Genomic DNA, 72089 nt, shown 5'->3' with positions numbered 1-72089 from the left:
ATTTGGTATTTTCTAAATTATTCTAGACTATGTTGGTATTTTTTAAATTATTCTACACCATTTCGGTAATTTCTAAACAATTCTAGACTATTTCGGTATTTTCTAAATTATTCTATACTATTTGGGTATTTTCTAAGTTATTCTACACTTTTTCGGTATTTTTCTAAATTATTCTACACTATTTCGGTAATTTCTAAATTATTCTACACCATTTCGGTAATTTCTAAACAATTCTAGACTATTTCGGTATTTTCTAAATTATTCTAAACCATTTTGGTATTTTCTAAATTATTCTATACCATTCGGTATTTCCTAAATTATTTGGACATTATTTTAAACCATTCAAAATTAAATAAATTAAATAAATTAAATAAATTAAATAAATTAAATAAATTAAATAAATTAAATAAATTAAATAAATTAAATAAATTAAATAAATTAAATAAATTAAATAAATTAAATAAATTAAATAAATTAAATAAATTAAATAAATTAAATAAATTAAATAAATTAAATAAATTAAATAAATTAAATAAATTAAATAAATTAAATAAATTAAATAAATTAAATAAATTAAATAAATTAAATAAAAAAAATTACCTTAAAAAACGGAGAGCTGATGGGTTGTGATGGGGATGGGGAGGACTAGCGGGACCATTGCATTTGTAGTGAGGCCATGTTTCCGTAAAAAATTTTCCCGGAAACAGGTATTTTCCTTAAAAAATTTTCACGGAAACAGGCTCCTTCCGTAAAAATTTTGCCCGGAACTAGCATGGTTCCGGAAAATTTTTTTCCGGAAATAACCTCTGTTTCCGGAAATTTTTTTTCCGGAAAGGGTATATTTCAAATTACACTGCTGATGCGGTTAGTTTTTGAAATTTAAAATTAAATTTGGATATTAATAAAAAATTCGGTGGTACCAGCCTCTAGATTATTTTCAAAATATGTTATGTCGAAAATGAATAAATGATTGAACACTGTTTCTTTTCATTAATTTAGTTATATTTTTTACCGAAATTATTTTTAATGTATGTTCTTTGAATCATTTTTTTTATATATATAAAATAAGGGAATAAAGCACACCCCTCCTCCGGCATAGCCATCAGCGAAATATACCTCCCATTTTATTACGCATAATCAAACAAATTCTTATAATTTGCATCTAATACATCCGCACAATACAAATTATTTATAAATTGAGAGATAAAATTTAAGGATTTTAAAATAATACCACTTGAAAGTGCATTGTTTGCTAATATATCAGCACAACCATTCTATTTTTTTTGGTTCGCATGATCTTCACCTTCCGGCCTTTAGCCAGCATAAAAATGAATTTATATTTTATTATTTTTAGTAAAAAAAATGCCAAGTTCCATTTTTTTTTATAAACCTCGAATAAAAATGAATTTCAAAGTTACATCTCTCATAAGAAAAATAATATCTAAAACTAATTGTTCTAGGCGGGGTTCTCTCCCATTTTATTTTACACTTTACCATTTAATTTCAAGACTATAAATTTAAGACCGTAGTACATCCAATAAAAAATTATTAGTGGGACGTCATAAAAATTTTGATGTTTAATTTTATACACTGCATTTTCTTATATAAAACATACGTTACTTCATAAAAAAATATATACATTTTAATTATTGAATCGACACTTAAGTTCAAAATTATTTTGACTACAAACATATTTTGGATGATTTTTTTTAATCACCATAATAGAACATTCTTTTAATATATTTTACGCCAGGTGTCCTACCCTGTATCTATTACCCTGTGACATCCTTTGATAGTTTGATTATAAAAATGTAAACAGTGTATAAAATTCCCCACAAACAGTACCGAGTTTAATAGATACATGGCAGGACATTCAATAATTGAGAATTTTTCGTGAAAACAGTGTATGTGTATATATATGTATATATTATACATATATTATAAAAACTGAAAAAAGAGAAAAAGATCAACAAGCTGTCAGAATTTGGAAATTTTTGAATAAAAGCCAAGTCCTTCATTAGTGTTATATTTAGACTTGTGATATCTAACTGATAAATAAAATCAAAGTTATAAAGAGTTACGACATCACTTTATAAATTTATCAAATGTCTTATTTTGTTTGGCATACACTCTAAACAAGAAAACTTTTTCTTCACAAAATTATTTAAATCAAAATACTCAAATCTCTAAAAAAAAAAAAAAGGAGACCGCCCGTGGGGGAAGGGGGGGGGGGGTTTGGTTCCCTAGGAGACCGCCCGTGGGCCAGGCGGTTAGGTTATTTTTGAAAAAAAAATAGAATGTATGGTTATTTTTAAAATTAACTTTTTCTTTTTGGGTATTAATAAAATTGGCCGTAATATTAGCGTAGCCAATAACCATTTTGTATTTAATTTCGATCTTATTTACAATGAAAAATGGAGATGATAAGCATAGTTTTTTTTTTTTGTTGAATGGTACATTTCATAACACGAGTCATGAATTCTATAATAGCTAAAAATTAAAAGTAGTAAGTGAAGTGTATTTTATGAATGATTTTCTAAAGAGGTAGATCTTTTAGTAACAATAGTCTGTCCCACTGGATTATTTAATCAAGTTCTGGCAATTAGGATGTCCTGCACCATTCGTTAAAGATCCTATGGTCAGAAGACCAATGTCTTTTCCATAAGTTTCCGTACAAAAGACAGCACAGCATGAATTGACAAAACTCGTACCAAGCTAGAAACGTGCGCCGTGCCCAATGGCTTTTCCATTAAAAAAAGAAAAGAAAAAGCTAGACACGTAAGCGGTTGATTGGCTGGCTCCCTCCCTGGCAACTAGTGTTTGGTAAACGAGCCGGGCAAAATCCGGAAACGGACATCACGGGTACAACGGGTCGGACATTACGGTTTTTTTTTTTCAAAAATCCTGGCCTGCCCGTTTAATATCCGTGCCCGTCACGGGTACGGGGGTAGGACGGTCCAGATAGGGGAGCCGAGCGGTCCGGTCCAGTTTTTTTTTTCCTATTTTTTTTTTTTTTTTTTTTTTCTTTGAAAATCAATAAATTGTAAATCCAAATTTATATCAATTAAAATTCATTTGACATGGTTGTATATTTGAACTCAATAATTTTTGTTATAATCAAATATAAATAAAAAATTTCTTTTTTTTATTGAAATATAAATAAATTATAAATCCAATTTCATTGAAACATATGTAAATTATAAATAAATAAAAAAACAAAGCAATGTACTCATGCAATTATTTTTTTTATTGCTTTTAGTGTTTAAAAATAAAAAATATATATATCAAATTAATTTATGAGATGGATCAAATAAAAATTAATATTCTTGTCAATATGACGTTTTGAAAGTAATTTCATTAAAATATATGAAATTATCATATATCTATTAAATTGCAAATGAAATTGTCATTTAAATTATATATTTTAGTCACTTTATATAAAATAAATTTATGCATGTCTAATATAATTAGTTTAAAATATTATTTTTTATGTGAAAATGAATTGGTTTGGAGGAAATTTTCAAAAAATTTGAAATTTGAAAAAAACGGGTACGGGTACACGGTCATGGGCACAGGCACGAGTTCACGGGCACGGGCGTCACGGGTACGGGGGTCCGGGTATGCACGGTTTTTTTTTGAAAAATCGAGTCCGGCCCGTTTAATACCCGTGCCCGTGTACCCGTGCATACCCGTGGCACGGGCGGACCGGCCTGGGTTGAGCCCCCGAGGACATTTATCAAACACTACTGGCAACTACTACCTATGAGTTCTCCCTACGATCCTCTGTGGTATTTTAGACAATGTAGGCTAGTGAAGGTAGCTTTTTTTGGCCCATTACAGACTTGGCTAAGCTTTACAATACACGGTTAGATACACAATTTTATTAACAGAAATAATCGGGAGAAAAAGAAAGCAGTTGTGAGCATGTGGGATCCATATCCGCTGCTTTTCTTAGTAGAAAAGCAGCCGGCTGCTCTCCATTTTCTCTTTATATCTCTCTTCAAAGAAGAGAAGAGAGAGAAAGTGAATCACGTGGGCCTCAAAATAAGAGGAGAGAGATAGAGAGAAGAGCACAGGAATAGCATAGAAAGAAAAGCACCGGATCTCATTTCGAGCCTGTGATGCCGAAATTCGTATACTCTGAGATATCTCAAACTTTGCGTGAGTTTATGGAAAATCCCAACCGTTTAAATACGATATGCATGAATCTCAAAGCACGCAAATACTGACCCCTACATCTGTTAGTGTAATAATCTAGAAGTCAATAATACGATAAATTATCATAAAGCTTTGTTCATGAATTGAATGTTTATATCATTTTGTTGCCTTGAGTATTATTGCATTTATGGATCATTTTGAGTTCATGACTGAAATTGTGAAACTCCATAATATAGATAATATATACTATTAAAAGGTCACTGACCAAGGTAATTAGCAGGAACACTAATTACCGCTATAAGGTTAGTATGTGGATTAAAAGATGGTTAAGTTTTACAAACCACTTGATACGAGATGTCATTTTAATCACATAGATACATGTTCTCGGAACATGGTATTTGAGAGACCCCGAATGAGACATTAAATAAAATTGTGTTCGTGTCATTTATGTTTTCATTCAGTGTCACGTTCTACAGTATGAGGTATTTATCGTTCCCACTGAGAAATGTGTATGTGTGATTGCTATCTACCGCTGTCCGTAAAAAATAGTCATAACGGTAGCATTTCCATATGTATAGCTTAGCTGAGGAAGTGATAGTCTGCCAAGAATACTATTTGTCCCTCGTATCTCTATATGAGCTATAACATCACTGGGCCTCTTGGTAGAGTTATATTATCTGCATGCGGTATAATTACAAGAGTAATTATATTTGATAATCTACTCAAGATCAAGAAAAGATTCAGTAAGCAAGGATGACACACATCTACCTTGAAACTGATCTGATAGCTATGAGACAGAAGAACAGACACAAGTAAATAGTTTACTGGATCGTGATATTGTACAGTACAGCATCATCTGTGTAATTGGATGGTCATGATGTGTTGCCAGATACCACTCGTGATTATAGAAGTTAAAACAGTTTTAACTTTGTTTACCAACATAACACAGATCCTATTGGGTCACACCATATAGGAGCTACTCGGAGAATCTTACTGATTAATTATAAATTGATTATAATTAATATTAAGATGGTTATTGTCACACCCCGCGGCCACGGGTCGTAACAGTCACCCGCCGTAAGCATACAACGCCGTGTATGCTTACAAGGCTACTCACATTTCAAACCAAACAACAAGCAATTCAAACAAGTTTTTAATATATATATCAGAGTACACAGTCTGGTCAGCATATAATACAACAAAAGTATCTCATCCGGATACCAACCACGAGGCCTACCCTAAATCTATACAACAAAAGATATCTAGGGTCATATACTGGTAAGCTACTAAGGCCTACTACTCTCGTGCCTCTCCGGAATCAGTCGCACCAATACCTGTAAAATAACGGGGAAGGTGGGGGTGAGAATAAATTCTCAGTGCGAATTTGCCACATTTGAATTATTGGACTTGCAATCAAACTCTATATTCAATAATGAAACCCAAACAACAACAATGCAAACAGTTATATAAGAAAACATAAATAACAAAATGCCACTACTCGACAACAGTTAATCAACCTGAAACACAGTTTACGGAATTTCCAAGATGAATCTCAAACACAACATATAGTTTGGCTTAACTCGATTCCTAACTCAGTTCAGTAGGGCTTGTAGCAATTACAGATGTTCTTTCGAGCTGAACCTTTATCAAACCCACATCTGTAGGGTTACTGACACCTACAGATGGCCAACCGCTGGACCCTTTATCTGACACCCATCTGCAACCGCTTGGCTTAACAGTTTATTAAGGTCTGGTTCAAATCATGTAAAGAAAATCCACTTTAGAAACGTTTCCAATATTCGTCATATTCAATCGACCGTTCAAATGCATTAACACGTAGGAAAATGCTACCGAGCCATAGACGTTACACAAGTCAACCACGATTTCCAATCACACATCTCATAACATAATCACCCTCCCTCGTCCCAACCGGTACTGGGAATATCGAGGGCCGTTCACCTAAGGCCATTTAGGATCCTGGGAATCCAAGTCAGCATACAGCCCGACTTGGCAAATTCATTGGATCCAAGTGCTTAACTTCGTAAATCCATTCACATACATTCACATATTCAATCCAATCGTGGTGACTTTCAATCAAGATCAGATCACAATAGATCAACATAACCTATAACCATACCAGCATGCAAATCATTCAATTCAGATCAATTCCAGTTAAATTTGATTGGGCTATGCAAATGCTCTACACAATTCAGTGATGCAATCAATGATATTCAACATGACAACCGAATACACAGTTTAATTCCTGAAAATAAAGTATCAAACAAGTCCAAGAATCCCGCACCTGTTTAAGACGAGCGTACCGCTTAGTTATGGATCAGGCGTCTCGAATTGCCTCGTTAAGTCTTGCTCGACTGAGCCTACACCTATATTATACGTATACTTGGTTTAATTCGGGTTCAGTGGTCTATACATTCACTTTTAGTATACCAATGGTTCATACAATCCTAATTCAATTCTTATGCTTTGGTATCGGTTCTTTTCGGTTCCTTCTTTCTTACTCAAAAACCTTTAAAACTCACACAACTTACTTCTGGGTCCCTCAAACCCTACACAATTCCACTTAGGTTACCATTCATTCACCGTTTCACTACTTTGGTTCTCGGTTCAATTCAATTTACCTTTGGGTTAACCCTAATTTGGTCAAAACCTCAATTTAACCGTTAAACGTTTTAAAAATTCACGATCAAGAGGCAACCCTACCGATTACAAGTCTAATTGGTCGGGTTAAACAAATCAAATCACGATTATGCCAACTTTCATTTTTGGCACGAAATCCTAGAAATCAGATTTCACAAATCGGAGGAAATCGGGAAAAAGATTGACAAATAAACAACCAAGGAGTGTAGAGGAACTAGTCCTCGAGCAATTCGAACACAAATCTCGAGTTTAAAACGAAAACCAGAGAAATCGAGAAATCGTAGATTTTAGAGAGAAACAAAAAGAGAAAAGAATACCGAATAGGAGAGTTAGAAGAGATCCACGGGCGTTTACTCGGTTCCGGTTTCGATTTCTCGCAACAATCGGGGGTTTGAGAGGAACGGGAAACTCTCTCGCTCTTTTTCTTCTCTCTTGGCAGAAATTTCACTTAAAATGGTAAAGGAATGAAGTGGGAGAGAGAGAGAGAGCAGGAATTATGCAAATAAGCCCTTGGAATCACCCAGTGCGGATCACTCACCCGCACTGGATCTGAGTGCGGACGCACTCGGCAGTTTGTAGGTCCTTCCAGCACTTTCCAGTGCAAAAATCGGTGTCGGTGCGGGTCCTCCACCCGCAGTGCGGGTCACTTCACCCGCACTCAGCACTTAGTCAGTTTTCAGCATGAATTTTAACACAGAAATCACCCGCAGTGCGGGTGGCTTCACCCGCAGTGAGAACTTAGTAGATTTTTGGAATGAATTTTAACACAGAAATCACCCGCAGTGCGGGTGGCTTCACCCGCACTCAGAACTTAGTAGATTTTTGGCAGAATTTCAGAAAAAGTCCGAGCGTAATGCGGACGCACTGACCCGCAGTGCGGGTGGCCTCACCCGCACTCCGTACTTAGCCAATTTCAGTTCAACACAGAAAATCATGAGTGCGGCCGCACCCACCCGCAGTGCGGGTGGCCTCACCCGCACTCACAGAAATTTCAAAGGCAATTTAAGGGAAACAGAAGTCAGTGCGGGTCAGTCACCCGCAGTCACCTACCAGTGCGGACGCAGTGAGCCTGTAAAGTCTCAAATTCTCGAAATTTCGACGCGGTTTCGATTCACACTTAACTTACTTAATTAGAGGAACCTAAATTAAGGTTTTAACTTCCATTTTGTTAGCTCAATTAACTTGATTCTTGCTTTTAATTCATTTGAATTTAATTGTAAAAATTTCGTAACGTAACAGTTATAATTAATTATACGTGATATAATTAAATTATAAATGTCATTTAGAATGACAAGAAGAAACAACGGTTAATTTATAAACGTACACGTTACGTTGTATAATTGTATATGACAATTATATATATTTGATTTGGATTTTAATTTGTTAATTATGGATTTGAATTATGGGTTTAAAAGCCCAAAAATAATCAAAGCCTTAATTAAAATTAAAAGCCCAAAGTCAAAGCCCAAAATCAAAGCCTTTTACTATTTACTTGCATGACACCTTAGGGTGTAGAAGCATTGAGAAGAGTGTGGAAGGAGTATTTTGGTCATTTCACATATTAAAGCATGAGGTGTCAAGGTATTTTGGTAAATAGATTTGTTTTGAGGGGTATTTCGGTCTTTTGCGAACCTCCTCAAAACACTATAAATAGAGGGGTGAGGGTAGAGAGAAAACTTACTAATTCACGTGTTAATCTGATTATTTCGTTAATCGGTTTTTCTCTCTTCCCCGGTTTCGTTTATTACGAGATTCGGAAAAATATATTTTTGCAAACTCTGCGGTATTTCTTGTTTTGCTTTTAAGTGAAACGGAATAACTTGGAGTCTTAAATATATTTAATCTGTCCCTTTTCGATGAATAGTGTTTCTGCATAATTCCGCGGTTTACGGTATTTTTGGCAGAAGAAATAAACTGCTCTCGGTTAGTCCTGGTGGATAACCGATAGAGGTATAACACGTGTGATACTCCGAGTCGATTCCTTCCCTGGTGTAGCTCTTCTCGCTCGGTCTGCATTCCAACTGTGATTTGGAAACAAGGTATAAACATGTTATATTAATCTATTTAATTGATAAATAGATTTAAAGCTTTAGAAAATCAATTATGGAGTAGATCTGTAAATAGGATTAAATGGATCTTCCTGATTCATTTAATCCGTAGTTTAAGGTAGATGTAAAATTTTTTGTTTTACTCTTTTCGCACCTTAAGCTAAATCAATGAGTTTGAATCGTCAAAAACCCAACAACATCACCCTCGAATAGACACCGGTCGGTCACGCAAAAGTTGAGATATCTCAGAGGATACGCACTCGTGACGCCGACAGATCGAAACATTCTCCAATCATCCGAGATGTATGAAATTTTCAGTTTATTTAAAGTTAGACCGTATATATATATATATATATATATATATAGGCTGTGGCTAAATTGCTGCTGGCAGCAGTTCTGTCTCGGTGCTGCCGGAGCTATTTTTAGCCGTGTGATGTCCAAACAACAAATCCAAACCGTTAGATGTTTAATCTATATTATAATCTACTTGGAGACCAAATTTTACATTTTTTGGAATTTTTTTACTATTTATTAAGCTGGTTTGAAAACTGCTGATTTCAATGCTGCAGAAAATTACTGAAATCAGCGGTTTTCAAACCAGCTTAATAAATAGTAAAAAAATTCCAAAAAATGTAAAATTTGGTCTCCAAGTAGATTATAATATAGATTAAACATCTAACGGTTTAGATTTGTTGTTTGGACATCACACGGCTAAATATAGCCCCGGCAGCACCTCTGCTGAAATGCTGCCAGCAGCAATTTAGACAGACCCTATATATATATATATATAATGGCTAAGCTCAAATCGTTTGTTCCTGGGCTCAGGAACAAACGATTGGGTTCTCCAATTTCCGAAGTTCACACGGCCGATCCAAACCGTTAGATGTTTAATCTATATTAAAATGTGCTTGGAGACAAAATTTCATATTTTTTGAAATTTTCTTACTATTTACTAAGAGGGTTTGAAAGTTGCTGTTTTTATTAAAATTCTGCACCATAAAAAAACAGCGACTTTCAAACCCTCTTAATAAATAGTAAAAAAATTCCAAAAAATATAAAATTTGGTCTCCAAGCACATTTTAATATAGATTAAACATCTAACGGTTTGGATCGGCCGTTTGAACTTCGGAAGTTGGAGAACCCAATCGTTTGTTCCTGAGCCCAGGAACAAACGATTTGAGCTTAGCCACTCTCTCTCTCTCTCTATATATATATATATATATATATATATATTTTTTTTTTATTTAAGTTCTTAGACACTCACACAACACACTCATGCGACTGGAATCCATATTCTTCCGTATGAGAACGGATGTCTTATCCATATGTTTTAGACAGTGTTGGTGCCCGTCTTAACCAGAGTTGACACATCGGAGTCAGATCGTATTTGATGTCTATTGAAAATGCATACCGATTTTTTTATTAATATTCACAATTAAAAAAGTTTACAAAAATATTCAAGGGTTTTGAGAATTTTTAAAAATGTCCAAATTACCATAATTTCTAACTTTTTTTTTTCTTTCAGGATTGTCCGCAAATTTGGCAGTTGATTTATTTTCAGAGCTGTTAGGAAACCTGATGGTTCTGGGTATATATTGCTTTTTTTTTTATTTGACGACAGATTCAAATTGATTTTTGTTTTTTTTTTATTTTAATTAAATAGAAAATTTTATGATTTTTTTAATTTTTTATGTTGAAATATTAGAAATATTTTTATATTTCATTGAAAATAGATGGAATACTATAGAATTGAATTTATTAGAAACACTGTAACAAATAATCCAGATCAACATTTTTTAGTCAGGATTTTTTTGCGATTGTAAGAAAAATTAAAATATTTATTTGCGTGTTACTGAATTTTTTTTTTTTTTTTTAATCTAGGTTATTGATCCATGTTCAAAAGTCATTTCTGAGTAAGTAAGGAAATTATCGTGGTCATTCTAATGCATTCAGATTCTAAGGAACTCCATCTATCTCACTAGAAGCTACTTTACATTTTTAGCATTTTAATATTTTCTAAAATTACTTCTAGAGAAAATAGATGGAGTATCTTAGAAGGAGAAAGAAAGAATGTGAAGTTATAATGAGAATATTAGATATTAGAGTGTTGTCATGGAAAAATTGGCAATTTCGGAAGTTTTTATGGGCTCACTAGAAATTTTCTCTAAATTTAAAATATCTTAGAGGATATGATTTGGGAACCCGAACCTACTGATATTATCGTCATATAGTTGAAAAATGGTATGTTATATTATAAAAAATATATATAATTTCATTTGAAGAAAAAAAGCATGCTATATATACACAAATAAAAGCTGAAAAAAACGTTTATAGCTCATGACTCACTAGAAAATTTTGATCAATATGTATTAATTTGGACTTCACTCGTATGTCAAAAAAAAAAAAAAAAAAAAAGATCAGACTTTTTGTTAGTTTGATGTCGAACTCAAATTATTTTCATCAACTCATTTGAACTTTATTAGAAATAACACGATATATAATTATATTACTCTAAGGTAATGCTTTATGTGTGGAATGTTGCAGGTTCGAAATCCGGATGAAAAAATTTCTTGTGGATATTAAATTGTTAGGTGGTTTGACTTCCAATTCAATATTTACTCAAAAAATAATTATATTACTGAAATAGCTAGTCATTAACTGTAAATAATTTTAAATTTAAATTATAGAATCAACAATGAATTGCCTACGGGCTTTAATAATTTTTTTTTTTGGAAAGTTACTTTATATATATAATCTGTAAAATCAATAAATTAGTTTACACTTTAAGTAGTTAAGACAATATGATAATAAATATAAAAGGGTCCTAATAATTGAGCTTGTATAGAATTCTGAATTCAACTATGTTTATAATCAAATAAACTTAGAATTGAAGTCCCTTTGAACTGGACTCATTTGCAGACCTATAAACAAATGATTATTACTTCATGTAACTAAAATTTTAAGTGCTCGGAAATGGGTCATGTCTCTTGCCATTTTCTTTTTATAATTACCTTAAAATCACATCAAAATATTTATTAATAGTTGCATAAATAGTGTGAGGCATTTTCCTTTTACAAAATCAAATTTAGAAATTTGCAGTCTTTATGGTATATCAACAGATTTCTTTCATGCACACTTTAGCACAACTGCATAACTACAAGCTTGGATTAGTAATGAAAACTAATAATCATGATGAATATAATAAACAAGACATAAAAGCTGCAGACAATTGTCTTAAAATTGTTACAAAAATAGATTGTGCAAAAATAGAACCAAAAAAAAAATCATGTACAAGACTTTTAATATTATCGCTATCATGTACAGTCTTGTACAAAAATATCATGTACAGACTTGTACAAAAATATCATGTACAGTCTTGTACAAAATAAAAAAAAATCATATACAGTCTTGTACAAAAATTATACAGTTTTGTACAAAAATATATTGTTTGTGACAAACTTTTAATATTACCACTATTTAATTATTTATATTGTTGATTATTGTTAGCAATTAAATGTTTGGATTGTTGACACCTCTCTTTGTTTCATTGCCTACTTTATTAATTGAGGCCAAGTTCTGGCCTCTAGGAAAGGTCCCTGGTCCATCCTTAGTTCTCCGGTTGTTCATGAGCAAATCTGTCCAATTAGCAGCCCTAAATAATTTGTGGTCTCTTGGGTAGCTTATAGTTTTCAACTCTACCGCACAATGTTGCAAAAAAATGGTCGTTTAGGTCGATTAGTTGGCCAATTAGTCGTTGGTGGTAATCAAACTATTACAGATTTTTCCGACTAACCGGTCAATTATTTTCAATTATTTCTGATTATTTCTAATTATTCCCGATTAATCGCTTGACGGTTCCCTGTTTGTTCGACAAGTGCATACCATCATTTACAACACTAGTGCCACATGCACATTGTAGAATTAAGCACAATATATATTTTTCCGACCTTTATTCCCTAAATTTAAATATTCACTGTCTTGGTTCTCTGGAATCAGAGTCCTTGGATAAATGAGAAAATTGAAATCAAATAAAAGCAAAATGTGGAATTAATATCCTAAATTATTTTTTAGTCATCTTTTAAACTAGAGATATCATTAACTATTATAACAGCATTTGCATCTAGTTTTTTGAAGAAACATTTGCATCTAGTTTATATGGCAGAAATGCGCTGACATGTATTGTGGAGAATGCTTTACTGAGACATCTACAGTTATGCAGCAAGAAAATCGGTGAAATTCTGAATAGCATATATGTTATATCATCGGTACCATTTATCATGCTGTCGAAGAAGAGAATCATATTGCAGAACATATATTTAATTAAGTTTCATATCAATTCATATATTCTTTCCTATGCATTGAATAATAGAAACAAAGACGTAATATCGTAATACGGATAGCTGGAGGTTTATTTTTTTGTCCGTCTTTCGCTTGTTGCTGTAAATGCTGATGAAATATGATGCTGCATACATAATTCAAACGCTGCACACTGCTAAAATAATGCAAATCTCAGATAGACTGGGAAGTATGATAATTTTACATCATTTTCCATGTTCAAATCAGAGCTGTTGTTCTCAGCTAATGCACTGTGATAGAGAAAATTGAAAGGATCTCTCGCCAAGATTATTTGCTCAGGCGTCAGGCCTATCGGCTTGAGCTTGACACACCTTTCATTTAAATTTTCTTACAATTTTGCATTTTGTTGAGTTCCGATATATTCCTGCGAGGCTTATTCTAGTAAGGCTGGGATTGGGCTTGTCACCAATTCTTACATGTGTATAAAGTTGTAAGCCACAAGAGATATTGGATTTTATACGGGCTTATTAGGATCAAGCCCACAAAAGTATATTTCTAGTTTAGAAGAGTATATAATTATGCTTTCCCGTGCTGCCGTGCAGCATTATTATACGCTAGATTCTTAATTTTTTGGTACACTGGATTCGGGATTTTTTTTAAAGAAAACTAAATTTAAATATTTCAACAAAATAAGCGCACTGGATTTATTTTTTATGAAAAACATATCAGTGGAGGCAATTTACTATGCAGATAGTAATTTGTATGATGGAGCAAATGTTTCTTTGCCTCCACCAATCCACATGATCGGTGGAGGTGGTTTTCATAAAAATCAAATTCAGCGTATTTGTTTCGTTGAAATATTTAAATTTAATGCTATTTTTTTTTAAAAACACTAGATTCTGTACTAGATGGACTAAAAAAATTCATCAATTTTATTATATGCTAAATATAGCAGAATAAACCACAAGAGTGGTGCAATTAAAAGAAAATGATGATATACTACATTTAATATAGCCATCATCAAGAGGTTCATTAACAGCAAAACATAGCAAAAAGTAGCAAAATGTAGTGCATCATCAACACATATGATGAGATTTGTAGACCAAGAAATGTGTGGGGGTATAACTAAAAGAAATTTGAATGAAAATACTTATGCTCAATTTGTTTTCACTGGATATTCTGTTATATCCAATTAGTCATGATGACTTATATTAATTTGGAGATATTAATATGCACGATTTCATATAATCGTAGATTGATACTACCGTCAGTGGCGTAGTTAGGATTTGAGTCAGTGGTAGGCAAAATTCGGATTTGAATTTTTTTTTAAAACGGATTCGGGTTCGGGTTTTTAACGGATTTGGACTCTAAACATTTTCTAAATTACAAATCACAAATTGGTACATATTTCTATTTGTATTTGTATTGTCTAAATGAGACTAAATTGTACTCTATTCTACTACTTTTGACGGATTATCTACAAAATTATTCTCAACTTAAATGAGTTACATTTACACTATTTATGAGCCAAACATAAAAACTATTTTGGAATTTTGAATTATTATTTCTCAATTTGGAAAATATTATCGATTACCAAATTAAATGGAGATGATGGAAACTATTCTGATTTTGAAGCAATTAAGGGAACATTTAATTAATTAATTGTTGGATTACATATAAATAAAGTTAAATTTATTCTAGATAAAACCAACGAGTCGTTGGGAGTAGAGCCAGTAGGCCTTTTAAACTTTAATCCCAGCGAGAACTGGGAGTCCAGCGACTTCAGATATCATGCTAGATGAAACTTAAAACTTTAGTCCCACAAAGAAGATATATCAAACTGCGACCTTCATATATCAACTCAAACGCCAATTGTGGAAGTTAACGAAAAGCTAGTTATGGATTACAGATAGGTGCGGATATTCGAGCCTGGTATTGCTGGATTTAAGTTATTTGTTAGCGGGCTAGAAGGTATCTGGGCCACAAGGCCGGGCCAAGGGTAGGCAAGACCCACTAAAGAAGCTGGTTCAAATTAGCTTTTTTTTTTTTTTTTTCAGGGGTAGCTGCTACCTCTGTTCTACTGTAGCTCCACTCCTGATTACCGTTGTATCCCATGTATTGTAGAAAAATGTGAGAGAGTGTAAAGCATACGGGTTGTTTAAAAAAAAATGTGAGTGTATAATATAGATTAATAAAAGACTAATTGGATGTATAAGACTGCCTTTAATATCTAATGTTTATAAGAAAATATGGGATATCATTACTAATTGCAATATTAAATCAATCTCATATTAGTATATTACACATAACATGAGAAATATATATTGATATTAAAATAGTTGCAATTATTTTGATGTTGCTCATTACTATGATTAATTATTCAAAAATTTATTGATAAACTTTTAATATTATTATCAATCACAAATAAATGAGTTACAAGAAATTACTTAGAAACTCCTTGTACAAATTTCATCAAGGAAATTTGCTCTAATGGGTCTTCTTTCTTGCAGTGATAATGCAAATTTGACAAGAGATCCCTTAAAAGAGATTCAATGGTTAATAACAAACCGATAAATTAATAAAAAGAGTGTATACTCTAGTACTTGACTCGACAACTAGTAGAAACAAGATAATTAAATGACAATTAGTAGAACATGAAAGACAACTAGCTAGCAGAAGATTAGAGACAACCAATAGAACATGCAAGACAACCAATACAAGATGAAAATTAACCAACAAAATATGAAATAAAATCAGTCGTAGATGAAAGACAACCACTAGAACATGAAAAATAACTCATAGAACATGAAAGACAATCAATACAAGATATAAAAAAACTATATAAAAAACAAATAGTAGATGTAAAACAATCAGTACAAAATGAAGGACAGCAAGTACAAGATGAAAAACAACAAGAAAATATTAAAACAACTATATATTATAAGATGAAAGACAACTAAAAAAACATGAAATACAACCAGTAGTAGATGAAAGACAACTAGTAAATTATGAAATAATTAATACAAGATGAAAGACAACTAGAAGACGACGAAAGAAAAATAGAAGAAGATGAAAGACCACTAGACAACTAGTACAACATAAAATACAACTAGTACAAGATGAAAGAAACTAGAAAATATATTTTTTAGTTTCCACTGAAAAAAAGAATGTATATTTTTCTTTATTCCCTTCACATAATCTTTCCAATTTATTTTAATTTAATGAAATAGATAATTCGACTGGATATTTTGAAGCTACTGTCAGTCGCTTCTATCGATCGTGCCCTAAGAAGTGGCATTCCAAATTATTTTGATGGCGATTTCAAGTCTTACACGATATATACTAAATACACTTAAATAGAAGCCTCACACAATCCGGATAATATAATATCAATTTAATTTATTTTGATTAATTTATTAACTATCTGAATTTTTGAAAATTTACTCCAACAATTAATGCATTTAAGATGAAAACATTTAAAAAAAAAAGAGGATGCATGGACAACGTTACATTTTAGCCTAATTAAGCAAGTATGGTTGGTCACCATAATATCTTGTTAGAGATAGATAACAAACCGTTCATTCAAGTGTATTTTCATCAACGAATTCAGTTATGACACATCATAATTACGATAAATCGGAGCCATCTAAATTGTATGGGCCGGCCGTCTAAATTTTAATCATGTAAAAGAAGTTTGCGTGCCAATGCAAATTAATCAAATTCAGCATCCAAATCAATTATGGCACGTCACAATGATGATAAATTAGAGTCATCTAAATTGCATGAGCTGCCTAAGTACTTTAGCTCATGCAAAAGTAGTCAGTGCAAATGAGGAAAACGTTACATTTAAGATGAAAGCAATTTATTAAAAAAAAATTGCATAGACGACGTACATTTTAGCAAAAAAAAATTTGTCACTAATGCAAATGAGGAAAACTAGATAGAATTAACTATCTTGTTAGAGATACCTAACAAACCCGTTCGTTCAAGTGTAATTTCATCAACGAATTCAGTTAACGTTATGACACGTCATAATTATGATAAATTGGAGTCATCTAATTGTATAGGTCATTTAAATTTTTATTATGTAAAAAATGTTTGTTTGTGTGCCTGTGCAATTGATCAAATTCAACATTCAATCCAATTATGGCCTCAATGACAATAAAAAAGTTTATACGTCCAAAAAATTGATCAACTGCATAGACCCTATGCAAATAGAATTAGTCATTACCATGAAAGTCAACTATACATCGGTTTCTATATATATTACCTATGCATGCAATTGGTATAAGTTGCATAAATAGCGTATGCATATAAGCATTTTTTGTGCCATGTTAATCATACACAGTTTAGTAATTTATACATGCATATTGCATGACTTGGAAACAAATTATTTGAAATTTATCACCTCATTGCAATGCGCATATGTACATAAAATAAGAAATTATTTCTGACTCAAAACTCTTCGCAAGAGTCACAACCTAGCTAGCACAATATGTGCAGGAAGCATCAAGAGCGCGCGCGCGCGCACACACACACACACAACAAAAAAAAAAATGGATGGAACAAATAGTCGACAATTAATAAATTTATCAATCATCCATGCATGCTAAAGGCAATAATTAATGTAGCTAGCATCACATATAACATAATTATTTGTGACATTGCAACAAAAAATAAAATATATTTCAAATAAATTGAATTTTGGATTGATATTTTTGTATAAATGAATCTTACAATTAAGTATATTTTATACATAGATAAATATTTTTTACAAATTTAAACTCTCAAGGAAAGAGTATACGGAAAAATATGAACCATCTTATATATATATATATAATAATAATAATAATAATAACGAGGAGGGTTCAAATACCTTCATTTTTTGTGCCTCCATTTTTAAAAACTCTAATAACTCATAATTTGAAACTTAAAAGTCAAAATAAAACAGTTGGATATGATTTACATTATTTTATCTATGCACATGTAAAATATAGAGGAGGTATCGGCCTATTCCGATCCGATCCTGAGCCGATCCTCACGTAGCAAATCATAAAAGAAAAAGAAAAAAAAACTCCGATCCTGAGCTGATACTGATCCGATACCCCGATCTCGTATTGGTATTGGCCGGGACCGATAATTCCTACTATGCTTATAATAACGTGTAGTATTCTGCTATTCTACATTTCTGAATGAACGTGAACTTCGCAAAGCATGACTTATATACAGATCATATGTCCTATAGGTTTATTAAATCTAAATCAGTTTGGCATCAATTAATGACGTAAATGGGTTTATGGAGCTAGCAGTCCTTGGATTACATAGCTGTAGTACGAAAATCATGGGCTTGATTAAACATCTAGCTACCATGGTGGTGGTAGTTAATGGAATGAGTACAATTTGCAGTAATTAATGGACAGCATTATTTTGAAGTGAATTGCCATTTTGGTGTTCAAAATTTAGCCTTAACCGAAAACATCTAGCCTTTTTTTTCTCTCCAGTAAGAACTAAATTCACTTATCAATAAATTACAGTAGTCGAAATTAGACCTAGAACTAACAGTCAAAGTTCATGACCTCACTGGCTTGTTTCATACTATTAAGGCGACAACGGGGCAGTTGGCACTATACATATCCTTTTCCTCTCCTGTTTGGTTTATTAATTGAGCTCACTATATATATCCAATTACACTCAAAGTAGCCACACTATTACACTTGCAAATATAAGAAACAATGCCTCTTAATATTCTTGTATCTGTTTTTCAAAAAACAATGCAATACCTAACATTATCAGATCTAGCCATTGCCATGCTGATCCTTTTCATTTGTAGTGCTGCCATACAGCGGCTTACTACCAATGGACCGATGCTGTGGCCAGTCGTAGGCATCGTCCCGACCGTCTTAGTCAATGTACACAATGCATATGACTGGGTAACTGATTCCTTAATCAAAACTGGCGGTACCTTCCCATTCCGGGGCATCTGGTTCGGTAAATGCTATGGCGTCGCAACAGTCATTCCTGCAAATATCGAATACATTCTAAAAACACGGTTCACCAACTTTCCTAAGGGGAAGTATTACCACGAGAGGTTTGACGAGTTACTTGGAGATGGAATCTTCAATGCTGATGGCCAAACCTGGCGTGACCAGCGCCGGGCTTCCACAGCAGAGATGCACTCGAGCCAATATGCTGAGTATTCATCCGACACGATTCGTAGTTTGGTGCACAGTAAGTTGCTTGTACTGATCAACTGGTTGTCAAAAACAGGATCCTGTGTTGATCTGCAGGACCTGTTTTTAAGATTCACTTTTGACAACATCTGTAGAGCAGCTTTCGGGGTTGACCCGGGCTGCCTTGCCATTGGCTTGCCAGATATTCCTTTTGCTAATGAATTTGAAAGGGCAACAGAACTTATTCTTTTTAGGTTCATAGTTCCACCATTTGTGTGGAAGCTGATGAGAGCCCTTAACATAGGCACTGAGAAACAGCTCAGTGCAGCAATCCATACCGTGCACGAGTTTGCAGAGAAAACTGTATCAGATCGTCGCAATGAATTTAAGAAGGTAAATGGGTTCAGTGGGCGGTATGACTTGCTATCTCGGCTGATGGTAACAGACGCAAAATTTTCTGACAAGATGTTGAAAGATCTTTGCATCAGCTTTATACTGGCAGGCCGAGACACCAGCTCAGTTGGACTCACTTGGTTTTTTTGGTTACTTCACCGACATCCTGATGTCGAGAGATGCATCCTTGATGAAATCACTAATATCATCCAAAGAAGAACCGAAACCAATGTTGGTAACCCTGCGAATTCTGACCTCGAGATAGTTTTCACGGCAGAGGAACTCAAAAAGATGGTTTACCTTCAAGCTGCAATCTCAGAGGCGCTACGCCTCTACCCGCCGGTTCCGTTAGATTTCAAAGAGGTATTGGAAGACGACGTACTTCCCGACGGTACCTTCGTAAAGAAAGGTGCAAGGGTAATCTACTCGATGTATTCTATGGCGAGAATGGAGGGAATATGGGGCAAGGAATGCAAAGAATTTAAACCTGAACGATGGTTGAGGGATGGCAAATGTATCAACGAGAGCGCATTCAAATATGTTGTTTTTAACGCGGGGCCAAGGCTGTGTATAGGGAAGAAGTTTGCTTACATGCAAATGAAGATGGTAGCAGCATCTATTCTATTGCGGTACCATGTGGTGGTACAGGAGAAGCAGGAGGTGGTACCAAAATTGACCACGACGCTATACATGAGAAATGGACTCAGGGTTAATTTTCAGAGAAGAGAAAATGGGTTAATTTGCAATGTAAATTAATAATTAGGATTTGCTTAAACTTTTTTTTTTAAGGTCTGTTCTTGTCTGCATGAGTAGGAAAGAGTTGACACGTGCTTATGTGTATGCAGACCATGTGATGTGTATATGTAATACATATATTTCGTATTTGTCTTTAATACAGAAAGTGTTACCTCTTTTTGATATTTAAAATTCGAATCATGTACTAATTAATCTACTACAAAAATTAAGAGTGGTCCTTATTAATTTGATCGGAACTAGGTTGGAATTTATTAAGTCTACTAAAAAATTAATTATGGATGGTCCATGCATATTAATTGAAATATTCTAATGGTCCATTTTGGTAAAATGGGTTTAATCCAGAATATCAGAGCAGGGGCGCTACGTGTATTGATGAGAAGACTAAGCTACGTAACTCTATGATTTCAAATTATAATTATGTATATTGAAATTTAAATATTTTTTTTATATAGTCAAACTCCTTTCATGGATATTTTGCAATAATGACGACTTGAATTTACATCTTAGTGTAATGGTGTGCATTTGAAGTTAATTAATTTCAATCTCTTTGTCCAAATTTTCTAATTCCGCCGCTGTATTAGTGGGAGTTAGATTCATATATATAGACGGAGTACAATTAATGAATTCGTCTCCTATTTGAAGCGACTAAAACGGGCATGAATGATGAATGTTGTTTAGATGATGAAATTCATGAGAGATGAACTGTGTGTACCCATAGAACAAGAAATGGTCTTTGTTGATTTTCATGCTTGTGGTATACACCATGCAGCAAATACGTACGACAATTAATTGAACTATGGCAAGGACTAGAATGTAGAAATTCTTTTAGTTGCGGATAAATGAGGCTGTGGAGCCGGTTCATCGCATCAAAAATCGGTCTGATATATTCAATTGAAACCGTACATTTGCATCAAGATCAATAAGTATTTGATCTACTTAAAATTTTAAATTGTTTGTACAAATCTTGATGCCAATCGATCAAACAAACTACAATATGGTACGGACCGAATTCAGTCCGAAGCTCATCGAATGGTCCCTTATATATTCTATAAATAAGATGTTTCTGTTACGGACACGTACTGATTCAAATAAATACGGCCAAAAACGAAAGCTCGAATGTCTAAGAAATTTTGACTAGGGAGAGAGCGTCCAAAATTTAGACGTCGGCGATCGAACCGCCCCCGGAAGAATTGAAGGGGAGCGTTGAGGCGGTGCCATGTTATTTAAGTCACATTTAATTTGCTTTATGCCAAAAAAGTCATTGGTTGTTATCCATTTCATTTTGAGAAGTTAAATACAAATTCATATTAAAACTTGTATACTAAAGCTAACTATACTAGCCATCCATATTAAAAAAAAACAAAGCATCAAAATTGCTTGCTTCAATATATAGCTTACTGTTTTGACTTACCTTTGCTGAAAGCACAAGCCTCTCTTAAAAACAAACAGAGACTCAACAACCAGTACCCATTAATTTGTACCAATAACCACCACTTCAAGTACTTGTGTTTTTTTTTAAGTAGAATTAATGTAGGGGTCAAGTTCCTCATATTCCATTACAACAGACACCAGTAGTGTCATATTACATTATTGTTTTTTGAAAAGTACTTGTGTTTTTTTTTTTTTGAAGTAGAAATGTAGAGGCCAAGTCCATCATATTCCACTGCAACAGACATCAGTAGTGTTAGATTACATTATTGTTATTTGAAAAAGAATGAAAATAAAACAAAAACGATAATATATATGTACAAATTATAAGAAAAGCAATGACAAAAGTGCCAGGGTCCCTTCAACCACCTATGATTTTATGTTAATTGCTATGTGGAAACCAACTTGTGAATTCAGCCATGACTTCCCCTTCCAGTGTCCTGCTTGATTTTTCAATTTCCTGAAAAATTTATGACATTGTGAATTTCTTTTTTTTTTTTTTAAATGCTCATCTCGTTTATCAGAACATAAAAATATCTGATATATTTCATAACCGTTTTGGTAAATATTTTTTTCTGAATTGTTTTAGTATTACTTGCATTTTAAATTTTACATGTAACATCACAAGATGATATAAATTAAGGAGTAGCGCATTGCTAGTATGCTGCTAAACTCTAGGACAAATTTCTATAATTTTGAGCAATTGGTGATAATTTTGATATAGGATGCACACAACCTTTTAAAATATAATAAGGCCAAACCACAAATCCACAATTCGAGGGGGTACAAATTCCGAACCTGATAATATTATACTTGAATGAAACAAAAGGGTGGTCTTATATGTATTTTACACTGCCAGTAAAGATAATTATTGAATAATAATAAAATATGAAAAGGAACTAACTTTTTTGTCTAGCGATATTGATATTTCTTATAATGTCCAGCGTATAAGCATGCGCCACCTTCGCTACTGTTAGAAATATAAATTTATAAATCCTCATTCCTCATTAATGATCTAATCCTTATCCGATTATATCTCTGTAGCACATTTCGTTGATTAAACAGTGGAAACAGCTAAACATCAGTTGCCATGAGAGAAATTATTTATTCCTTAGCCTTAAAATTATGACAATATATATAATATGTCTTACTTACTAACAGGAGCGGAGTAAAAAAAAATTGATATAGAGATCAAATGCGAATGAAATCAATCATATAAAATTTCATGCTGAGTATAGAGTTAATTTTACTGTATTCATAAATTTTACTCTAAAATACATATACAAAATTATGTATAAGCACAAATATTTTGAACCCATTGGTTCTTACTAAATGAACATCTGCTTACTAATGCTTCCAAAATTAGCATATATATATATATATATATACTAGTATCGTACCCGTGCGTTGCAACGGAAACATATTATAAAATGAAGAAGTTCAAGAGCTTGATTTATAATTTTGAATTTCAAACTTTGATGCAAGTAAAGAGATTTGATTAAAAAAAAAGAAAGACAAATAGCTTATAGAAATATATACATCTCATAGGCAAAAGTCAAAAGGACAAAAAATATTAAAATCCCTCCTCAATATATGTTCTTCATATAATTAACAACTGAAACTAAGAACGAATATGAACATACTAATAAAAAAGAATATTTTATCTTATCAAAATTAAAGAAATAAAATTGAAAAAAAATTCACTATAGCTTAAATTGAGTAATGTATTAAATTTGGAGATATTAAATAATTTGATAAAACATCAAATATTGATAAAATATTTTTAAAATATTTTTAAAAGATAACAATATTTGATATCCTTGATCATTCATCATAATTTTTAAATAAGAAAATAAAGAAGGCCAGAGCTATATTCAGCTCTCATATAGTACAACGTTGAGCGCAAGAAGAAATTTTTGTTTATTATACCACATATACCCCTATGACCTATTTAATGCTCATCTTTTTATGTTAGATTATGGTGTGTAATCAAATTATTCAAATCACCGTCAACTAATTAAGGAAGGGGATATATTTATGTAAATGATGTATCATATACATTTGAAAACTCTTTTATCTGGATGTAAAAAATTTAATAATTCTAATTAGTGAAAAAATAGCAGCACAAGTATGAAATTGCACATACTAAACTTGCAAAAATTTCGCCATCTTTATTTATTATTTTACTAACATTTATTTGATCAAATGAATAAATATTAAATAATGTTTCGATCATGATTTATTGACCAATCTTAATGAAATATATTATCACATTATGAAAAGAAAGACATTTACACATATCCAATAACTACAAAATTTCCTCTCAACATGTTCTAAATTACATTTCACTTTCAAGAAAAATTATTGCAGTACTTAGAACTATTTTTTTTTGGCTACTGAAACTATTTAACTTATTTGAGTAATTCATATCCATATAGTATATGATTATACACAGTAATTCAATTTGTTCTTATATTTTACATAATATGTAAAATTATCAAATTGTTCTTATATTTTACATAATATGTAAAATTATCAAAGCATCTTATATTGTAATAGAAAATTAATAAAATAAAGTAAAGATTGTCAATATAAAAAATTGTCAAATTTTTGTTGGTAAATTCTATATATACAGATGGATAATAGCAACAAAATTTCTCTTTCCTTAATTGTGGTCTTTACGTAAATCAAGGAATAGTCCATTTTTTATATTGAATTAAATGTTTCCATTGATAACAGCATTTTCAATGTTAAATTAAACCGGACTGCATTAATTAAGGATAAATTTGGTATAAACGAAGAATTATCATTTTAGTGCTGAAAGTTACAATTTGTGCCTTTAGAATAGCTAGAGAGGAGAAATAAGGAAATTATTAAATTGATTGTCTCTTCAATTTTGTTCTTTATTCAATTTTAATCTATGTTACTCCGATACTTCTGTTTAGTCACCGTATCCGTATCCGATACGTATCGGATACCGATACGCATCCGATACGGCCACGATACGTATCCGATACGCCAGCTGGCGTATCGAATGACGTGGCGTATCTCTAACATTTCTGATACGGTCGCGATACGCATTGAATCGTATCCGATACGGATGTTTCAGCGAGATACGGGAGGGATACGGGCGGGATACGTCTAATTAGGTTTTCTCTTTTCTGATTTTGTTGAACCCTTCCGCTCAGTGCCACACTCCGCTCTAAACTAAAAAAGAAACACCGACGGCTGCTCCGCAAGCCTCTCCGTGACGCGGCTTGCCTCTCCGCCGTACCCGCCGCCGTCGTTTCCGCCGTCTCCGCCGTCTCCGCCGTCTCCGCCGTCTCCACTCGGTCTCTCTCCACCGTTTCTGCCGTTTCTCCTCTCTCCAGGTACATCGATCGAACTCATTTGTGCCAAGCCCACTGTACCGACGCCCCTTGTTTATCCATCTAGATTCTAGAGTTAGAAATTGGGGAATTATTTTGACTAGATCAGCTATTGCGTATCACTTTTTGCTAAATTAACTTTCTGTTAAATTGCTAAATTTCGCTTTCTGTTGATCTGTATATTTTTCGTGCTTTTTACCCTTTTCTTCTTGCAATAATGCAATTGCAATTGCAATTCCAAAAATTCAGAGCTCGTCTCAAAAATTGTAAGCTAATTAACTTAATTCAGAACCAGACATGATTTATCATCAGATTCTGTTGGTCAATTAATGATGGTTGTCAGTGCTAAATTTGGGCGAAAATTTTCAAATCATTTCAGAGATGAGATACTTATTTAAGATACTTATTTAGGATAATTGAAATTTTAATTAGTTTGTAACTTTGTATTCTCTTAATTGAAATAGGCAACATCATCGTGGAAACTGGACACATGGGATCGAACAGAGACATTGTATACCAGGTACATTATTGTTACATTATATCTTCATTATTTGTTTCCATTTTCCAACAATCCTTCTTACATTGAATATCTCTCACATTCTTTCAGATTTCAGCAGTGCTGGATTGAAGAAACACAGAAACCTAAACCTTGGCTTTTAAGGGCACTTAATCGTAGCCTTGGTGGATGGTAATTTCAATTTCTCTTTGTTTTTGTTTAAAAAAAAAATAAGAACTTTTTAATTTAAATGTTTCCTTGCTTTGCAGATTCTGGCTTGGGGGACTTTTCAAGGTACAATTCAAAATTTCTAATTAAACTATGTCAGTGTACTTGATGGTTAAAATGTTGTGACCCATTTAAGGAAGAATAGAATCACACTGTCTGTAGTTGGCTATTGATTACTTCTGCTCTCTTTTTTTTTTCTAGATCGGCTATGATGCTTCTCAGTTTGCCGGACCTGTGATATTGAACCTCCTCTTAGCTGTATGTAATTTCTGAATAGTTTCCCTTATGTTTTGCCTAACATACATGTGTTTTTGTTATCATTTAAGAAATGTTTTCATGCTCCCACTGTAGTCTATGCAAAGAGATGATCCAGTTTAGTCTATTTGATTTGAATATGTAATGGATGTTATTTATGTTATGGATATTATGGATCTAATTTTATGTTGTTTGGTATCTATAATGTTCATTATCAATTTTTAGATGAATTATAAATTTGGGTGATGTGAATACTGTATACATATATCATGTCAAAATTATCATTTTTTTTACTTGTAAATTACAACTTTACAAGTAAAAAATTTGATATAATATTACAAGTGTTGAATTAATAGTACAAGTGAATTTTTTTTTTCTTTGTTGTAATACATGAAACAATAATATAATTAAAATAAAAAAATAATATATATAATAGCCGTATCGTATCCTTCGTTTTTGAAAATTGCCGTATCGCCGTATCCGTATCGTATCCGATACGATACCCGTATCCGTATCCATGCAACATAGATTTTAATTGTAACATATTGTGTGGCAGTATGTGTGGCGAGTATATTTCTAATTAAATTTAGACTTCTACATGTAACAAAAAATGCATTAATCAAAAGAAGATAGATTATTTGATTGGAGGGCTGATATTAAATCCGAACTTTCATCTTTCAATCATAGTTGTTGGCGGATCAGGACATCTATGTGCCTAATACACACACACAGAGAAGATAAAATTGATAAAATTACAACCGTCAGTTTTGTAGGCTTCATTTGATGAACAACTAAAAGTGGTACACAGCTTGGGTCCGATGGCCATTGAATCCAAAGTGGTTCCAATGGGTTCGTTTACCATCGGATCTGCTTTAGGATTCGCGCCCACACTTTTGCGTATGCTTTAAAATTCGTGCCCACGAATCCTAAAACAAATCCGACAGTAAGCGAACCCATTGGAACCACTTTGGGTCTAATGGCCATCGGACCCAAGCTGAAGTCCTAAAAGTGGTTATTACTTCTAAAAGTTGATGCTTTATTGTTTCGACATGTTTTTGGGTTTTTCGAGTCGGAAAATGTTAGAGGGGGACTACGGTAATATACTTATTGATTCATATTTTTATTTTAAAGTCTAACTAGATAATTCTATCCATGTAATATGTTATTTATATGAATATGTATTAGAATGTAAAATTTATATTTTTAGAACATTTTTACTATATTTTTAGATGGTAGAAAATCACTTGATTTAAAAATTCTAGACCATCCGAAAATAATTATTTTTATCTATTTAGAAATTAGTAAACAAAAATTTAATTTTTTTTACGCAAGTATATTTTTATATAAATATCATATTGAATGATTTAAATTTAACTACTTATTCTTTAAAAATAATATTTATAGTATGAACCAATGTGCGGTACATATCCAATACCGCTATATCATTATTGATCTATCAAGGAATTTATGAGGCCAAGGGCCCAAGACCCACACAGCCACAAATTTTAAGCGGGAATGGTAGTCTTGTGAGCAGGAACTATAATACCTGCTTACACCGGTAATGGTAATAATCATTATAGAAGCCTTTATTACATTGCAAATCAAAATCATAAGAATTCCACTGGACAGTCTGTGATTGGATACTTTTAGTAAGCAATTTCATGAATGTACCTTATTCCTATTTCCTAACAGTACCCTATAATAAACTGTAGATGGACCCGGCTATACTTAATTTCAGATCGATTTAATCAGTTAGGTATATGTGAAATAATCAACTTATATATACTTACTGTGCCAAGAATTTAATTGAGCGGTTGAAGGAAGCATGGAATAGAAATTTGTGGGTTATGACATATAATGATATTGTTCCATAACATTCCTTTTGTCTGTACATACTCTCAACTTCTTTAATTAAGCACATGAGAAACAATGATATTTTTTTCCTTTACAAAGATAATCCAAGCCTCCTTCATAACTCTCCGATCCAAAATAGGTTCTAATAGAACGGCTTTAATTACTCATGCGCTGGATTGATATGACGCTGAATAGGAAGAAGTTTAAATTGATTAATTTGACGGATTAAACTTATCTGAGATAAGTAAGGATGTAAACAGATCAAATACGGATTATTAGTGGGACGTCATAAAAATTTTGATATTTAATTTTATACACTGCATTTTTTTTATATAAAACATACGTTACTTCATAAAAAATATATACATTTTAATTATTGAATCGACATTTAAGTTCAAAATTATTTTGACTACAAACATATTTTGGATGATTTTTTTTAATCACCATAATAGAAAATTCTTTTAATATATTTTATCCTACCCTGTATCTATTACCCTGTGACATCCTTTGATAGTTTGATTATAAAAATGTAAACAGTGTATAAAATTCCCCACAAACAGTGCCGAGTTTAATAGATACAGGGTAGGACATTCAATAATTGAGAATTTTTCATGAAAACTAGAAAAAAATGTACATTCAATAATTGATAATTTTTCATGAAAAATTGAAAACTATCTTGTTTATGTTAAAACTGCTATGGTACTACTATATATTAAAATAGGAGAGTGCTATACTGAGGACAGTTTTTCTAATTTTGAGATCTAAGAGTTTTTTTTTTTTGTCTTTTTCTAAATACTAATTTTGTCATTTCATCCTCTCTCTAATCCAATTAATACAAGAACTAACAAAGGAAATAAAGAAAAGTTCCCTTTTCTTCTTCAGTAATTGTTATGCTATCTTATGAATCTGCCAGTAAAATTCACATATCATTATTAATTCACAATCTCGCATACTACGAGACTACAAGTTAACATAAAGTAGTGCTGAATAGTCAAATTTAAATATGCAAAGATTAAAAGTATTCAATTGATGTGCTATGTTTATTTATTTTTTTTCTTTTGGCAAATTAGCCAGTAGGCATTCAAGAAGTCAGATATAATACATCAAGTTTGAGGTGCTTTACTCCACAAATCACAAAAACCATAATTTCATATGCATAATATTGATAACACTATTCTGCTTGACTCCAAAAAACTCAAAAAAAATAAATAAATAAGACCATATCCATAGTATTGAGAAACAAGAATTTAACAAGCTCATCGTTCAAAATTTTAATTTGTGCCCTCAGTATAGCACTCCCATTTTATAAAACATTAATGTGATAGAGAGGCAGAGAATCGTAGCACTCTTATTTTTGCTACTTATTTACTAAATAGTTATGTCTTTTTTAAGTTTGATCGAAATAATATTTGCAATATTATAATCCAATTTTATATTTTCAAAATATGCAATATGCAGTTTCTTCTTAGAAGGGCATTAATACAGGAAATGCCAAGAATAATATGTAGTTTCTTCGACTAGGGATAAAGAAAGTTATTCATATGATGAAATTATATATTTGTTAAGAGCTCATCCTAAAAGATGATAGAGGAAATGAAAAATTTTAAATAGGTTGGACTAAGGTGTAAGTTTTGATTTTGTGGTAAACAGATTGCTGTAATTGAATTTTGTTGTACTGGTTATAATTGAGCATATAAAGAGAGAGAGATGCTTGTTACCAAAATTAAGTTTTCTTTATCGATTTGTATTAATTACATCATATATTGTCTTGTACAAAATAAAAAAAAATACATATATCATATACAGTCTTGTACAAAAATATATTGTTTGTGACAAACTTTTAATATCATCACTATTTAATTACATCATTAGCTTTTAATATTATCACTATTTAATTATTTATACTGTTGATCCTTGTTAGCAATTAAATGTTTGGATTGTTGACACCTCTCTTTGTTTCATTGCCTCCTTTATTAATTGAGGCCAAGTTCTAGCCTCTAGGAAAGGTCCCTGGTCCATCTTCTAGGAAAGGTCTCCGGTCCATCTTTGTTTCAAGCTACTTTGCAATACTGCATTTTATATGCTCTTCTAGTTTGGTACGTAGATCTCTTTAATTTAATCTTTTAATTAATGAGTTGTATATATAACATAGCACCCTCTATATTGTCCGTACTATGAATCATATTTTTATTTTTTGAGTGCTTTAAAGGGATCTAGATTATAAAAAAAAAAATTATATATTTTCGGAGCTTACTAAAATTTTACTTCTCATCGTGAATTGATTATGGAAGTAATTTGTTTCTTTCAATTACTAATTTTTTATTTTTTATTTTTTCTTCCAATGATCAAGTGTTGACATGAACGCTGTTGTACTCACATGGACAACTTTTTTCTGACTGGATTGTTATATCAACAAAAAATCAGTGAAATAATTTATTAATTCGTTATTTTACCAGACAAGAAAAAAGTGGTACTGTATAAGTAAATTGTATTTATATTTACGATGAGATAATATAAATAAAAAAATGGAGTTGTGTTATAAATTCTCTCAATAAATTTGGTTGTGACAAGTTAGTCATCGAACTTCTAATTTTGACAATGACCCCCCACCCCCCACACACACAAAAGTTAGTATACTACATTCAATGCTCAATTTTTAATTATGAAATAACATGAATATCCTTAAATACTTATGATTTATGACATTTTAATTTGTAGAAAGTTAGTATTTTTTTTTAAATGTAGACACTTAATTAAATATTTAGAATACATAAATCTGATATTTCTTTCTTCTTCTTCTGTTGGCTTTAACTTATTTGTATAGAAAGATATAATTTCACAAGTAATCAAAGTAATGAAATTAGGAATTAGTGTTAACTTAAAAAATCGATTGTAAAAATTATAAAGTATCATAATCAATAAAAATATTTAAACAAGTATAAATTTATCAATGATATCGTGCAGGGGCAAATCTCAATGTATTGGAAGGCTAAGCCACCTCTATAATTTTAAATGTTTATTTATTTATATTGAAATTTAATTAAATTTTATTTTTTTCAGAACTTTCTATATACTCCAGTCCTCGCCCTCCCAATAATAAGTAAATATTTACTTGTAATCTAGTAGTTAGAGCTTCTATTTTATAATTGAGAGATCTTTATTCAAATTTCACTTATCACACTGCATTTTAATTTTCAACCTCCTTCATAAAATGTTTCTAGTTCCGCTTCCGATATCATGGCCATTTTATTCTTAAAATTGAGCATTAAATAGTAAATAAACTGCATGGGGTGTTTGTAACTGAAGTGACCGTCAAAAATATAAAAATTCGTCAAATCTGATGGACCCAAAAACAATCAAACATGTTTTAAAATTTCATCCTTACAATTGAACTGACATTAATTATTTTGTGCTGACACTGATCATGTCTTCTGCAGTCTGCACTAGTGATGTCGAGCAAAAGGATTTAATTTATTTATGACATAAAAGAACAGTAAACAAGCATGCATAACAAGTAATTAACAACATGTACACATCAATCCACATTCCACAGTAATTTGGTTGCTCGCCAGACGCCAGAACAGGATTTTAATTTATAACACCCCGGGGCCCGTGCCAAGGCCATATCCTAGTCACTTTCACTTCGTTGGCATTTCGTTGGATCCATTTGCATTGTGCTCTTCTAAAATTGGTTGCTTGCAATGACTGAGCGGTTTGTTGGTGAACATGTCTATAGGACTCAACGACTTTGTAAAGTTTAGATAGCTAGCGTTGATGATCAAGTTATTATTATTAAACAAGATTTTAAATATCATTAACAGCGCTATAGCTTTTAAGATCCGAAAAAACTAAAGATCAGCTATATACTGCGCACTTAAAGCTAGCTATTTAGAACTCTGATAAAAAAAGCGGTTAATAGCGCTATAGCTTTTAAAATCCGAAAAAGCTATAGCACAGTTATTGTATAGTTATAACTAGCTATTTAAAATCCAATTATTAAATATTAATAGATCTTTTACCTGAGTTTTGAATTTGTAATCTTCACACAAATAGCATTATATTATTAATTATTTTAGTTTGAGAAATTTGTCTTAACATGTATACTCCAATCTATTTTATTTTGAGAAAAGATATTACTTTTTTGAAAGTACTGATAGTGGCTATCAGGAGTTTACAACAAACTTCAGTATATTAAGAATAAAATTTTAACAACATTAAGAATAAAATATTTAAATATTTAAATAAATTAAAAGTTAATTTATAAGTATGTTATTGGAGATATAGATAGCCATTAATTAAATTTCATGTAATTTATATAAATAATATTTGGTAATGTATCAAAGGTCGTTAATTCTAATTTTAGTCTGTTCAAATTTCAAGTCATTTGAGGTGCGATGAAACGTACTTCAGATCTCTTCATGGTTTATAAAAATGATCTGTGCATAACATAGATAATACTTACAATGTTGAATTTAAAAATTACACTTTATTTTTAAAATTGTCAACTGATATCTATCTTTTATTTTTATCTAGATCGTCAGATCTGAAATAAATGATATTAGAACTTTTCAATAAAACCCGTACAATTAAAAGAGGGACCATGCATCTCCGACAAAAATACCAATTGTTACCACCAAATTAAGCTTCATACTTAAATTTTTTAATTGATTTGTTTCTCCACCGAAAAACAATTTATTTCAATATTTTTGCAATCTTATTAGCAAACAAAAAGCTTATATATTTTTCTTTATCATTTGACGCTCCAATTGCTAGACATCCTTTATTTCCACCTTAATGAAGATAATGAGCAGTTGTTACTCTAAATACTAAGTTTTAGTTCTTGCATAATAGTAAAGAAAAAAACAGCTAATGAGAGTTTAAGGCTGCTAAGAGAATTTGTGCACTTAATTTAAACGTCATATTAATTTCAAACAATAAATTCAAACTAATTAGTTTCATTTACTTTATGACCCAAACATGAAACATCTACATGTGTTCCAAGTAAATTTTTTCATTTGTTTCAATTTATTATGTATGGTCATGTTTGATCTTGGTCGTGGAATAAAGTCAATGAGGATTAAATGGCTTACTCTATTTTATTCAACATATTTTACATCTTGTTTGGTAGTTTAACTCATGACTTAAATTAATCTATCTAAAGGAGTAAGATATTAGAAAATTAGTCTATGCCTATGACAGTGGGTTCTACAGATGGAATAAGCATGAAGTAAGTTAATCCATTTGAAGAGATGGAGTAACTTAATCTGAATTAACGCACCTCTTATTCCACCTTACTCTCTTCTTTTACTTCTTATTTAGCTATTTAAGTGTGGAGTAAGAGGTTTACTCCATCTCTTACTCCACAACCAAACTTAGCATAAGATTCAGAAGATAAGAAGTATTGAAAAATGTGGACATCATGTTTGGGCCTATAAAAACCATTTCCGCCTTTTTGTATATAGAAATGTAAGGGTCAAGTCTACTAACTTATATTTTTATAAGTCAAGTCTACTAACTTATATTTTAATGTTTATAAAGGATTTTCATTCGGATTTCGAACATACGACTTCTTATACAGAAAGTGTTACCTTTTATCACTAGACTAATTAAAGTTTGATTCTTAACCACTGTTGCTTTAAGAACCATCTGTGCTGAATTTGAAATTTTAGTGCGGAAACATACCTAAACTCAATCACCCTTAAGAATGACAGTTGGCAACTTTCGAGCCTTCGTTGATTATGTGCTATCCAAAGTCTCTTCGTACTTGTCTAACGAGATAATCAGAGTGATTTATTCATGCCTCTGTTCATTATAACCAAGCCATCCTATCAGGCTGTCTAGTTATTTGTAATTTTCAGCTAAGCCCATCATTAATATACAAATTATATCATAAGTTCTACCTATATATATAAAAGGTCTACACTCTATATAACACATAAATGCTTAATATATTCTAAACTACAATGATCTTTTTTAATTGAACATAAAATTGACAATATACAATATATAATTATTTTTCATATAAGTTCAATATTAAATTAATAATCCAACACATCAAAGTAACAATTTTAAATCATTTTTTTAAATAAAGATGGTGATCAACTTTTAAACGGATAACATTATCTTAATTATTATATGAAACGTTGGTCCTCGCAATTTTCAATCTCGTAATCTTACAAAGAAAATGTTGGAACATAAACACTTATCAAATTGATTGAAGTAAACGGATCATGCAATATCGAGAAGATATTAAATATTATCTGTTTTCATTTCATGCATGGCACATAAAATAGAGAAAATTAATAGATATTATGACGCATATGCTACGTGAAGTCAAAATAGTGTTGTTAATATTTTCACTCAAATTTAATAAAGTTCATATTTATTGTATTGTGTAAAAGTATACACATATTGTCGTCCTCGTGCAACGACTAATAATTTTTCTAGTTTTCAAAAAAATATAATTTCTTAAAATGATCATGCTTTGATGTTTTAAATTATATAAGAAAAATGCATATATGGTTTCTTTTTTCAAGGTTCAAGAAAAATACATGGTTTTATCGAAAGAAATTTTAATTTGATTAACAGCTTAAAAATAGTAGGACATAATTTTTATGGAGATCAGAGAAAGAAAAGAAAAGGTAGGGAAGTACAGCTCAAACACCAATTTTGTGCAACTGTAATGCTGTGGTGATATCAAATAATACATGTTAATAATTCATATTTACAAATGAAATTTTCTTCCCAGACCCCCCCCCCCCCCCCCCCCCCCCCCCCTCTTGCTTCTCCATCTGTTAGGTTACTATGTAACATAAAAATAAATAAATAAAAGAGGAGCACACTAATAACAGTAAGGCCATGATCCCTTTAATAATCCTTGGAAGATATATAAGCTCCCAACTAACACAATTAATCATATAAAAACAGATCATATTGATCAATATTCAATATTGACTCAGATAAAGTTAATTATCAAGTTCAAACTAATAATAAGTTAAAAGGGAATTACATTCCCTTTAATAATTCTTGGAAGATAAGCTCACAGGTGGAGCAAGCTGCATTACCTTACTATTATTTCATGAAAATTTAGCAAGATAAGCTAACAACTAATATAATTTATTTAATACATTTCTATTGAGTCATATAAAATTTATTAATCATCAAAATCCCAATATAGCATGATTCTTCTTGTGTATGTGTATACTCGATTTAAAGTTATTGATTATGTTAATCATATTTTCTTAAAATATTTGTCTTGTCTTTACGAGCAAATAATATTTTGATTAGATTTCACCATCGTTAATCTTTTTCTATTATTTTTATATCCAAAAGAATTTAGAAAATATAAATAATTTGTATAACTATTAACTAATGAAGATTAATTTATTTTTTTCAAAAATAATTTATAATTATGGTGCAAAATCTAAAAAGCAACCCTAATTAATTATTGGAAAAAAAAACAATCCATTTGCACAAATTAGGTGGCCCTCTAATAACCACCTTGTCATAAGTTAAAATTTAGCAAGCTACATTACCTTACTGTTAAAATTTAGCAAGCTACATTACCTTACATTCCCTTTAATAATTCTTGGAAGATAAGCTCACAGGTGGAGCAAGCTACATTACCTTACTATTATTTCATGAAAATTTAGCAAGATAAGCTAACAATTAATATAATATTATAATTTATTTAATACATTTCTATCGAGTCATATAAAATTTATTAATCATCAAAATCTCAATATAGCATGACCCTTCTTGTGTGTGTATATGCTCGATTTAAAGTTATTGATCATGTTAATCATATTTTTTTTTTAAATATTTGTCTTGTCTTTACGAGCAAAACAAATAAAATTTTGATTAGATTTCACCATAGTTAATCTTTTTTCTATTATTTTTATATAACTAATGAAGATTAAATTTTTTTTTTCGAAAAGAATTTATCATTATGGTGCAAAATCTAAAAGCAACCCTAAATAATTATTGGAAAAAAAAAAAAACCAATCCATTTGCACAAATTAGGTGGCCCTCTGATTAATAACAATTAACAACCTTGTCATGATATATATCCAGCAGGAGCAAACAATCTAAACTGAAGGGCCAATAGATCTGCACCGTTCTTCAACTAACAAATGGCCCTAAACTGTTGCGTTTAGTTCAACATTCTCTTGGCCAAGCTGAAACATTCATTGGCACCTGTAGATAAATATAGTACATTGCATGTGGCGGTGCTGGTACCAGTGATTATGGTTGCTGATGGTGGATCCACACTTCCACAGTATCAAGGAGAGGTACTTACAACCTTCATCTAAAAATTGGCAAACTATATTTATGTTTACTATTTTTTTATTAAAAAAAATGTAAATGTATGTTTATGATTCAAAATAATTGCAAGTATAATTATGACCCTCATTAAATTTTGTCTCGTCGATTACTATTCTGATATTATTTGTGTGGGTGAGGTAGGTTAGATATTTTAGATTATTAATTAGTTTGAAACTACATTTATAATTAGTTTGGCTTATATAGTCGGTACATTGGTGCCTATGGTAATATATTTTTCTTTTTATAAAAGTGAGGGAATTTCACTGGTGATCAAGAATGATATATACTCAAATTACAAAATGAACCTACATAATTTGTCTTGTTACAGTACCAAAAGACATAACAACTGCCTAACAATCAAAACATCTCCAAACTAATACAAACAAACATAGCCCGCACTAGTGGAAAAACTGAAATTACGATCGGTTATTTACGCACATTAGGATCGGAATTTAACCGATTCTAACCCGGGCGATACTAATACGAAACTAATTTGGATCGGTTAAACAACCGATCCTAAAAGTTTGAATTATGATCGGTTATTTCAAATAACCAATCCTAATTAGCACTATTAGAATCGGTTATTTTAAACAACCGATCCTAATGGGTGTTAACATGGATCGGTTGTTTAAAATAACCAATCCTAATAGTGCTAATTAGGATCGGTTATTTGAAACAACCATCCTAATTCTTTTTTTCTTTTTTCTTCTTTTTGCAGAACCAACATTTTTTTTTTGCAAAATTAGGATCGGTTATTTTAAACAACCATTCCTTTTTCTTTTCTTTTTTCTTTTTTTTTTGCAGAACCAACATTTTACATATTATAACAAGAAATTTAAATTCAAAAAATCATAAAAATATAGTATCCAACATCTTGTCTGTCAAAATATAACTCGAGTACAAAATTCATAAAAATACTCAAAAGGACCCAAGAGTAACAGATTTCTAACACTCAATTCCATCACAAGCTCCGCATCACAACTTAGATCTCCTGGACGCTAAGTCGCTAAGACCTGTCAAAACAAACAATCACCTCATTAAATTCTAACATTATCATAACAGTTAAAATTTTATAGTTATTGCATATACAATTCATAATCAATAGAACAAGAATTAAGCTCCAGTATTATACCAAGTTACCAAAACTTTGTTACAAATTTTCATATGAAGACAAAGAAAACAAACAATCACCTCACCTTGAACTTCACCACATCCTTGCATCTCTTGATCTTGACAGATTTGGCATCCTTCCTCCTCACTGTCAGAAGGAAATCCTTGATCTCATAGATCTGCTTCGGCTGTTCCAAAATCACAAACAATAATAATATTAATTTCAAGGAAACCAACATGGAATGAGAGGAATAAATTGCATCTAATAGCCACATATATCATCTAAAGAATCACCAACAAAATTAAAATTATTAAAAGAAACAATCCAAGATCATATTTTAGAAGTGAAGGGACAATGAACAAATTGGTGAGAGGCGGTTGAGAGGCAGTACTTTTAATTGCCCACATAAAGAATAATCAACATTGTCTTGCCAACTTTTCTTTAATAAGTTATCCTTAGTTAATATTTTGTTACTCCTAAGAAGCCAAAGAAAAATTTTATTTTTGGAGGAACTTTACACTTCCAAATAGAATCATATTCATGATTAACTATCCCCCATAAACTCCAACCATTTGCAGTAAGAATTAACTGAAAATTTTCCTATAGTACAACATCTCCAGACTAAGGAATCATTCCATCCTACCAAGTAAATTCTTGTCAACAGTTTATTAGAGGAGAGAACAGAGAAGAAAACGAACAATATAAGGCTGATTCAGTAATATTTCTATCATTCCAGGAGTAAAGCTAGCATGTGCTATGCTCACCAAGAAGTTTGGTAAGCATAAGCTTTAAAATCTATCGAATTGGTTTCAAATGACGAATTCAAAACGTTAATATCGATGTACTTCATAAGTGATGTGTATACATGCAAAATTTTGAAAATTTTAAATTCATTTAGTATAAAATCAAGCGGTCAAAAATGATGAAAAATGAGTGCAAAAAATAACTTATAGAACTTCATTTTTCATTTTTTTTTTGTTGCTTGACTTTGTACTAAAGAATTTTAAAAATTTGCATCTACACACATCACTCGTGAAGTATGTCAATTTCAACAGTTTGGATTTGTCATATAAAGCCAATCCGATAGATTTTCAACGATTTAGATTTGTCATATAACTAATCCGATAAATTTTAGAATTATACTCACTAAGCCTTTTTGTGAGCATAGCACACACAAGCTTTGCTCTCTTTCCAGAATATTATTGTTGTCCCATCACTTAACTTTTTACAAAATCCTGCATTGATAATCTCATATTCCTTAATCACCCCTTTCCGAAAAGGAGGGCATTTTGCAGAAAACCCCTCTTCTCTTTATTTTGTAACTAAAAGATCTTTTTATTTACCAGAAACATTTGGGTCTTTGAATCCTTTCAAATTTTGTATTCTGGTTTCTATGACTTAAATTAATTTTGTTGAAACATGTGAATTTTTTAATGAAAAGAAGGAATAGAAAAAGAAAGAAAGGAGGAGTCGTACTGGGCTTGAGGTCAGACTTAAATGTTAAACCCAATAGTAGCGTTATTCGTATTGGGCTTAATCTCATGTTAACAATTAGGTCGTCTTGTATTTATTAAATTGTAAACCCAATAATCGAAGCCCATTACATTGGTCCTGATTCTTAAATCAACGCAGCAGTTTTAGGGATGCGTATGAGGATCCCAATCTGCTGCTATTCTCGTTACAATAGCAGATATCCTCTCTATCTCTCTCTTCAAAGAAGAGAAGAGAGAGAAAGAACATCACGTGGGAGAGGAAAGAGATAGAGAGAAGAGTATGGAAAAAGCATGGAAAGAATAGTAGCGGATCTCGTTCCTGCGTTTGATGGTTGGAATTGGGACGGTGTGACGAGCGTCGTACCGAATGTTCGGTCGGAGCTGTTTGATCCGCGTTGATGTTGCGAATTCAGGATTCCAGTCAGAAGTAGAAGTAGACACAAAACTAATAAGAGTATATTTTTTTTTTATCCTGATAAATTAGAGCAGAAAAATAAATAAGGATCTAAAAAACTCATTATGTGACCATATATGTCACAACACGACACGGTTCTATCACGGCATAACATGGCACGTGTGTCAGTCATGTGTTGTAAATCACATGTCCCGTGTCGTGACCATTCACGCAACATGATCATCTTTTGAAAATTTGACATGACACAGCACGTCATGTGAAATATTTGGTCATGGCACAACACAAGGTCACGTGAGTCACGTGTAATTAGGACTGTTTTAGATCCTGATCGAATAGTGAATCTTGAATCTTGAATATACTAACCTAAATTATAAAAAAAAATAGTTAAACATAACCAAACGTGATTGGTAACATTTGGATATGTCACGTGTGATAACGGCATGCCTTGGTCATGGCATGGCTAATGTGTTGCAATCATTCACATGTCATGACGATCCTTCCAAATTTAGTCACGACATGATATATATTTAGATCTCTAGTAGCAGATCTTTCTCTTCACCTAGCGAATCAGCGATTCTTCTGAGTGGAGTAGCGGATTGGACTGTGTCTTTTTTCTTTAATTCTTTTACTCAAATAAATCTAGACTGATTTTTTTTTCCGTGTAATTTTTTTTCTATTTTACTGTGAATTAAATTCAGAAATAGACATTGTTTTCATTCAAATAAAGACACAAGTATAAAATACTACTGAGTCTTAAAAAAAATCGAATCTACTTGCCTACCCTGATCCACTGTAGATCCGCCAATACATGCAGATAGCTTTAAACAGTATGGTTCAAATGTGTACGAATCTTGATGTGACTTGCCTACCCCTGATCTACTATAGATCTGCCAATGCCGAAATTTTTATTAATAGGAAATATATTAAATAAATATCGAGATTAGAGAACGCTTTTGTGTTTTATCGAGATATAGGAAAACCGTTATGGTTTATCACGGTCTCTGGCCGTTATGGCTTATCACGGCCAGAGTTAGCACTTAATTAACAAGATCAACCATTATAATTGAACCATAAAAAAAACCGGAAAAAAACCCTGTCCACAATAGATTGGAACGGCCAAAGAAAAAAAAAATCTCTGTCCGTGATGAACAATAACGGCCAGACGCGAAAAAAAAAAATCTTTTTTTTTCCACCTCTGACCGTGATGGGCTATCACGGCCAGCCCCCTTTTTTTTTTTTTTCTTTCTTTCTGCCTCTGGCCGTGATAGATAGTAACGGCCAGGGTTTTTTTTTTTTGTTTTTTTCTTGCGCGGTTCAATTAGAATGGATGATGATTAATTAAGTGTTAATACTGGCCGTGACAAACCATAACGGCCAGAGACCATGATAAACCATAACGGTTTCCCTATATCTCAATAAAATGCAAAAGTATTCTCTAATCTCGATATTTATTTAATATATTTTCTATTAATAAAAATTTCGGTCCGCCAATGCATGCAGATAGCTTTAAACAGTATGGTTCAAATGTGTACGAATCTTGATGTGAATTGAGGTGTTTTGATTGAACATTAGATCGCCCCCAACTCCTGGATGGTTTGTTCAAGCTGTCAACCAATGCTTTTTTTTTACCGTGGATGGAAATGTAAACGTACTAGCAATCTTCTTCAATTCATTATGACTTTGTTTTTATAATGCGGTCTATACAATTCATTATGGCCTGGTATATTCTCAGTATCGTTTATATGTTATTTTCGAAATTTAAACATGCATTTCTCTATAGAGAGATGAGAATTCATACCAGCGATGTCACTACACTAAGTTTACAGTTCAATTCCTTCGTTATCTTTAAATGAAAATATTTTTTCTGTATGTATATTCTATAACGCATTACATGCCTCCATGATCACATGCCATTCCTGAACAAGTTTTTTAGACAATTAAACTTCTATTTTGCATTATTTTTATTTGAGATCTTGAAAGCAACTATAAACTCTAATAAGTTTGTATAGGTGAGACCAAATAAACATTCAGCATTTTTTTCAACGAACTGATTTGAAGTGTTGAATAATAAATGTCAAGATAATTAACACAGTAAGTTTTGTAGTTGTATGGTTATCTTATTCTTAAATCCAGTGTTTTAAAATGCGGCCGCATGGGCCGCATATGAGTATGCGGTCGGCAGCCGTGCTCAGAATGCCCATACGGTTTTTTTTTTTGAGAAGAAATTTAGGAGTCTAGCTCCTATATTCCATTAATAACAGACACCAGTGGTGTCCAGAGTTACAAAAGTGAAAATAAAATTGCGTAATTTAAACATACAATTGCCCCTAATCTACATCCTTTATGCTGCTATCCCTTCTCAATGGATTCTCAATCGATTCCAAACCAACTCCTTACTTCCTGAGCCACTTCAATTGCTAATAATGTGTCTGTTTTACAATTTTCCTGAAAAATGCGTCTACATCGCTCTCTCCAAGTGACAAAGCATGCAGTCAACGTGATTTGCCTGTTTACCAGAAGCACCTCCTTGTTAATCATACACGTGTAATCAATGGTTCCATTGCCATCCCTGTTCTGCCATGTTGAGATATGATTGCACATTTGTCTTCTTATGCTCTTTCCCACTTGACAATCCAGGAAGAGGTGTTGAATTGTTTCCTCCTGTTTCCTACACATATGACATATATTTGCCATTTCCCATCCCTTTTTCTTTACATTATCGACTGTGAGTAGTCTGTTGTTCATCAGCAACCATGCAAATATCATAACTCTCCCAGGGCCTTTGATCTTCCATATCGTTTCCATTTGTGTCTGCTCCCAGGGGCCTTGCTCCATTGCCTCATAGAATGACCTTACTGAGAATTGTCCCTCGTTTGTCCATATCCACTGTACCGTGTCCTGCTGTTGTGGTTGTGGCCTTTCTCTCCTGAGTTCTGACATTAGAGCCTCCCTTTCCTCTTCTGCTGATACAGTCAGTGCTTGTGGCACCCCTATATCCCATTCCTGTTGCCGGTATGCTTGGCTGACCGTTAACCTTTGATTTTGCGCATTTTTGTAGAGCTCTGGGTACATGTTTTGGATTGAATTCTGCAACCAGACATCTGTCCAGAATCTGATTTGAGTGCCTTGCCCAATTTTAAATTTGACCGAGACTTGCATGAATTCTATTACCCCCTTCATATTCTTCCAAAGTGGTGTAGGGTTTTGCACTTCCCATGGTCTGACGTTTTGCCTATGTGCTATTTGCATCCACGGTTTTTTTTCTGACTGATGCCATCTCCAGATAATTTTTGCTAGCAGAGCTCTATTCATTGTGTATAAATTTGTCACACCCCATCCCCCTTGCTTCTTAGGTAATATGACAATTTCCCACGCCACCAGACTCATGTATCTGGACCCCTGCGTTTGTGATTTGTGCCCATGCCATAGGAATGCTCTTCTGATTCTATCTATTTTACTGATGACCCACTTGGGCAGGAGAAATACTTGCATCATGTATATCGGCATTGCTGTCAGCACCGCATTTATCAACGTTACCCTTCCCCCAATTTAGTCCCTCTCATTTCTTAAAATTACAGACTACTATTGCTTGACTGTTGTCTGGACTGACAATGAGTTGTAAAGGCCAATTGACTTTTTTTTAGTAAATGTTGGAGATCAAGCCACCCAATTATTTAATATCCACAAGGGATTGCTCCATCCGGTTTCAAACCTGTGACCTCCCACACATATGACATTATATTTGTCAAAGGCTGGTTCTCAAGGCAAATTAATTTAATCAGGCTGGTTCTCAAAGATTTATATTACAATTATGGGATATAAGTTTATTCCTTTTGTGGGCAATCTCACATCACTATTTAGAATAATTAAACTGAATCTAGAAAAGATAAAACTATTAATCTTATAATCTAGAAAAGATAAAACTATTAAACTCAAGACATTATCTTTTGAGTGAATTAACTTGTGATTTGAATAACGATTGCTTATTGGGCCACAGATAGAGTTCTAAAGCTTCTTTTCCGTATATTTGAATTTTGCATCATATCCTTTTTTAGAAAAATTCACGGTTAATTACATCTCATGAAACTTCTTCCTTTTAATATGATAATAATATGTCTTGTTCCAGCATGAAATGGGAGAAATGGTAAGGTTGGAGGAGTCAAAATTTAGGAAGGAAATTCTATGGCAAGGTCAAATAGTTGTTTGCAAGGGATAAAAAAAATATATTATTCACAGAAGTATATTTTTGTTTCATCAAAATATTGCAAAACTAACAAAAGTAGCCTGGTAACATGTCCATAGACCCTGGTTGTCACATCCTATAGGTTGATTGAAGCAGGAAATTGTAGGCTTTTCTTATTTCACTAGGCAATGAAGACTTTGCTCGATGAATTTTTCACGGGTAAAGATATTGACAGCGTTGTTTTGACTTCATGCAGTGCACGAGTCATATGTTTTTATTATTTTTGACCTCCCAGAAGTAAGGTCGCTATTGCCCCTCAAAGCAATTTTTAATGAAATATAATTGTCAATTAATAAATCAAGATTACAACTCCTATATATCTTGATTGATATTACAAGTTAATGGAGACAGGAGATCATATCTTTTGGACTTTCTCATATGCGCAAATGTGTGGAGGGGGGATCTGGTACGAGTACAAGTTGTGCACAACTCAATATCGCATTACCAGAATATAGTTCAGGTTTTGAACTGTAATCAGAAAAACTGGTATATTATACGGGCTACTACCACTTGGGGGATCTGGTATGAGAGGAACAGAAGACGCTTTTATGGAGAGTATAAAATGATGGAGCAACTGGTGAATGAAACACCACTTAAGATACATCTCTGGAGCACTGTACTCCAAGGTTTATAGATGGCAACAGAGAGGGAATTTTGTGGTTTTATTTTGTACTATATTAGCAGTTTATTTGACCTAGTAAATAGCTAACTCAGCTCTCTGTGAGCAGTGTACAGAACTATTTTAATTTTAATATAAATTGTTGTTGAGCTATCTGGCCACAGACCTAAAAAAAAAAAGATATTACAAGTTAAGCTTTGGTTTTTTAGAACTGACAATTTAATTGTTGAAATATCTCCATTACTAAGTTGGACAATGAAGAAACATAAACTTGACATTACATCTAAATTAGCAGCGTACATATCTAAAATTAGCACTTAAAATATATCAAGTTAATATTTTATATAATTTGATTAAGCACTTTAATCATTGCCGTATTTTATGAAAGAACAGAGGAGAGTTCTTCCCTCTCTTCTACATCTTTCTCTTTCGTATTTTGAACCACGAGTTCGCACAAGTGCACAACTATTTAGAATAGCATTAACAAGACAGCCCAATAGGTGTTACGTTCTCAAAGCAGCAGATTGTACTTTGGCAAGAAATAAGCTATCAAAAGCATTCTAATCCTTCCCCCTGGTAGCTGCTACCAAGGTTTCAAAAAAAAAAAAAAAAGCATTCTAATTACTGTAGTACAACAACTGACAAATAACGAATTAAATACATGGAAAACAAAAATCAAATAACAAATTGTTTATTTAAAATACATTAGAGAAAAATTTAACTGAATCATTACCATGCATTTTAATGTTCGTCACATCTAACAGTCAATGTATTAACTCTTATACAATTAATTTCAAATACCAGTATTTATTTTTATGAAGATTTACTTTATTGTAAGATTAATAAATTTTATCAATGTGAAAAGAACAAAAATGTAAAATTTTCGTAGTCATTTATCATTGAATAAATCTAACCCACTTGGACGCACTAGGTACCCCTCCATTAACAACAGTGAGCATATAATACCCAGATGGAGCAATGATCGGCGAAGGCGGGGCAACTACTCTGGCACGCGCTCTTCCACCAACTTGCCTAGTGAAGGTGGTACATCTAAGCTTTAACATCCGTTGGCCCATAGATAAAGAGTGTGTTGCAAATGGGGGTGCATATGCATAGAACTCGATAACACCGGGCCGTCTAGATAGATCGAACTGTACCACAAACTCCTCACCGTAATGTATACCATGATGTGTATGGTTAAACTTAACAATTACATTCAGTGCTCTTTTGGAATCAAAGAATGGGTCTGTGTAGTATGGGCTAAAAGCTTCCACTCTAAGCTCAGTAGGAAATCTCGCATCATACTGATAATGCCGGTTTGGATTGCTCCCAGCAACCAACACCCGCCCATCTGGCAAAAGAACAGCCGAAGAGTGGTACATTCTAGCGATGTTAGTGCGGTGGAGAACTGAGAACCTCGACCCGATTTCTCTGTATGGTTTGTACAGATAAGGGTGCAAAACAGGATCGTCAGCATGATCCCACCCAGCACAGCCGTGCCTTGCCCCATTGATGATTAAGACATCACCGGTCGGGAGGAGAATCATGTCGTTCATGAGACGGGGGCCTGGCATTTCTTCTATGCTCCACTCAGGGTTCTCATCAGTGAGCACGATCCGACCACATGTGCTCAAAGCCCGATACAACTCACCTTGCCTCGCAGCCTCAAATGCGCCTGAGGCTGATCCCCCACAAATTAGCATCTCGACCCGAGAGAACCCGTCTTCATAGGTTAATGGTAACATGACAGATGAACCGGTGCTTGGGTAACTCCTGGCACCATCTCCTGGTATTCTAGGAAAGTTCTTGACCACCTTATTGTTATTGTAGTCAAACAAAATAGATTCTCTATTTGCAAAGATAAATAGATTGCCATCTGGCATGAGATGAACAAACGGGTACAGGTTATCATTCTCCTCACGCCGATTTCTTGTTTCATGCAAGAATGGCATATCAAAAGCACCTTCATGAGGAGAGGATTTTGGCACAAACTCATATGTTAATGCATTTATACCACCGATGACAAACATTCGGTCAGTTTCGGGTAATATCTGGTTTGTTGCATACCACCGCTCATTGGCTAGGGTTTCACTTGACTCATGCCACCAGCACCTTTCATTTGAGCAAGGACGGAAGTATCGGATCCTTCGGGCCCCCTCTCCATGCCCACCAGTTTGTGCCAGTGTACCGTTTGACAAGAAAGCACCAGATGAGCACCAGGTGTCAGTCTTGAGTACCAAAGGTCGGATGCTGTTTGTGGCAATATCATACTCTACCGAGTGGGCCCAACATGTGGAGTCTGAGCGCCGGTCACATCCTCCCAACTGGAAGCCTGATGGACCCGCACTCGTCTGGTCGAACATGATCACCGTGTCATGATGTGTGACCACCATGTGCATTGCCACCACACCTGAGTTGTTTAAGAGAAGATTCCAAGTGCCACCACGGCCAGGACTATCATATTCAGCTGGGGTACAACAACAGAAACCTATCATTAGCAACAGTAAGAAAAACATGATTTTATATTTTGCAAAGCTTATGCAAAATCTTTTCATGGTAGGAGTTGTGGGATCCATAGAGGAGACAGTAGAGAAGGATGATCGATGGAGGTAGAGATGGATATTTCAAACGGGAATATATGGTGAGAAATATGAAAATTATGTGTAGTAATGGCACGGTTAGGAATTAAGGCAAAGAGAGGAGTTCTTTCCGTTTCTGTAGATTTATAGGCCGATTTGGCGCTCATAAAAAATGGGTTCCCTTGTAGGTGAGCTGGATCAAGTTCAGACGTCTTAATATATGGACTTAAAGATTCGTGAAGCGAGGCTTGCTATGATTGATCAAGACGAGATTTAGTCCTTATTTGGTTTGTTCATTATGGTATATATTTTGTTTTACATGATGAAGTAATAAACAGACCAATTGTAGTATATCCTGAATTATATCGATCCGTTATTTTTACAATTCAGAAATTCCCAAAGCACGTCAGTTATATTACTTTTAAATTCTTAATTTATCATTATATGATCGGTAATAAGTAATAGAGAGGTTAATTTCGAATTCGAAAGTAACTTAGCATCACCGAATTTGTCAAGGGTACACTCCTAGTTTCGGCTTAAGAAATTTATCATTTCAATTTTTGAAATAGAAGTAGAAAACACTGATCGACTCTCGCTAAGTGGGTTTGCCCATTCCAGATAGGCCCAAATATCAAGGTAGCTTGGCCCAAGTGGGTTTTAAGAAATATACCAGTTTGCACAAGCAACCGGCAGAGAGTGAGATGATGAGAGGAGAAGAAGATGAAGACTTAAAAACGGATAGGGTCTAGACCTGGTCCGATACAGCAGGCTGTGCTAGTCTCCTCTCTTTTACACCTTGTTTGGATGGAGAGTAGAGGAACGAAGAGGAGGTGAAGAATAAAAGAGAATAGAAAGAAAAGATTAGCATATTTAACTTTTTTGTTTTTTTTATGATTAATAAGATAAAATAAATTTAATATTTTTTCCGTCTTATTTCTTATTTAATTGATTAAAAATTTAAAATTTAGAAAATTAATAAAAAATTTAATGGCTATTGTAAAATTGTGACAAAAAACTTGTATGCGAATTATATAGGTAAAATATAAAGTTGAATGTTTGTATTATTTTTTCTTAACATATTTGCAACAAAATTTCTTTCCATCCGTTACATTCCAAATTAGGAGGAAACAGATTCTATTAATTATAATGATACAATGTTAAATCTTTCACCTCCTGTACCCTTCACCTCCAACATTAATTTGTCAACCAAACACAATTCGATGAAAAAATTTATTTTCTTCTCATTCCCTCCTTTTCTCTACTCTCCATCCAAACAAGGTGTTAGTCTCTCACTCTTCTGAAATCTACCGGTACGGGTAACGGATGTGTTTATGATCTAAAGGTTTGGACAAAATCTTATCTAAAATTGAAGATACACAATAAAAAAAAAAAAAAATTGACGACACTTGCTTTTGTCCTAATAATTAAAAATGTTAATAACTTTTATAGAGTATCAATAACGCAAAAAAAAAAAATTAGACATCTTTGCGACTAAATCAAATACACTAACCGGTCTATACATTAAATACTGAACACAGGTTTTATGGTCATGTCTCTTGCTTGTTTGTCTTAGTAAGAGAATGACCCATTAAAAAAACCATTGATACAATACTTTATTTTACAGAAGTGCAAACAAAAAATAAATGTTTCAAGTTTCAGCTGCATCCAACAGGGTAGGACAAGGTCAGGTCGGTCAACTTCAGGCTTCACCTATGAACATAATTTCTGCAAACTCAACGGGCTAGCTACATCGTGCAACAGAGAAAATGAAGAAAACACGGGTGTGAGACGAAGAAAGAGGCTCTATTTGTCTACTGGAGAAGAGCACTGGTCTTAAACTTTGGTGAGAAAGGCGAGGAAGAGACCGAAGAAAAGGAAGACAACAATAATCTATTGAGATAGAGGCTTTGAGAGATTTTGTGCGAGTGAACTGAACATATTCTGCCTTGCTAGCAAGACAGACGACGCGACACTAGAATAACACGAGCAACCAATCAATTTTTCATTTTTTTTTCCAGAAAACATGTAAATGCTTAAACCTTTTTCAGTAGGCTGAACATTATAGTAAGCTAATGCTAACAAATACTTGGTTATTGTCTGAGCATTGTGTCACCAATATTATTGGAGTGATAATATTGTTGACACAGTGTTCAGGCAACCATCCAAGGTGTTTCTTAGCATTAACATACTAATAAATTAGTAAAGCCTAATTCTAGTAGTAATTGGTCTACGGCAGATAGGGCAGTTATCAACATTTGGTCCACAATCACGGCATGTCTGCAAGAAAAGTTTGCAAGAAAAAAGTTAAGAAATAGTACAAGATTTATATTAAAAAATACAAAAAAAAAAAACAAATCAAAATATTTCACCTGATGCCCGCACCCAAAGGCCATATTTTTTGGATTTGTAAGACAGATCGGACAACACTGAAACAAACACAGAATATACGTTAAATCTTGGTATGAGAAGGAATCAACAAAGATAAATGACCTAAACTAAAGGGAGAGGTTTATACCTGTGCTTCACTAGATGCACCTGGAGGTGGGGCCGTATATTCAATCTCCATGGGATCAGAAGGTTCAGGCAGCTTGTGGGCCCCAGGATCCCTGTAATGTGACTGAAATGAGGCTACATTAAAGCTCCCAGGGGGCGGCGGCAATGGAACTCTTCCAGGAGATTTTGATGATACTCGTCTAGACCACATAAATGACAAAGGTAAATAAGTGCCTATAGCCAAAGAAATACAGACAATTTCTTAATCTTTTTTTCATTTTGGGTGTTTACCCTAAGATACCAAGCTCAAGTGTAGCTTTGTACTGCAGAGGAACCTCCATAAGTGACGCTAAAGCAAACTCGGTCTCTTTTCGGGTTTGGCTTACATTCTTTGACATGATCTCTGTGAAATTGACAAACTGGAAAAGCAGCTCTCGTTAGTAATGATTCTCAACTGACACTCTGACAGTATTTATTTTTGGATAATCAGTTTTTTATACTAGTTCCAAAATCAAAAGGTGTTGTGTTTTGGCTTCGAACAAGAGCGCGTGGAAATTAGTGATCCAAGTACTAGAACCATGACCTAGGAAAAAATATTGTTTAGGGATTTAGGGGTAGTATTATAGGCCTTAGGTCACAGGACTAGTGATTCGGGGTCAAGAACATAGTACTTGGGACTTTTGACCCCTACGATCTATTGTTTAGGTATAATATAGTTAGTATTAGTATTATTACTATTATTATTGATACCACTATTACTATTAGTATTACTACTACTATTACTATTATTATTATTTTTATTATTATTTTATTACTATCTACCTTTATGATTATGATTCGCATGGGTGATACACAGAGTCGATTTATATCGAAGATCAAGCTTTTGTGCATTTTGGCCAAAATTTTCAGGTGATTCCAATTTTTAAATAATTCGATGAATTGTGCGAGTATGTTTGGATGGGAGCTAGAATATCAAACTTTGATATTAGTAGATGAGAATAGAGAAAAAATTAGTGATTTTCATATTAGTGTTAAAATGATGCTATTCGGATTAGTAAAAATTGTTTGGATTGTACATTTGAAATAGTGAATAGTTGTAAACGATAAATAATAATCTCAACAAAGTGCTAATTAAATGGAAAGCTAGGCAAGTTAGGTCTGAAACGAATTGTCACTACGTGAAGATGGCAGAAGTGATATCAACTTTATCATTTTAGGACTATGTTATAGCATAAATCTGAGAAGCAAGCATTTTTTTCTCTCTTCACACTTCCAACATTTACAGGGAATAGAGAATAGCAGTTATTCTACCTCTTAAGAACAGTAAAAATGTTTTTTATTTTTTTTAATGGTTAGAACAGTAAAAATGTTGTTTGGATGCACATTGTTATTCCGAATAGCTCATATTATTGGCACATCCAAACATACGAGAGTGTCATAATGAATTCAAACCCTAATAAATAACACCACAAGATTTCGATCCGTACAACTACTCACTTTGTATCGCACCAGCACATAGTGTACATTAGACTATTGTTTCCATATTTTCAATAATTTCTGACAATTATTGTGATGGTAGTTTTGTGGTAAACCCAACTTTGGTGGCTACGTAATTCTAATTTTGGTGATTTGGTGATCAGATATTTTGATATTTAGTGTTTTGGACGTTTGGGAGTTTGTGATTGTGTTAATATTGTTCGATCATATTTGATATTGAGATGTTTAATGCCACCACGAGTTTGGTGCTTTGACAAATGTGGATGATTACTATTATTGTTTGATATCAGAGGGATTGGACAATAAGGGTTCGGAGAGAATGAATAAAAGAGCTTTCTTTTAAGGATACCAGGCTACATAGCAGGTAATCACGCCTCTTTGAGGATGCAAGGAATAATTTGTTAGTCAAGTTCAACATCGACTATGAGTTGACATTTGAGAGCAACCATCAAGATGTTTAGGATGAGATTTCGATTTGAGGTGGAATTTGCCTCCTATCTCACCATTATTTTTCCAGCTAGTTTGAGCTAGTTTTGTTCCTAGCTTTTACTAGTTTTATGTTAACCTTTATTTATGTTAAGTTTGTTTGCTTTACATGCAATTTGGTTCAAGGTGGAAATTATTATATTATTATCTAAATTGCTGTTTTGAGCCCACTAGGCTGTGTTATATATAATAGAGTAGAACTAGAGTGTTTCTACGTTCACCAAACCTCTTTGTGAACTCAACTCTAAAATCTATCGGATTGACTTCAAATGATGAATCCAAACCGTTGAAACCTGTCTACCTTAAGAGTGATGCAGACCATACAAAATTTTTAAATTTTCGAATTAATTTTGTATAGAGTCAAGTGGTCAAAAAATGCATGCATTTAAATTAATTTATAAACGTTCTAATTTTGACCGCTTGATTTTATACTAAACTAATTCGAAAGTTCAAATTTTGTACATGTAGACGCATCACTTGTAAGGTAGACGAGTTTCAACGGTTCAAATTCGTCATTTGAAGTAAATCTGATAGGTTTGGAGTTGAGTTCACAAAGAACCTTGGTGAACTTAGGAACACCCTAGTTCTACTACATATAATATGTTATTTTGAACTCTTGATGAGAGAAAATTAGTAAATTCAATTTACTCCAATTTTTTTATTCTTCTTCTACTTCTTCCCACAAACCCTAACAAAAAATTATGCAAAATTCATCTATTTAACAATGTGATAAAATTTCCCTTCACCTGAAAGTTATCGAAGGACCTAGTAGGAATATTATCATCAAACTCCCGCATCATGTCCCAAGGTCCATCTCCTACTCCAACTAAAATGATGGACAACGGAAACTGGCTGCAAACAACCACTTATATAGTAAGACCATAGTCATAATTTAAATAAATTAACCTTACTAAATAAATAGTTCAAATAGAACATAACCTAGCAAGTACAATTGACTCAACCGTCTTCTGTTCTTGTGGGCTAAGTTGGCCAAGTTGTGTATCCACACTTCTTGTTACCTGCATTAATTACAGATATAAACCCACTAAAGAACAAGATCATGCAGTGGCAGTTTCAAAGTTATAATAGCATAACCCAAAGAAAACCTAATCAATAAGACTTAACAGATGAATCAACTTTCCTGTGGACCAAGTTGGCCAAGTTATGTATCAACACTAATTGCCACCTGCATCATTTTCAGCTTTTGACCCAATAAAGATCAAGATCAATGAGTGGCAGGTTGAATGCTATCACTGCATAACCCAAAGAAAACCTTTAGGACTTTGACAAATGGAACCTCTATGCGCTATTATGGGGACACCATTTCTAAAGAGACGTGAAACTTTACAAAATGCAGAAAAGATTGAATATACAAAAGAAAATGAATGTGCACTTTATGTCTATAAAGTTGCTACACATATAAAAATTTGTAGTTATCAACCTGACCGTCAGCAATTATCACCAAAACATGGTATTGACCGCCACTCTGTTCCACTATTGTCATTGCCATTTCAATAATTGGAGCAAAGGATGTTGGACCTGAAATTTTTTAAAGCAAAACATTGAAATAAACACAATGTAAACTCTAGCACCATCTAACTTGAACGATGGCTCATAACTAAACAATAGATATTCTTTGATTCCGATCAAGTAATTACCAGATAAACGTAGATGTGGCACAATTTGCTTATATTGAGACAAGGCCTCAGAAAACCCAAAACATGGTCTTTCATCTGGGAAAAAACTGAACACATCTTTGTCATGAGTATGGGCTGAAATTTCAAAAGGCAGTTAATCCGATGAGTCAATTATGACAAAAAAAAGAGGGGTCATTAACTTTGAAAACTAATAAGCAAAAAAAATAATAACAATTACCATCTCCGAAACCAAAACATGGTATTAAGTTATCCTCGTCAAATTTTGACAATGTTCGACCAATGATAGAGATTGCTTCTTCATAAGGATTTGGTATTTCACCGATATGATGAAGGCTCTTTCCCTTATATGACTGCTTACCTAGTTATTGATGCAAGTCATGTTAAAATCCAGAAATAATCAGCTCTTACAAACAAAACAATATGCAAGGAAGCTTTGCAAATTATAGCTGAAAATTTTCTAATCTGCAAAATGTCAAAAAAAATCTTTTCTGGGCAAACTAATTTAGCCAATAGTCTCCCAAATGATGGGGTTTCCTGCTATCCAGATAGAAAGAGTAGCTCTGAGGGCATAAACACAAAATAAACCAGCACTTGTTTGAAATACAACAGAAAGCCATATTTACATATACTATGCAAAAGATGCAAAAAGAAAAGCCCAAAAGTTCAAATGCATCCAAAATTTGGACCATCCATAACAACAGAGCATGAAGGATATTTATCTATTAATTAACAAAATCAAAATCTTCTTATACATCTAGTACAAGCAATGAGTATTTAATCTATCTCCTAAATCTCTCATTTGAATGTAACTTAAATTTGTGAACTGCACAAATATATCCTTTCATAAATTCTAACCACTAGACTACAATTTTCAAGGATGCACTATCTAATTGGATCTATCCAAGAAATTCTCATATACTGACTGATACCTGTCCACTCGTTGCTTTTGGTGAAGTCAATTCCAATGATAAGATTTGAAGACTCTAGACCAGCCTTTGCAAGTGCCTCAGTAACCTGCAGGATTAACATTTCTTAATATATAAGTACTATTAATCCCAACACATAGGCTCCATTCTGGAGATAAGAAATTCACATTGGAAAGAGCAATATGCATAACTGTTGCATTTCTATCAGCGTCCATAACAAATGAAACACAAATCTCATTATCTCAGACCACTTCTATCCCTACTGGACATACAAAGCCCAAAATTTCCAAGAAACAAAGAGCTTCATACCTCATTGCTACTTATGACTGTTAGTTGATTAGGACCACTATATATTCAACTCATGATCTTCAGCTATTCAAGGATCAGCGAAGGACCAGTAATGTGCTTGGTTCCAATAGCATTTCTCCAGTAATATGCAAAGCCAGTGAAGCTCTTTCTCAAACTTTCCAAATATGGGGATAATCATCATTGTGGTGTGTTTGACTAACATTCTTAACCCTCATATCAATCTTAGCCAGAACATTCACAATTAAAGTAAGCCATCAAATTCACCAGTGTCCTCAAGGCCTCTTAGAAATCCAAATCACATCCATGTCTTGTAATTGGACACTCATTTTAATAATATAGACCATACTGCAACCCTCGCTGTAATACCCCTCACCCAATAGGGGCTAATGCCATAGCAATCAATGACTTCAAAGGCCTTCTCAAAATATCTAGAACCCTCTATCGTGTTTCACCAAAAAGAGGCGACCAATGAAGGAGTCATACTGTATTGCTCTATTTCTTGTTTACATTAATGTGATAGAATAAAGCTAATATGAGCTTTAGCTCACCAAAAGTTTTCATGAGCTTAAACGTCAACAACAATCAGGTCAGCTTCAAACAATGGATCCAGATCATTGACCTTAATTTACATCACCAATGAATAGTTGACATTCCAGTTTTTCTCAAATCTTTTAGTTTATTTTGAAGCAATAGGTCGAAAATTGTTGAAATGTGGGCCCACCAAAATAATTCATTTTCAATCTTTTGATCTTATTTATACAACATGAGAGTATAAAGTAAAAAATTTGGGACCTAACACTTGTATGATGAAGTAAATCATAATTAGTGGTTTGGATTTGCAAGTTCTAGCAGATTCAATGATTTTGAGGTTAAGCTACAGAACCCCTTGATGAGCTTAAGCTTGGCCATGATTTGTGCAATGCTCGAGTTAAAAGAGTGATGCTCTATGCAACCTTATGTGCATTACAGCCATATATGAGAAGTATATTATTCTCAGATGTAACCAACAGGAGGTGTCCCCTTGAATAAATTGTCTCTATTTAACTAGTAAAATATAATTTTCTTAACACAGATTTTATTTCTAACAATTCAGAATATTTTGATTCAAATTTGGCTGAATATTGTGCCAGAACAGATCCATATATGCTTTACTTCTATTAGATCCCCAGGACTGACTCCTCTGATTCATCTTAACACACCTTGAAATCTTTCATGCTCAAAATGTCAAAGTTATTCACTAGAGATCAAGTCAGTGTCACCCTAATAAAACATCATACTCATATCTAATAAACTCCCAGAGAAGGATCTGCACAACACTGAAAACAGCTTATTTGGAGCTCAACCGAAACATGTAGTATAAGAACTTCAGGAATCAACATAGAACACCTTGTAAAGATTTTAGATTGCAACCAAGCACACACAGCCTTCCAATCTGATCCAAATAGCTAGTGATGTAAGTTCATGCCTATGGTTGACAAGGAGAACCTTTTTCTTTGTGCATTTCTATTTATTGGTGAAGATTTAATTCAATAGATAAAAAGGTGAAAAGACTCACACAGATTAGAAAGACAAGAAAATAAAATTCATAAGTACATTTCAAGATAAAATTCTCTAAGGTGAACTAGTGATGACCGTTACATCACTTGTCACACTACAATCCAAATGAAGGCACAAGTATTCAATAAGGAAAACTTTCTTGTCTTTTGAACAAAAATAAGCTTTTGTTAAAAATTTATAGATGTTCAAAAGTAAAAGAAGTTCCCAAAACTAGCTATAAATTTAGATTTTTTTGTTTGTTTTGAGTGGGGCTTTTTTTTTTTAATTCTCAATATAATAAAGGAAGCCATTAAGTGTCTTTAAGGAGATCATAAAAGTAAATTGTGTTAAAGAATTTGACATGATTCTTCAAAAGTATCCCCATTTATAAGATCCAAAATATAACACAACATATAAATAGCAGCCTGGTAGAATCCTAACTTTCACGAACAGTGTATTGTTTTACAGGTTTTGGGTGGCGTATAATTTTCCATTTTAAAGATGTAAGGCAAGCCCCCCAATCAGTGTACTATATTAAATTAGCTGAACCACCAAGTCCTACCAGACATATAATCATTTTGATGACATGGTACCTCATGTTAGCTAATACTTTCTTTAGAAATAGACAATCCCATATAGTTGCCTTCAGTAGTGGCCAACACTCTAGTCAGATTGATTTTGTCTTTACTAAGAGAGAGGACAAACGAGCTTGCATATATTGTAAGGTTATACCTGGAGAATGTGTCGTTTCACAACATCAGCTTCTGGTATCCGATTTTCATCTTCGGATACGTGTTCGGCAGGACAAAGGCACCATAATTACAAGAACGAAGTGATGGAAGCTCAAAGGGAACGCCTCACGGGTGTTTAAGAATAGAGTGATTGAAAAAGGGGCATGGAACGTAAAAGGAGAAGCAAATCACATGTGGAAGGAGATGGCAAATCGCATTCGGAAGGTGGCTACGGAGGTGTTTGGAGTGACAAGAGGAAATAAACGCGAACCTAAAGATACTTGGTGGTGGAACGAGGACGTGCAAAAGGCTATCAAAGAGAAAAGGGAATGCTACAAATGTTTGCATCATCACAAGAGTGATGACAACATACAAAAGTACAAAGCGACAAAAAAGAATGCAAAGAAAGCGATGAGTGAAGTAAGGGGTCATGCGTATGAAGATCTATATCAGAAGCCATGTACGAAGGAGGGAGAAAAAGGCGTCTATAGGATAGCTACACTCTGCGAGAGAAAGACGAGAGACTTCAACCAAGTTAAATGCATTAAGGACGAGAATGGTGGACTTTTAGTGAAGGACGACGAGATAAAGAATAGATGGATAGCATACTTCAACAAACTATTCAGTGGAGAGAAAGATAGCACCACGATCAAGTTGGATGACTCTCTTGATGACACCAACAGACGATTTGTTCGGAGAATTCAAGAGTCTGAGGTGAAAGAAGCGTTAAGAATGATGAAAGTAGGCAAGGCATTGGGGCCTGATAACAACCCTATCGAAGCGTGGAGTTGCCTTGGAGAAGTAGGGGTAGCTTGGCTAACTAAGTTGTTCAATAGCATTTTCAGATCAAACAACATGCTTAGCGAGTGAAGGAGAAGCATATTAGTACCAATGTTCAAGAGTAAGGGAGATATTCAAAGTTGTACAAATTACAAATGAATTAAGCTTATGAGTCATACAATGAAGCCTTGGAGAGAGTCATCAAGCATCGCTTAAAGAAAATGACAAGCGTTACAAAGAACCAATTTGGTTTTATGCCTGGAACATCGACCACAAAGACAATTTTCTTGACGAGATAGCTTATGGAGAGATATAGGGAGCGCAGAAGAAGAATCTACACATGACATTTATTGACTTGGAGAAAACGTACGACAAAGTACCGAAGAATGTCATGTGATGAGCTCTTGAAAAGAATAAAGTTCCAACAAAATACGTTACGCTCATTAAGGATATGTACGATGACGTTGTAACTAGTGTCAGGACATGCGATAACAAAACCAGTGACTTTCCTCTTAAAATAGGATTACATCAAAGGTCGGCTTTGAGCCCCTACATTTTTGCCCTAGTGATGGACGAAGTTACAGGGGGCATATAAGGTGTATGTTCTTTGCTGATGATGTGGTGCTAATCGACGAGAGTAAGATAGGAGTTGATAGGCAACTAGAGTTGTGGAGACAAACTTTAGAATCGAAAGGTTTTAGACTTAGTAGGACTAAAACCGAGTATATGAGGTGCGAGTTCAGCAGTGTCAGGTCAGATGATGGAGATGTCACTTTGGCTGGACAAGTAGTGCCTAGGAAGGACATCTTTCAATATTTGAGGTCGATGTTGCAGAGTGATTGTGAGATTGATGAAGATGTTAACCATAAGATACGAGCGGGGTGGATCAAATGACGACAGGCATCTGACATCCTCTGTGATAGAAAAGTCCTACAAAAGTTCAAAGGCAAGTTCTACAGGACGGCTATCAGACATGCGATATTATATGGTGTAGAATGTTGGGCTACTAAAAGACAACACATTCAGAAAATAAGTGTAGCAGAGATGCATATGTTGTGATGGAGTTGTGGCTATACAAGACGGGATCGCATTAAATGATGATATACGTAACAGACTTAGGGTAGCACCGATTGAAGAAAAGATCATCCAACACCGTTTGAGATGGTTTGGACATCTCAAACGGAGGCCTCCTAAAGCACCGGTGCGTACTGGAATTATAAGGCGTATCGAAAACACAAGGAGAGAGAGGCTGACCACGATTGACATGGGACGAAGCAGTAAAAAGGGACTTGAAGAAGTGGAATGTATCTAAGGAGTGAGTTTCGGACAGGAGCGCGTGAAAGCTAGTAATCCACGTACCAGAACCATGACCTAGTAGTAATTAGGGATTATTTAGAGGTAGTATTATAGATCTTAGGTTATATGACTAGGAATTTGGAGTCAATGATGTAAGTTTAGGACTTTGACCTCTACGATTGATAGTTTAGATAGAATCAGGCTTCTAAATAGCTAGCTATAGCGGCGCTATAGCTACGCTATAGCTTTTCCGGACCATAAACGCTAAGCTATGAGATAAAATAGCGCTAACTCAGCTATGACCGCTATAGCTATAATAGCTGACCGCTATTACCGCTATATGAGACCCGCTATAGCTACCGCTATGCTACATGATTTTTTTTTTGCAATTTATATGGACTTCTGTACTTCTATTCTTATTTCTAATGCTACATGGTCTTCTACGATAAGTATACTAAACCAAACTACATGCTTCTATTTTTATTTGTGATTTATTCTATCATTCTATATCGAGAAATATTCAAATACTAATTATTCATTTTGATTACTCTTTTTATAGTATTCATTTGTAAAATTATTATCGTTCGTTTCAATTGAAAGCTGATTTTGATTATTATTATAATTATAAAATGTTTAAATATGTATATTGACTTCATTTACCTTATAAAATTAATTGCTTTTTGTCTATTATAATATGTAATACTATAAAGTATAAACTATTAAATAATGTTACTTTTTAGATTTTTTTTCATTCTTATTTGCGTAATTGATAAAAAATATAGACTTAGATTAGTTGTCATTTAGTTGTTATATCAATTCTCTAATATTGATTATGTTGATAATTAGTAGAAATATAGAATATAAAGTTTGAAAAGGAAAAATCGCTATGTGTGATAGCTTCCGCTATAGCTACGCTATTCGCAATAGCTTTTTTTTTTTGTCTCCCCGCTATGCCGCTATAATCGCTATTTAGAACCTTGGATAGAATATAATTAATACTAGTATTAATATTATCACTTTCACTTTCACTTTCACTTCTATTTTTATTATTTTTATTTGTATTTTTATTACTACTTTATTACTACTTATATTTATTTTATTTCTAGCCTACTTCAACTTGTTTGAGACTAAAGGCTTGATTGTTGCTGTTGTTGTGTACCTTTACTTTAAGAAAAAAAGTAATCAGTTTGATATGACGTTATAGTAAAATGAAGTTATCATTCTCTATCTCTGTAAACTTTCCTCAACAAACCTCGTCGCGCAAAACTCTTTTGTCAGTCAATATGATACACAGCTCTCGTTAACTTTTCTACAGTTCGCCTTATGGCTAACTGCATATTAATTTGCTCAAAGAATAATGACCACCAGATTCTTTAATGTAGCTAAGACCTGATATTTTTGACTTAGCCAATTGAAGTCAACCAATTAAAATAATTAGCTTGGGGGCAGATCTGGGCACCAATTGACCTAGCAATTTTGTTAAATCCTGACAAAAAACACGTACTTCCTCCAAGGAGCGATACTCATCGGCTATTTTTGAGTACTTCCTATCAAGCCTTGGCTTTGAGCCACTTGGCTGTGATGCGGCTGGCTGCATGGGAGGTGGCCGTGCTGTTACATTCTGAACTGGAACAGCTGGCATCTGATAACTTGATGGCTGTGTCTGAACTTCCCTTCGACGGTATTCCCTCCGGCTGTAATCATCACGGTAGCCCGGAGGGGAGAAATTGCGGGACGGGTATCCTTCATTACGGGAATATGGATGCGGGTATCCACGAGGTGGTGAGTCTGAGTCATAGTCAAACTCACTCCTCCTGTCAATAGTATAAATTATCAAACAATAGCTCCACATATCACACCTTCGATTATATCACGTTAGCAACTTTTGCCCAATATCCATACAAATTGGTTCATAAACTATTTAAATGAGCAATTTTGTGATTACAAAAGAATAAGGGGCAATATGGTCATTTATTCTGAATTTAACCTTAAATTCACTTGGCAGAAGCAATGGTTTGTGAGTTGCCAAAGCAAGAAATCACGGGCTTTATTCACAAGCAAAGCAAAAATGTGGGCATGATTGAAAAAAAGCAATGATGCAGAAACAATTGGTAATATTACCTTCTTCTGAAGCCCGAAAAGTCATCATATGAACTAAAATCACGAGAATAGCCTGGGCCCCAATGATGGTGATCATATGGATGTCGATGGTCCCTGTGGTGAGATGGTGGTACCTGTGACGTCTGGGGTACGCTTCGTTGGCTTGACGACTCCTCCGATGAGGTCTTGCCGGAAATTTTTTTGATAATTCGACTGATCATTTCTAGGATTACAAGTATAAGAAATAACAGGAAGCCCCAGATCTTGGTTATAACAACCTGTAATGAAGCAAATTATATAATATTGAATTAATCTATATATTTGATGCATAAAAAGAGATAAAATGTGAGCAATTGCAACTTTGACCCTGGAAATTGAGAAGTTCTATGAAAAGATCAATTTTCACATGGTTACAGAAGTAAAAGAGACATTTGAGCCAGAATAAAGTAGAGGTAGCAGCTCAACTACTTCAAAAAAAAAAAAAAAGACAGACAGACAGACAGGCAGACAGGGGGGCAAATTAGCTAAAATATCAAGTTGTTTTCAACAAAACAGAAAATTACAAATGCTTACCATCAAAACTCTTTTAACACCAACAGAAGGGGTTTACAGAAAAGATCCACTCAATAAAACACCTCAAACTCTATCTTCTAGGTTAAAAAGAAACTTTCTTCCTCGAAGAAAAAAAACAAAGAAAGAAACTTTAAAGTCATGGGTAAGAAAGGGGTAAAAGCAAACGGGTCAAACAAGTTACCATTAAAGAAAAATCAATTCCCCTTCGAATTCTTCTCTCTAGATCCACACGTGAAGCACATTAAACGCAGTGGGACAAATGCAAACGACTAGAAAGAAACAAAACGGGTGAAATAAATATAAACAAATTACCCACAGAAAATTAGCCATGGCTCAGTAGCAACGCTGAACGATAGAATTGAAGCTCGACAGGACCAATAGGTCTTCTGAGGTTTCAAAATCAAGATTTTTAGTAGATACAAGGTTTGCTTCGTACCTTTAGATCAGGTGGGGTGGAGAAAGAGAGATGGGCTGTTATTAGCCCGTGCTCTTTTTTTCTTCTTCGCCACTTATGTTTGCCATGTGAGGATGGTCTCCCAACTATCCTTTTTGTTGTCGCCGGTGGATTCACTCAACCTTTTTGTGATCTTATCGGAAACGAATCCGCTGAAATTCTCGTGTGTAAACAGTGTTTCTGCTCTGCTTTTTCGAATTCAGCCATTGAATTATTTCGAGATGCGTGCACAGAAAATCCAGTTGTTCTGAGATGTGTGCATAAAAAAAAATTGAACGGACATATTTCAGAAATAATGTTCACAAATCCAGCACTGCAGCGGATTTCAATTCGATCTTATCTGCGGTTTTATAACTTGGCAACGAATCAACTGTCTGTAGTTACTCCACAGATATTACGGGCTATAGCTGCCGACTGATATAACTAATACATTCTATTTATATTTTACTGTAAAAATGCTGAAATTTTTATTTATACCATATTCTCAAAAAATCATAATTTTGAGAGATTTCTAAAAATACTCAGACGGTTAAGTCAATCTGTGGTCCTAAAAACAGAAAACCGTTAAATAGCCACTCTGACAACAAAAAAAAAAAAACTCAAACTTTAATTAGTTTCAAAGTTTCAGTTGATTAATATTAATTATTTAATAATTTTCAAAAATAAAAGGACCACACCCCACATAGGGTTTGGATCCGAAATTTTTATTAATAGGAAATTAATTAAATAAATATTCAAAATGAAGAACGCTTTTGCGTTTTTTTGAGATATAAGGAAAACATGATGGTTAATCATGTCCACTGGCCGTTATAAACTATTACGGCCAAATTTTACACTAATCACCGCACTTCTTAAAAAAAAAAAAAAAATTCCTGGCCGTGATTATCAATCACGGCCAGAATTCAAATCCAGTGCAATATCTAACCGTGTAGAATGAGATTTGAGTTTGTCCATTTTAATATGGCATGCATGTCTGGCCGTGATTGATAATCACGGCCAGGAATTTTTTTTTTTTTTTTTTTAAGAAGTGCGGTGATTAGTGCTAAACCTGGCCGTGATAGTCTATAATAGCCAGTGGACGTGATTAACCATCACGTTTTCCCTATATCTCGAAAAAACGCAAAAGCGTTCTCTAATCTCGATATTTAATTAATATATTTCCTATTAATAAAAATTTCAGGGGTTAGGATTCCCTAAAATAATCCAATATTTGAGTTTAGATCCCCATCGTCCGATTCAAACCCGAGCCAATTCAGCTAGAAATGGAGCGCTCAGAACCTCTTTAATCTGACAGCTCGATTCAAATCTGATGGTTCGAATCTAAACTTAAAATTTGAGTTACTTTAGAAGATCTGAACTCCCTCACATATATACTGTGTTACTCGGATACAGCTATTTAGTCACCGTACCCGTATCCGATACGTATCGGATACCGATACGCGTCCGATACGTATCCTATACGCCAGTTGGCGTATCGGATGACGTGGCGTATCTCTAAACTTTCTGATACCGTCGCGATACGCGTTGACTCGTATCCGATATGACTATTTCAGCTAGATACGAGCGAGATACGGCTATCAGCGCTGGTGAACCGTGCCCGCACCCGTGAGCCGCGACTCTGAGCTGCGCCGCACTTGTGGACCGCGTATACACCAGCTGAAATATTTTTTTTCCGCCAAAGCTGTGGTTCGAACTTGGGAAGGCCCAGTCCCACCCAAAAGCTTTATCCACTCCGCAAGATTTTGTTTGTGTTATATTGCAGTAACTCTGTTATTTAATATCTAATCTTATATTAAGCCTTTAGTTTTTTATAGCTTGATTCAGTTTTTGTAATATATTCATCTTTTTAATTATATTTTTCATGATTATTTAAATGTAATATACATATTAATAAAAAATAATATATATATAATAGCCGTATCGTATCCTTCGTTTTTGAAAATTGCCGTATCGCCGTATCCGTATCGTATCCGATACGATACCCGTATCCGTATCCATGCAACATAGCATATATATATATATAGATAACATAATTGTTAGGATTATTGGCGGTTCTGTATCCAGTGAACCTCCAGGATTTATGACGGTTTAGTACGAATAAGAATTGCCAGAATTAAATTCTGACGGCTGGGACATTTTTTTAAAATATGAAGGGCATTTTTGAATTTTTTTTTAATTAATTAAGGATATTAATAAAAAAAAATGGATTAAAGAGCATCTTTTACTTCTTTGAGTACTTTAGTATTTCTTTAAATAGGTAGGAAATCATCTTAAGTAAAATATTATGCACCATCCGAGAGAGCAGTGAATTTTTTTCTTATTTAAAAAGTAAAAAAATTGTTTAAAGTATTTTTTTTTTACAAATAAAATTCATTTTGAACAGTTTGAATCAACCGTTTAAAAAAAATGAAATTATAGATTCATATAATACGGATCAATTGCTGTACAAATTATGGTAGCATCAGTTTATACATCAAAATTCTGAAATTTTAATTATATCATATTCAAAAGATAAAAAATAAACAAAAACACCTCTAATTATGGTCATTTCGAAAAATACCAAGGCCTCCGAGTCAATATGCGGTTTAATTCTTGAGGGGTCGTAGATTAATTTGGAGGCCCCTCAAAAACGTAAATATATTTAATATTACAGTGCATTTTTAGATTTTTTTTTTTTTAGGGCTCTCAAGAATGAAGCCGCAAATTAGCTTGGAGGTCTTAGTATTTTTCAAAATCCTCAAAACATGATTTTTTTTTTTTTTTAAATTTTAAATATGATGTATATAAAATTTTCGGATCAAAATTCGATGACTAACTCGAGGCATGGTGCCAAATACGGTGACCTCCGATAGTAATTTATTGAAGCTCAAAACATGCATAGGTGGGCACTCCTACACTGTTTAGAACTTAAAGAATTCAGATGCATCTAATAATAATCCAGTCGAATTAGGTTAGTATTCAGAGAATCTAGTAACAAGCGACTAATCGGATTTAATGAACGACTAGTCTAAGTTCGGGGATAAATTAATCGGATTAAAGGTAATTTGGCATGGCATTCGAGCCCGCAACTTGCCCACCGTAATACCGTATACATGAATGAGGAGGGTTCAAATGCCTCCATTTTTTGTGCCTCCATCATGTCTCCATTTTTTAAAACTTTAATAATTCAAAATTTAAAACTTCAAAGTTACGTTGGATATGATCTACATCATTTTATTTATGCACGTGCAAAAAATTATGGCATTTCAATTTTATTTTGATTGTCATCAAGAGCTTGTAAAAAATGCACTAATGTGGATGATTTCTAGACGTTGATTTTTGAACTTATTGATTTACATAAAAACAAAATTGAAATGTGATAACTTTTTATGAGCACATAGAGAAAATAATATAGATCACATCTAACGGTTTTATTTTGACTTTTAAGTTTTAAATTTTGACTTTTAAGTTTTAAATTTTGACTTTTAAGTTTTAAATTTTGAGTTATTAAAGTTTTAAAAAATGGAGGCATGATGGAGGCACAAAAAATGGAGGCATTTGAACCCTCTCTACATGAATTGTGAGTTTGTGACAGTTAGGCTAAAATTTCCGACTAATTAGGTTACGTTTGGATGCACTATAGAATAGCTAGAATAACTACTATTTGAGAATAGTAAATGAGAATAGTGATTTTTGGAAGAGTATGAGAATAGTGTTGATGTAGTGCTATTCGGAATAGCGAAAATATTGTTTGGATTGAACATTTAGAATAGCGATGGAGGGATTGAACATTTGAAAGAGCATCAATTGTTATTCTGACTTTTTATAGGAATAGAGGAACAATGTTATTCTCGCTGTTCCGAATAGCAATTGAGTATATTTGAATGGATCGGAACAACGCTATTCTCGCTATTCTCTAGTTGAGCATTTTTTTTAAACTGATATATAATGTGAATTATATGAATTAAAAAATCCTTTGAAAGTAATTATATTTAACAAAAACGACAGAGTCGAAAATAATGTCCTCTGTGTAGTCATAGGTTTAAAATCTAAAAAATTATCCCTTGTAAATATTAAATAGTTGAGTAGTTTGATCTCTAACTTTTATTCAAAAAACAAAAGCTGAATTTACGCATTTAGATTGCCAAACACCAATATAGGCCAGTCTAATGCTGAATTTGCATCACCTAAGTTGCCTCAATTTTTAAGTTTGAATACGTTCTGTTTGTTGTATATTAGCACGAATATTAAATAATCCTCATACATTACAAGCTTGGAATGGTTCGAGCTCAGTAGAACGTGGAAGTCTTTCTAATAATAAGGGAATCGGAGCAAATTTAATTTTATATTCAGTCAGAACCGTTTAAATTTGAATAAAAAAAATGTACATAAATCTTGACACGGATTGAATTATTATAGTCCGGCATCAAATTGTCTGGAGGAGGAATCTAATTACACTTTTTTTGGTGACACCGAATTACATTTTTTTTTGTGACACCGAATTACACTTTCTATTTATAAAGTTTTCAAAGTTCAAATAGTCGATCCAAACAGTTAAACATAATGAATATATTAAAATATGCTTACAGATCAAATTTTATATTTTTTTTGAATTTTTTTACTATTTATTAAGTGTTTAACAAAATCGTTATATTCAGACCATTGAATTTTTGTACTCATCTTAATAGATAATAAAAAAATTCAAAAAAATATAAAATTTGATCTGCAAGCATATTTTAATATATCCATCATGTTAAACGATTTAAATTGATTATTTAGACTTTAAAAATATAAAATATAATTTAATATCACAAAAAAAATAATGTAATTAGATCTCTCCTCAGTTATCTGATTCTTACCAGACCGCTCTGACTAGGAGACCGACAGTCCAGCACCTAACATATCATTAACAAGCTCTAGGACCCAGCTACTTAGTTGGGCCATACCAAACCATCCTTTTTCGCTTGACAAAACACAAAAAAGATAAAAAAAAAAGTTGGAATAAAGTATCCGTAGAAACTGAAAATAAGGTTTTCTTTTAAATTAGTACAGCACCATGGATAAAAATGTCGGATAAGTATCCTCTACAATATTATAAAAGATTCCCATCATTTTACGATTTGAGATTAATTCCCAGCTGCTTTGAGATTCGAGCTAGCACAGAGGACAGTATTACTGGACTTTGAGATTCGTGTCAAGTTAAAAAGAACAGTCCAGATTCAATAATTCTAAAAGATTTCCTATAACGGTACCGGAGAGGATCTGAATTCTAGAATGTCTCGCTGTTTTTTTTTTTTTTTTTTTTTTGTTTGGTTTCTATGTCTCGCTGTTGGAGGCTTGAAGCTGTGGATAAGTGAATTAAGGTGGTCCTCTGAATTTAGTTTCTTCGTCAGATTAGCTACCATCACATAATTCTCCCAATTATGTCCCATGTCAGGGCTCATCGCAATGCTCCGATCAGTGAGCGACCTTGAATAGTAAAGTCAATTACCTTGGCAGTATTATTATCAATAAAAAATGAAAAATTAATTTGCTGTTGCTGATTCTATGGGGAGCGAAGATTGTTTATCCGCACGCTAGAGTCTAGACCAAGTGCGATTGTTTACCCTTTCAAAAATTTCAAAATTACCTATTTTTCTCTCTAAATTTTGAAATTACGTATTTTCTTCTCTAAATTTCAAAAACTTACATATTTATCTATTTTATTGTCTTTTATATTAAAACTTATTTAAAATTATGAAATACCTATTTTACCCTTCATTAAAAATATAAAAAGCTCCATCGAATTCAAATTTGAATATGAAAGGTTCCTCTAGCGTCTGATCCGCGCACATCGCAATAAGACTATTGTGTGTTCTCTTCAAGATTTATGCTAATCTAGCGCGCACGGATCGCAAAGCATTTTTTATCTGCGTGCATCGCATTAAGATATGTGCATGTTGCTTCAATATTCGTGTGTGTTTGCTTTAAAATCCGTGCTTATATGGCACACATGAATCTTAAAGCAATTCGGACGATAGAGGAACCTTCAGATTCAAATTGAAGTTAGATGGGCATTTAATGCTTATTAACAAAAAGGATAAAGTAGGTACTTTATAAATTTAGAATGTGTTTTATTATAAAAGACAATAAAATTAGTATATATGTGAGTTTTTAAAGTTTAGAGAGGTAGTATGTAATTTCAAATTTATTTTAAATTTATAGGGGAGAATACGTAATTTTGAAGTTTTTGAGAGATATACATGAAATTCCCCCTTATTTTTTTTGTAAGAAAAGGACCGCGGCCCGTGGGCACAAGCTAAACCAAGTGCGGTAGTTGATTTTAGAAGAAAGAATAAAGTGAGGTTATCCCGAGAATAAAGTGAGCTTATGCTGATGACGATGTGCATCTAGGAATAAGTAATGCAATTGGGGCAATTGGCACATTTTTTTATTTTTAGAAATTAAAAAAATATATATATTAGTCCCACAGGATTCACAGAGGTAAGTTAATGGAACTGAATTTGAATTAATAGTTTGGTCTCATTGATATTTACATTTACCGTATCAACAGTCGCACAGTGTTTTTTTTTTTGAAAACTTGATAGTAGCTACCAAGGTTCGTGAGGGGGAATTGAACTCTCGACCTTAACAGTCGCACAGTGTTAATGAGAGAAAGAAAGGAGATGGTTCGTAGATTTCACAGTTCTAATTAGAGCTAATCAATGATTTAATTATAATAGTTTTCAGATTTTTTATAACAAAATCATATTACAACTTACTAAAATTACTAGAATCGAACCATTAATATTTTCTCAGAAGATATCCTACTGGTACCGAATTAATTGTTCCGTTCTATCTATATAATCAAAATTATTAATCATTTTTGTGTATGATAATTTGATTTTTTTTCATTTCTAAAAATAAGAAAAATTGCAATAGCCGAGAGAAAAAAAAAAAACACTGAAAGAAACATAAGACGAAAGCAATGCAATCAATGAAACCATGATGCTCGGCGAACTGCATATTGCTAGCTGACAAGACTCAAGAGGGCATTAAGTCGTCGGTTAGTCTTGCGTGTCAATTATGGCCGTCTTAATCAAAGACTTGGCTTGACCAGCTTTTGTAAACAAGTTTTAATTTTTTTTAATCATTGAAAATTATATATTGTAAAATATGTAAGAAATTAAATTGACAATTTTCTTTAACTCCCTCTTGTGAATGTATATCCTCTGCATTAACTAAAAGAGAATCTTTTGAGTTAATGAATCTCAACTATCTAATTTTAAACGGAGTCAATCCGACTCATATCTATAATATAGATGTTATTTAATATCAGTGCAGATTTAATCTACACAAATATTAAAACAGATCGAAATATCAAGATACATTAACTCAAAAGATTTCCTTTTTGAGTTAATGCAGAGGATATGAATTCCCTTCTAATTTATTGAAAATCACTGTTTTTGAATGGTCCAGAATTTTTAGATCAAGTGATTTTCTAAATATCTAAAAAAATAGTAAATTTTTTTTTAAAAAATGTAAAATTTGGTTTCCAAACACATATTAATATGGAGAACAAGATGAACGGTTCGGATCGACCATTAGAATTTTGAAAAGTCGAATATTGAGCCGTATTACGGGCCAAATCGTAAAACACAATTTGTGTCATTTTTATGTCATTAGTCGTGTTATTTTTAATTTTAGATTTTTCGAGTTTTGAAAAAAATTATATATGTCCACAATTTGCTTGAATGTGAAACTCTTTTATAAAAAATATCGTTGCTAAAGTTCAATTTATTTTGAAATAAATACTATATTTTTTAGAGTGAAGTCCAAAGAACAGTCATAACCGTGATTTGTTTTCGTCCTAATTCGAATTTAATTAGATCAAATTCTTTGTTAGATTTTATTTGGTTTAAGCTTTAATTTAGTTCAAAATTAACTGAATTGACTTATTTGAGTTCGATTCAATATGTCTGATTATGTTATTAAATTTAGAATACATATTAACTAATATAACAATGGATTCCCATTTTTTTAAACATATATTCTTTTTCAAATTTTATTGCTAGATCAAAAAAATATCAGTAATTAAAAATAATTTATCTAGAGAGGAATGACCATTAGTATTGTACGAAAAAAAGGCTAATAATTGAGTTCGTGAAGCTCAATCTCAATTGTCAATTCAAATTCGAATTGGTTTATTTTCAAATTTGATTTTAACTTGTTGAATTTAAACAAATCAAATTGGGAGAATGGGAGCTAAAATCAAGTCATACGAGCTCTCTTAATTACTGCCTTAAGCTTGACATGGAGTCCGTTTTCCTCTTTCAATGATATTTTGTACCCTTCAATGATAAGTTTTTGTTGAAAATAAATCATATTTTGAACTACCAATTTTTATTTTAGGAAACCATCGAGTCCCTTTTTCCTGATAATATTATTATTATCTGATGGTTTGGTGTAACCACGTCCGAACATGTCAACAAAAATCCGGTGCATGTTAGCTGTTTCAATTCCTAAGGAAACTGATATAAATAAACTTAATTTTCTTTTTTTGAAAATTTGGCAGAGGCTGCCAAATTAGATTGATATAAATAAACTCAAGTGGTTAATTTCAGACCTAATCGGCCAATGCAACCTAGAAATCATGTCCAGCTAGAAGGAAGGCGTTGTCCGTTTGGTGCAACAGTTCAAATCCTAAGAAAAAAATAAAATAGGAGTTGGGAATTTTGGCTTGAAAAATACCATTTTTTACAATTTTAAATATACTCTAATGCTGGTGAACTATACCGGACCTGATATGTAAATGAGAGCGAGGCTCGATTGGAAGTTTGGAAGTTCGAACTAAAAACCAGAATCAAGAAATTTGGGGCACTTTAATGGTATGATGTAGGGATGGTAACCAGCTGGGTTCAGCTCACAATCGGCTCGTTTAGGACCGAGCGAGCTAGATTGAACTGAGATTAGGTTTGCGATCCAGTTAGACAGTTCAGTTCAATCTAAAAAGTCTAGTTCAATATAAAAAGTTTGTGTAATTTATTTTCTTTTTAAAACAAGATTCAGTCAGACTTAGTTTGCCAGCTCAGTCCAGATCACAAACTAACTTGTAACGATTACAATCTGAGATTGAGCTGGATTGAACTGGATCCAGATCGCATACTAACCTGTAACGATTATGATCTGACACTGAGCTGGATTGAACTGGATTCATATCGTAATCGTTACAAGTTAGTTTGCGATCTGGACTGAGCTGGCGAACTGGGTCTGATTGGACTTTGTTTTAAGAAGAAAATAAATTATACAAACTTTTTAGATTGAACTAGACTGAGCTAGACAGTATAAAATGCATACAAATTTACAAATTTATACCTGACCGAGCTAGCTCACAAGCTGGCGAGTGAACGAGACCTCAGATTGAATTAGTTAAATATATATCGGCCATTTTTATTAATAACCCAAAAAAAAAAGTTTTTTTTACAAAAATAACCTCAAAATCTAATTTTTTTCAAATATAACCAAACCGCCAGGGTTGCTGGCGGTCCACTTCTATAGCGGACCGCCACTATTCCTGGCGGTCCACTTTTTTTTTTTTTTTTTTTCTTAATATTTTCATTTGTGAAGTTTTAGTTTTTTTTTTGTTTAGGGTATTTGTCAAAAAATTAAGGACTTGGCATTTATTAAAATTTTAAATTTCAAGTTCTGACAGCTTGGGCGGTCCACTAGGGACCAGACCGCCAGTATCCCTGGCGGTCCGCTAGCTGTCTTATAAGCACACTTTCTCTCTCTCTCCAGCACACAGTCTCATTTGTTAAACCACAGAGAAGAAAGAGAGAGCGATTTTGGCGATTTTGAAGCGATTTTAGGCGATTTAGAGGCGATTGCTACAGGTATTTTATTTTTTATTTAATTATTTTCTGTTTAATTTTTAATTAATAATTATTATACCCGCAGTATGTAAATACTATAAATTAGTCTTTAATTAATATTATAATTAACTTTTAAATTGCAAAAAATAATGAATCTATTATACTGTAATTCTTATGAATTTTTTTTTTAAATGTAGTTTGTTAAGGAAAAAATGCTAGTTGCACTGTACGTGGGCGGTAAGCTAACTAAGGGTGTAGAGGGCGTGTATTACTCGAAAGATGCCTCATTCGGCTTGCAGGTTAATGAAAGAACCACATTTATTGAACTTAAGCAACTAGTATACGAAAAGACTGGTGTAAACCCCAACCGATATGACTTAGAATTGGCTACCCGAATTGACACACAACGGGCTGGGGCGGGTAAACCTTACTTTGTGAGTTTTCCTATAACAGATGAGGAGTTGTGGAAGGCTGTGTACCAACAATTTTAGTGCGGTTGAGGCTGGACCTTCTAGGGCTCCCCCTGT

At 33.2% G+C, this 72089-nt stretch overlaps 1 protein-coding gene, 2 long non-coding RNA genes and 2 pseudogenes across 15 annotated transcripts; 2 read left to right on the top strand and 3 right to left on the bottom strand.

Moving 5' to 3' along the window:
* Positions 1-18786: 18786 nt before the first annotated feature.
* LOC144553876 (cytochrome P450 86B1 pseudogene) lies at positions 18787-20585 on the top strand (annotated as a pseudogene). The gene has a single exon (XR_013511459.1). The product of XR_013511459.1 is annotated as a cytochrome P450 86B1 pseudogene (transcript).
* A 4515-nt stretch (positions 20586-25100) lies between these two features.
* Positions 25101-26444, top strand: LOC144553881 (uncharacterized). Of its 2 annotated transcripts, XR_013511462.1 has the most exons (6): positions 25101-25278; positions 25740-25795; positions 25883-25963; positions 26041-26065; positions 26201-26257; positions 26351-26444. It is a non-coding gene; the product is annotated as an uncharacterized LOC144553881 (long non-coding RNA). The 2 variants fall into 2 exon arrangements; XR_013511461.1 differs by having other exon boundaries at positions 26201-26444.
* An 18538-nt stretch (positions 26445-44982) lies between these two features.
* On the bottom strand, positions 44983-47131 carry LOC144565284 (aldehyde oxidase GLOX pseudogene; annotated as a pseudogene).
* A 1246-nt stretch (positions 47132-48377) lies between these two features.
* Positions 48378-61868, bottom strand: LOC144553828 (E3 ubiquitin-protein ligase RGLG3-like). Of its 11 annotated transcripts, none has more exons than XM_078302048.1 (15): positions 61715-61847; positions 61460-61547; positions 61279-61355; positions 60727-60983; positions 60110-60419; positions 53957-54041; positions 53245-53385; positions 53028-53141; positions 52811-52908; positions 52309-52388; positions 52116-52221; positions 49678-49805; positions 49409-49586; positions 49263-49319; positions 48378-49170 (listed from the first exon to the last, which is right to left on the bottom strand). In XM_078302048.1, the coding sequence occupies exons 3-15, from the start codon at positions 61279-61281 to the stop codon at positions 49090-49092; spliced, it is 1638 nt and encodes a 545-aa protein (XP_078158174.1). In that variant the 5' UTR covers positions 61282-61355; positions 61460-61547; positions 61715-61847; the 3' UTR covers positions 48378-49089. The 11 variants fall into 11 exon arrangements, with proteins under 11 accessions (XP_078158174.1, XP_078158187.1, XP_078158161.1 ...); XM_078302061.1 differs by having other exon boundaries at positions 60110-60416; positions 61715-61846; XM_078302035.1 differs by lacking the exon at positions 61279-61355 and having other exon boundaries at positions 61715-61865.
* LOC144553891 (uncharacterized) lies at positions 50742-52109 on the bottom strand. The gene is made up of 2 exons (XR_013511463.1): positions 51949-52109; positions 50742-51539 (listed from the first exon to the last, which is right to left on the bottom strand). It is a non-coding gene; the product is annotated as an uncharacterized LOC144553891 (long non-coding RNA).
* Positions 61869-72089: the final 10221 nt, after the last annotated feature.

The sequence above is a fragment of the Carex rostrata genome, chromosome 1 (genome assembly GCF_964058835.1).
Source record: "Carex rostrata chromosome 1, lpCarRost1.2, whole genome shotgun sequence".
Lineage (NCBI taxonomy): Eukaryota > Viridiplantae > Streptophyta > Magnoliopsida > Poales > Cyperaceae > Carex > Carex rostrata.
This window is presented reverse-complemented; position numbering and strand designations above follow the sequence as displayed.

What these genes read in the sequence shown, in the direction of transcription:
- LOC144553828 (XM_078302020.1), bottom strand. An exon ending in TTTTCGGGCTTCAGAAGAAG is followed by an intron (nt 60,420 to 60,726) that starts GTAATATTACCA and finishes TACTATTGACAG; the next exon opens with GAGGAGTGAGTTTGACTATG. An exon ending in AGTATCGCTCCTTGGAGGAA is followed by an intron (nt 54,042 to 60,109) that starts GTACGTGTTTTT and finishes TTAATCCTGCAG; the next exon opens with GTTACTGAGGCACTTGCAAA.